At 41.5% G+C, this 71,410-nt stretch overlaps 2 protein-coding genes, 1 long non-coding RNA gene and 1 other non-coding gene across 7 annotated transcripts in view; 2 read left to right on the top strand and 2 right to left on the bottom strand.

Annotated features, from left to right (window-relative positions):
* Positions 1–28,721, top strand: part of PRIM1 (DNA primase subunit 1) — a 34,148-nt gene extending 5,427 nt beyond the window's left edge. Inside the window, exons 3-13 of the mRNA XM_070740684.1 lie at positions 1,651–1,757; positions 3,573–3,646; positions 8,003–8,139; positions 12,932–12,993; positions 15,275–15,384; positions 19,234–19,310; positions 20,759–20,879; positions 22,854–22,923; positions 24,575–24,666; positions 26,525–26,623; positions 28,475–28,721. Coding sequence (XP_070596785.1) covers positions 1,651–1,757; positions 3,573–3,646; positions 8,003–8,139; positions 12,932–12,993; positions 15,275–15,384; positions 19,234–19,310; positions 20,759–20,879; positions 22,854–22,923; positions 24,575–24,666; positions 26,525–26,623; positions 28,475–28,494 — 969 coding nt within the window. The 3' untranslated portion in view covers positions 28,495–28,721. The remainder of the gene's footprint in view (positions 1–1,650; positions 1,758–3,572; positions 3,647–8,002; positions 8,140–12,931; positions 12,994–15,274; positions 15,385–19,233; positions 19,311–20,758; positions 20,880–22,853; positions 22,924–24,574; positions 24,667–26,524; positions 26,624–28,474) is intronic.
* Positions 14,370–22,958, bottom strand: LOC139161491 (uncharacterized). The gene is made up of 3 exons (XR_011558116.1): positions 22,731–22,958; positions 19,207–19,298; positions 14,370–15,335 (listed from the first exon to the last, which is right to left on the bottom strand). It is a non-coding gene; the product is annotated as an uncharacterized lncRNA (long non-coding RNA).
* On the bottom strand, positions 25,226–25,330 carry LOC139163319 (U6 spliceosomal RNA). The gene has a single exon (XR_011558469.1). It is a non-coding gene; the product is annotated as a U6 spliceosomal RNA (small nuclear RNA).
* A 7,552-nt stretch (positions 28,722–36,273) lies between the features above and the next one.
* Positions 36,274–60,944, top strand: NACA (nascent polypeptide associated complex subunit alpha). Of its 4 annotated transcripts, XM_070740682.1 has the most exons (8): positions 36,289–36,382; positions 37,975–38,046; positions 54,112–54,197; positions 55,992–56,069; positions 57,700–57,846; positions 58,220–58,348; positions 60,099–60,221; positions 60,831–60,944. In XM_070740682.1, the coding sequence occupies exons 2-8, from the start codon at positions 37,977–37,979 to the stop codon at positions 60,843–60,845; spliced, it is 648 nt and encodes a 215-aa protein (XP_070596783.1). In that variant the 5' UTR covers positions 36,289–36,382; positions 37,975–37,976; the 3' UTR covers positions 60,846–60,944. The 4 variants fall into 4 exon arrangements, with proteins under 4 accessions (XP_070596781.1, XP_070596780.1, XP_070596782.1 ...); XM_070740680.1 differs by lacking the exons at positions 54,112–54,197; positions 55,992–56,069; positions 57,700–57,846; ... (1 more) ...; positions 60,099–60,221; positions 60,831–60,944 and adding exons at positions 43,222–43,329; positions 47,561–47,626; positions 49,477–54,105 and having other exon boundaries at positions 36,274–36,382; XM_070740679.1 differs by lacking the exons at positions 54,112–54,197; positions 55,992–56,069; positions 57,700–57,846; ... (1 more) ...; positions 60,099–60,221; positions 60,831–60,944 and adding exons at positions 43,222–43,329; positions 47,561–47,626; positions 49,474–54,105 and having other exon boundaries at positions 36,274–36,382.
* Positions 60,945–71,410: the final 10,466 nt, after the last annotated feature.

Genomic DNA, 71,410 nt, shown 5'->3' with positions numbered 1-71,410 from the left:
TAACAGGTGAAAACTGCCCTGGTATGTTACCTGAACATCCATGTGTTTACTATTCAAAAATATACACTACAGGTAGTCCTCCACTAACCACAGTTCATTTAGTGACCGTTCATATTTACCATGGTGACTTATGACCCTCTTTGATATTTATCGTTGCAGCATCTCTGTGGTCATGTAATTTACACCCGGATGCTTGACAACTGGTTTATATTTATGATGGTTGCTGTGTCCTGGGATCATGTCAGGGATGGGCTGCTAGCCGGAAAGTTAAATTGGGCTCACCGCTGTGGCTCGTGAATGCTAGAAGGGCCAGCAGGTGCGCCTCCGCACATGCTGAAACACGGGCGCACCTGCAGCTCTGTGAGCGATTTTGCTACCTACACAGGTGCAGAAACAAAACCGCACTGGCCCCACTTGCACTCATGAGCCACTGCGGCGAGCCCAATTTAGTGTTCCGGCTAGCAGCCCACCCCGGGATCATGTGATCACTTTTGTGACCTTCTAACAAGCAAACTCAATGGGGAAGCCAGATTCACTTAACGTCCGGGTTACTAACTTAACAACTGCAATGATTGACTTAACAAATGTGTCAAGAAAAGTCCTAAAATGGGGCAAAAAGTCACTTAACGTATTTCTCGCTTAGCAACATAAATTCTTGGCTCGATTGTGGTCGTAAGTTGAGGATTATCTATATTGGGATAGATACAGAAAATGGGTACTTGGTAGATCTATATTCTAAGACAGTGATGGCGAACCTATGGCATGGGTGCCACAGGTGGCACATGGAGTCATACCTACCTGCATGCAAGCCATTGCCCTAGCTCAGCTCCAACGTGCATGTATGTGCTGACCAGCTGATTTTTGGCTTGCACAGAGGCTCTGGGAGGGCGTTTTTGGCTTCCAGAGAGCCTCTGGGGGGTGGGCCCACTAGAAGTTGGGAAACAGGCCGTTTCCCACCTCTAGAAGGCCTCCAGAGGCAGGGAAAGCTTTTTCACCCTCCCCAGGCAATGAATTATGAGTGTGGGCACTCACACATGCGCAATAGTGCGTACACACGCTCTTTTAGTACCTGTGGAAAAAAAGGTTCCCCATCACTGCTGTAAGAATTTAGAAAATGCTTTGCAGCGATTATATGTAATCAGGAATATTTATCATTCTTTATTGTTTATTAGCAATAGCATTTAGACTTATATATCTTTTCACAATGCTTTTACAGCCCTCTCTAAGCGGTTTACAGAATCAGCATATTGCCCCCAACAATCTGGGTCCTTATTTTACCCACCTCGGAAGGAGGGAAGGCTGAGTCAACTGTGAGCCGGTGGTGAGACTTGATCTGTTGACATACAGCTAGCAGTTAGCTGAAGTAGCCTGCAGCTACTTATCCAACCACTTATAACAGCGAATTACTCTGAAAAACCTCTGCAGCCATTCCTGAATGCTCCCCATCCAGACCTCAAGCCTTTCCTCTGATGTGCTGTTTGAGTGGCTGATAATGACTTGACAACATATCAATGGCCAAGCGTGATTTTAACAAAATAAAAAAGGCAGAAGCCTGAAATGTTATGAAGGAATGAAATTTAGATTATAAATTATAGTATGATGCTAACACTTGAGCTCATTCTGGGTTCTGTTTTGATTGTTTCTTTGCAGCCTATCCAGCATAACACCGTCCACATGGGTGCTTTTCAAGCTCAGGAAAAGGAATTGGTGTTTGATATAGACATGACAGATTATGATGATGTTCGGCAATGCTGCAGGTACCCTTATCTTTCTGCGATCATTATTTTATATCCAGTAGCCAATTCGTAATGGGCAAAATATTATGCAGAAAGAACATGATGCACTATACTTGGATCTACAGATCTTTCAGATGGCCCTTCCTGACAAAGTCTCAATTCTTCTGAGCTACAAAAAGACTGGTTTTCTGAATAATAGAATCCCTTAGGCCACAGTATCATAAATTATTATTATTATTTATTGGATTTGTATGCCGTCCCTCTCCGCAGACTTCTCAAAAGTAAACTCCACTGTATCCAATGGACCTTATTTTCACACAAACATACAAAGGGTTGTTGTACCTGATTCCAAACTTTATGATATATTTTATAATTTTATATCAATAGGCAGGGAAGATTGCCAGGGGACAAGATAATAAAAACAACACCCTGTATTGCCAGTGGCCTCTGAGAATTTAGATGGTCCCATTCTGAACAAAGACTTCTTATTCCAGCTATGTTTAGCTGGATTTATTTTTAAAATCTCAAGGCAGCAATTCTACCACACTCTGTCCAAGACATTGGTGGGCAGGCTTTCTACTTTTCTGCCTTCTTTTTTAAGCGATGTGATTTAAGTCAACGTATGCAACTCAAACCAATACTTGGAAATAAAGCATGTTCTAATAAGTGCACTTATTAGTAAGTTTATCCGCGCAAATTACCTAAATCATAGCGTGGCACTACAAATCCCATCCTTACCACCAGCCACATTAACAAGCCGGAGGAGAATTCAAGACTGTACGGTACAGATCAACTTTCAACAACAATTGAGGCCAAAATTTCTGTTGCTAAACAAGACAATTGATTGAGTTTTGCCCAATTTTATGATTTTTGCCACAGCTGTTAAATCAATCATTACAATGGTTTGTTTGTTTGTTTGTTTATTTATTGGATTTGTATGCCGCCCCTCTCCGCAGACACGGGGCGGCTAACAACAGCAATAAAACAGCATATAATAATCAAATACTAAAACATTTAAAAACCCTTATTATAAAACCAAACATACATACAGACATACCATGCATAAAATTGTAAAGGCCTAGGGGGAAAGAGTATCTCAGTTCCCCCATGCCTGGCAGCAGAGGTGGGTTTTAAGCAGCTTACGAAAGGCAAGGAGGGTAGGGGCAATTCTAATCTCTGGGGGGAGTTGGTTCCAGAGGGCTGGGGCCGCCACAGAGAAGGCTCTTCCCCTGCGTCCCGCCAAGCGACATTGTTTAGTTGACGGGACCCGGAGAAGACCCACTCTGTGGGACCTAACTGGTCGCTGGGATTCATGCAGCAGAAGGCGGTCCCTGAGATAATCTGGTCCGGTGCCATGAAGGGCTTTATAGGTCATAACCAACACTTTGAATTGTGACCGGAAACTGATCGGCAACCAATGCAGACTGCGGAGTGTTGGTGTGACATGGGCACACCATGTTACTAATTTAATTAGTAATACAGTTAGGGGAATCTGGCTTCTATATGGACTTTGCTCATCAAAAGGTGATCACACGATTCCAGAATATTGCATCCGTCGCCAATATGAACCAGTGGCTGAGCATCTGAATTTTAATCAGCGACCAAGCGGATGCTCCGATGACTGGTAAGAGTGAAAAACAAGTCACTTTTTTCAGTGCCATTATAATTTCGAATAGTCACTAAAAAAAAATTGTAAGTCAAATATTACCTGTATTGGCTACTGTAAGAAAAACTCCAGGAGCAGGCGAAGTATAATCAGAAAAAAACTTATAGCTACGATTTTTACCTGATTTTGTAATTCCTGTTTATGAGTAGGAATCTTTTTGTCACCATCAGCTCTGCAGAGATCTGTTCCAAATGCTGGACTCTCATGACCATTGCCATCCGCATTATAGACCGAGCCCTTGTAGGTAAGTAGCTGATAGCTTTCTAACCTTTATGGCTGTCCACTCTAACCCTCTTCCTCTAGCAAAGCTAGAACATAACCACCTTTGAACAGCCTGGAAGTATTTCAGAATTGTGTGATTTCTTCTTGGCTGCACGGGATTCCTGGCCTAAAGAAAAGAGAAGGCATGTCTTTGTTTCAAGATGTTTTCCATCCTATAGCAACAGGGCGTGGGGTGAGGAAGGAATTATATCGAATTGGTAGCAAATTTTAAATCGTGTTCCATGTTGAGCAAGTTGGCGTTGATGGCGAGTCATCAAAAGGTAGGAGATTATTGAGGGATGTACAGATGTTAGATTCTATCGTTCCCTTTATGTGTTACAACAATGAATTGCCTCTGTTGCCTCCAGGCATCCCTTAAAAACATGTTGGTGTCCAAGTGCAATTTTTAATATGGTAGGAGATGCATTAAACGTACAGGGATAATCATGTAGAATAGAATAGAATAGAATTTTATTGTCCAGGTGTGATTGGACACACAAGGAATTTGTCTTGGTGCATATGCTCTCGGCGTACATAAAATAAAATATACATTTGTCAAGAATCATGTGGTACGACACTTAATGATTGTCATAGGGGTCAAATAAGCAATGAAGAAGCAATATTAATAAAAATCTTAAGATATAAGCAACAAGTTACAGTCATACAGTCAACATGGGAGGAAATGGGTGATAGGAATGATGAGAAAAACTAGTAGAATAGAAGTGCAGATTTAGTAGAAAGTCTGACAGTGTTTAGTACCGTGATGGCGTTCGGAAAAAAAACTGTTCTTGTGTCTAGTTGTCTTGGTGTGCAGTGCTCTAGCGACGTTTTGAGAGTAGGAGTTGAAACAGTTTGTGTCCAGGATGTGAGGGGTCAGTAAATATTTTCCCCGCCCTCTTTTTGACTCTTGCAGTATACAGGTCCTCAACGGAAGGCAGGTTGGCAGCAATTGCTTTTTCTGCAGTTCTGATTGTCCTCTGAAGTCTGTGTCAGTCCTGTTGGGTTGCAGCACCAAACCAGACAGTTATAGAGTTGCAGATGACAGACTCAATGATTCCTCTGTAGAACTGTATCAGCAGCTCCTAGAGCAGTTTGAGCTTCCTGAGCTGGCGCAGAAAGAACATTCTTTGTTGTGCTTTTTTGATGATGTTTTTGATGTTAGGTGTCCATTTTAGGTCTTGAGATATGATAGAACCTAGAAATTTGAAGGTCTCTACTGTTGATACTGTGTTGTCTAGTATTGTGAGAGGTGGAAGGGTGGAAGGGTTCTCTTAAAGTCTACCACCATTTCTATGGTTTTGAGTGTGTTCAGTTCTAGATTGTTCTGGTCACACCACAAGGATAGTTGTTCAACTTCCCGTCTGTATGCGGATTCATCATTGTCTTGAATGAGCCCGATCACTGTTGTATCATCTGCAAACTTCAGTAGTTTAACAGATGTGAACTATATTTCTTAGATTTATTGTAAAATTATATCAAGATTAATTTATTCCTACTCTCCTGCCCCTTAATTTTGGTCCTGCACAGTTGTAGGAGGAACCTATAGATTGGCCCACCGTTTATTTGTTTGTTTATCAAATGTATAGGCCGCCCTTCTCCTTGCGGACTCAGGGTAGCTTACAACAGTAAAAACATGAAAATTTAAAATGCCCCAATATATAAATGAGAGCAAGTTAAAAGTTTAACCCAATAAAACAGCACATAGTCGTTGCTCATACATACTAGTGGCCAGAGCGGAAAACCATCGCTCAGCGACCCCAGGCCTGCTGACATAGATGTGTTTTAAGGGTTTTTCAAAAGGCAAGGAGAGTTGGTGCGGTACAAATCTCTGAGGGGAGTTGGTTCCAGAGAACCGGGGCCGCAACAGAGAAGGCTCTCCCCCAAGGTCCCGCCAGCCGGCATTGTTTGGCCGACAGGATCTGGAGGAGGCATCCTTTACATGTGAGAAAGGAAGAACAGATAGTGAGTCATGGCTGTCAGTCATTGTGAATTGGCGCAATATTCTTGGACAGTGGCTAATCAGGGTTTCCCTAATTTGGTGCTTTGGGGAACGATAATCACGTTATCTGGAGATTATTGGAGCAGACATTTGGTGTGCACTGGATTGAGAAGAAGTCACCTCATCTATCATTTGACAACTTAGGCGTCCTCCTCGATCCACAGCTCACATTAGAGAAACATCTTTCAGCTGTGGCGAGGGGGGCGTTTGCCCAGGTTCGCCTGGTGCACCAGTTGCTGCCCTATCTGGACCAGGACTCACTGCTCACAGTCACTCATGCCCTCATCACCTCGAGGTTCGACTACTGTAATGCTCTTTACATGGGGCTACCTTTGAAAAGTGTTCGGAAACTCCAGATTGTGCAGAATGCAGCTGCGAGAGCAATCATGGGCTTCCCAAGGTATGCCCATGTTACACCAACTCTCCGCAGTCTGCATTGGTTGCCGATCAATTTCCGGTCACAATTCAAAGTGTTGGTTATGACCTATAAAGCCCTTCATGGCATCGGACCAGAATATCTCCAGGACCGCCTTCTTCCACACGAATGCCAGCGACTGGTTAGGTCCCACAGAGTTGGCCTTCTCCGGGTCCCGTCGACTAAACAATGTTGTTTGGCGGGACCCAAGAGAAGAGCCTTCTCTGTGGCAGCCCCGGCCCTCTGGAGCCAGCTCCCCCCGGAGATTAGAACTGCCCCCACCCTCCTTGCCTTTCGTAAAGTTCTTAAGACCCATCTCTGCCGTCAGGCATGGGGGAACTGAGACATCTCACCCGGGCCTATAGAGTTTATACATGGTATGTTTGTGTGTGTGTTTGCTTTTAATAATGGGGTTTTTAGCGTTTTTTAAATTATTAGATTTGTTCTTACATTGTTCTTGTTATTGTTGTGAGCCGCCCCGAGTCTACGGAGGGGGGCGGCATACAAATCTAATAAATAAGAAGAAGAAGAAGAAAGATGGACAAGCCCATTTTCTATTTTTAGTAGATACATGACAAATAGTTTTCGCTTTGGCACATTCCCTGAGTTTTCTTTGCCGTGCTCAGCTCTCCTATCCTCCAATTGATACATGTCTTAGATCCTATCTGAAGAAGGAGGCTTCTGCCTGTTCTTGAATAGAGCACCACTCTTGGTGATATGTGAACATGTCAGGGAAGGATACATAATTTGCTCAGAAACAGTATCTCGTCGCCACCTTCTGGGACTACTTTGCCTTCCCAAACTAGGCCAGGATTTCTTGGTGGTCTCTCATCTAAGGATGAATGAAGTCCAACTCTGCTTAGTTTTTCAGGACTAGCCGAAATCAGTCAGGGCTGCTACCTTTATAAAGAGCTTTGCGGTCTACTCCCACTGGCTCTCCCCATGTATTTTATAGCGAAGAACAATACATGTACTTCTTTTAAAGAGTCATATTTACTGATCTTTCAAAATCTATGAGTCTTTATTCAAACATCTTTTTACTGCTTCAACTAAAACAAGTCTTGAAGCCGTTTATAATAAAATTTAAAAAACATTGAAACAGAAGATAAATGCAGAAATGCACAGTATCAAATAAGCTATAAATAAATGGCAAACCAGCTATTAGCATTCCTGGTTATTTTTCTTATTTGCATTGTTTTGACTCAGAGATGCAACCTTTTTGCTGTAGCTGTAAGCAAGCTGCTATTTCCTTTGATCGGCTGTCTTTAAGCCATGGCTTTAACTGTAAATAAGTGATAATTAGGTTCATTCAACACATTCTATAATAAGTAATTACTTACAGATTGCCATAGTTTGAGTCACAGATTGTATTGAATAAAATAAATGTAATTTGGGGGGGGGGTTATAAAATTTTCTTTATTTTTTCTTCAACATACTGTAAAAACAACATAAGCTGTTAAAAAACCACAGAATCAGTGTCTGAAATAATAATATTTCTTTGATACATTAAATATTCAGAGAGAAAAAATGCTAATAATGCTTTTAATATATACTTTTTATCTTCTTTGATAAATTAATTGAAATTAACTACACGTGAGATATATTTCATCTACAGATAGCAATATTGTAAAATCTATTCCCTTATATTCCCTTTTTCTACCTATAATAAAACATAAACATCTTAACTCAATATCTAATTTAATCCTTTCATCTCTGTGTGAACTCCTTATCCATTGCTGCCACCAATCCTTATTTCGTCTTCCGGGTCTTTAGTAAATTAAAATTAAATCATCATGTATTCCTTCAAAAGTAATTAAGAAAATTTCTTCTCAATTATTTTTAATTTCCAATGTAATTTTTATAGCTCTAAGATTTGTTTGTTAATGTAAACTGTATTTTTTTTTGCTTTTCTTCTGTCCCCGCAGAGGACTTTGGCATTCAGCATAGACTGTGGGTATATTCAGGACGCAGAGGGGTCCATTGCTGGGTGTGTGACGATGCTGTCAGGAAGTGGTCCTCAGCTCTCCGCTCTGCCGCAGTGGAATATCTCACCCTAGTCAAGGTGTGTTCCTGTAACTCAGTCCTTCTCAAATAGTGGGGCAAGCCCCTCTGGGGAGGGGACATGGAACGATGCCAGGGGGGCATGAGTGACCCCAGGGAACATGTGTGGTCCCTCTCGATCGATTCCCCCGGACAGAGAGTATTTTCCCAGTTGCACGCTGCTCCGAGCCCGGAAGAAAAGGTGGCCAGGTGGGGTAGGGTGGCTGTGTAGGTTCTTATTCTTGGGGACACCGCGGTAGCCGTGAACAGAGTGGCGAACCTGCTGCTGGACAAGGAGGAGCATCTTCTACAGCTGGGCGAAAGCTTCAAACGGCATCCTAAAGCCTCCTTCCACACCATTCACCGTGAGTGCCCATCAAAGGCGCACTTATGGGCCAGGTCGGAGACCCCAAAACATTCGCTCAATGAAGTTGGCCAGGCTCCATGTCAAAACACTAAAATTCCATTGGGGCCCGGATTGGAGAGTTGGGGGAGGCGGGAAATGTCTACTTTTTCCTAGGAGGGGTGTAACAGAAAATAATTGAGAAGCATTGATGTAACCAGAGAAGAAAGAGATGGCTACACTTTGCAATGAGATTTGCAGTAGGCAGGGCCAGGAGAGAATTCTCCAAAATAACCATGCAGCTGATGCAACTAAAAAAAAAAAAGCACTTTCCCAGGCCTGAAGTGGCAGATATAGCTACAGTTTTGCTTTCCAATTGGCACCAATTTTTGTCATGGCCACTGGTATGGCTGCTGGGAGTTACAGAACAACAATTATTTTGTGGACTTAAGTTACCTATCTTTCATTTACCTGGGGAAATAAGTAAGCCCTTCACACCAAAGGGATGAGGGAATTAGTCATGCTTGAGTACAGTCTTGGCAATAGGCTGTTATATCAGAGCTTGCATATACAAAGAGAAAAGAGAGTAAACGGGGGTGCTATTGACTTACTTACATTGTATTTAATCCATTCTTCAACCACAAAGATTCCTGGAATGGTTTATGGATCCATAAAAAATCTATGCCCTTCCCATTTTCTTTCAAACTGAAAAGAAAGCACACAAAATGAAAAAATGGAGGAGCGGAAAAGCAAGGAAACAAAGACAAATTCTTAGTATAATAAAATTCACAATATAATTATCTGCTGTAATACAGGCATGCATTTTTGCACCCCAGCTACTCAGAGGGGAAATAATTTAAGGAAAGGCTTTCCGCCTCTTCTTAATTGTTTAATGGGAGAATTGGTAAAGAGGGACTTCAGGGTTCTTTGGGAATCCTGGGTATTTTTTTTTTAAAGTGACAACCTGAAGGGAGGAGCAATGAAATTATGAAATAGCTGGCAGTGTCAGCGCAGTTCTGCAGGTCAGATGCTTGCCTACACAACTATTACATGGACCTGTCCTTTGTCTTTTATGAGACATAGAGAACCTATGTAATAAGCTTATTTGTAATAAGCACAATGTGAATCTACCCAACTGTAGTTTGAAAACCACTGGTATAATTTTATTCAATGCAATAGTGTGACACAGAGAGAGACTCACACACTCAGTTTATTCAATAAATCAAGGCTTAGCACGATGTATGAATAAGCTCATTGTGTTCTCCATGTTTGGAAATCAACATAGTTCTCTTCTGTTCTCTCCCACTCCCTGCATATGTTATTTAGACTTATCAGTACAAAATGCTGCTAGCTTAACTCTTAGCTGTAACTGAAATAGTCGGAGGCAGGAGTCGGCAATGAAGTCTTTATTAGAAGTTAACACAACAGAAGGAGATGAGGAACCAAGCCATAATAAATGCCGGTGTTTATATACTAACGCGGGCTGAGGTAACAACCAATCGGGTGAGAGAGCTTTTGCTGCCCTTGCACCCGATGAACGATCTAACCAATCACAACAACCTGGTAATTACTAAGCCTTACTTCGCTTAGTCTCTGGGCAGGACATAATAGTAACCCTTTAAATTAAAGCCAGTTGTATGCTTTATCAGATTGCTTAGGTGCCCAGGAAGATGAAGCTCCAGTATTTTAAAAAATAGAAATAGAATAACAGATTTGGAAGGGACTTTGGAGGTCTTCTAGTCCAACCCGCTGCTTAGATAGGAAACCCTACCCCACTTCAGACAAATGGTTATCAAGCATCTTAAAAAGGGCATTGTTGGAGCATTCACAATCTCTGGAGTCAAACTTCCACAGATTAATGGTTCTGACCATCAGGAAATTTCTCCTTAGTTCTAAGTTGCTTCTCTCCTTGATTAGTTTCCACCCATTGCTTCTTGTCCTGCCCCCAGATGCTTTGGAGAACAGGTTGACTCCTTTGTGGAAGCCCCTCAAATATTTGAATACTGCTATCATGTTATCTCTAGTCCTGCTTTTAATCAGACTAGACATATCCAGTTCCAGCAAACGTTCTTTTTTATTGTTGTTATTATTATTATTATTTAGATTTGTATGCTGCCCTTCTCCGAAAACCCGGGGCAGCTTTATATGTTTTAGCCTCCACTCCCCTAATTATCTTTGTTGCTCTTCTCTGCATTCTTTCTCACAATCTGTTTTACATTGTGGTGGCCAAAACTGGACGCAGTATTCCCAGTGTGGCCTTACCGAGGCATTATAAAGTGATATTAACACTTCATGACCTTGATTCTATCCCTCTGTTTGTACAGCCTAGAACTGTGTTGCCATTTTTTGGCAGCTGCAGCACACCATTGGCTCATATTTAAGTAATTATCCACTAGGATTCCAAGATCCTTCTCACAGTTACTACTGTTAAACAAGGTACAGCATATACTGTACCTGGGCATTTATTTTTCTTGCCTCAGTGTAGAACCTTACTTTTTCACCACTGAATTTCATTTTGTTTGATAGCTCCCAATGTTCAAGTCTGTCAAGATCCTTCTGTATCCTGAGCCTATCTTCTGGAGTGTTGGCTATTCCTGCTAGCTTGGTGTCATCTGCAAATTTGAGGAGTCCAAATCATTGATGAATGTGTTGCATACTGGACCTAAAACAGCCTTGGGGTAGTCCACTGCATACTTCCCTCCATGGAGATGTAGTTCCATTGAGGGCTACATGTTTGGGGTGGCTGGTTAGCCAGTTACGAATCCATCTGGTGGTGACATGTTATAACCCAATTTTTTCTATTTTAACAGGTAGTAGTTTATGGTCTATTTTATCAAATGCCTTACTGAAGTTCAAGTAAATTATATCAACAACATTCCTCTGATCCACTAATTTTGTCACTTTGTCAAAGAATGCAATAAGATTAGTGTGGCATGATCTGTTTTGACAAACCCATGTTGGCTTTTGGTTATTACTTTGTTTGCTTCCAGGTGTTCGCTGATTTGTTGCTTGATTACCTTTTCCAGAATTTCCTTGGTATTGAGGTCAGGCTGATAGAGCTGTTGTTTCCTGGGTCTTTTCCCCCTTTTTTGAAGATGGGAACTACATCAGTCCTTTTCTTCTTTAATAATGGGGTGGAGGAGGGCATTCTCAGCACTTGTACAAATCAGAAAAGATGCACTTTTAAATATAGTGATCCCTTGTCTTACGAACTTAATTGATTCCGGGACGAGGTTCGTAAGGTGAAAAGTTCGTAAGACGAAACAAGTTTCCCATAGGAATCAGTGGAAAAGCGATTAATGTGTGCAAACCCAAAATTCACCCCTTTTGCCAGCCAAAGCGCCCGTTTTTGCGCTGCTGGGATTTCCCTGAGACTCCCCTCCATGGGAAAACCCACCTCCGGACTTCCATGTTTTTGCAATGCTGCAGGGGAATCCCAGCATCGCAAAAACGGGCGCTTTGCTGGCAACGGAAGTCCAGAGGTGGGGTTTCCCAGCGAGGGAAGCCTCAGTGAAATCGCAGCATTGCAAGAACACCGAAGTCTTTGAAACACCATCTCCAGACTTCCGTTGCCAGCAAAGCGCCTGTTTTTGCGGTGCTGGGATTCCCCTGCTGGGTTTCTCATGGTGGGGAGCCTCAGGGGAATCCCAGCAGCGCAAAAACGGGCGCTTTGCTGGCAACGGAAGGTCCGGAGGTGGGGTTTCCCATAGTGGGGAGCCTCAGGGGAATCCCAGCAGCGCAAAAACAGGCGCTTTGCTGGCAACGGAAGGTCCGGAGGTGGGGTTTCCCATGGTGGGGAGCCTCGGGAATCCCAGCAGCGCAAAAACGGGCGCTTCGCTGGCAATGGAAGGTCCGGAGGTGGGGTTTCCCATGGTGGGGAGCCTTCACCTGGCAACGGAATTCTAGAAGTGGGGCATCCCAGCAGCGGCGGTGGGTTCGTAAGGTGAAAATAGTTTGGAAGAAGAGGCAAAAAAATCTTAAACCCGGTTTCTATGATGAGGGGTTCGTAAGACGAGGTGTCACTGTATTCTATCTTCCCTATCCCTGTTAAAGGTACAGGACTCCAGCAGATGCTTTCAATACTACTCTTTCCCGCAGCAAATAATTCGATCACTTAATCTAGTGCTTTGGGCTGCCATTTTTTGATTTTCCTAAATAAAAACAATGTGAACCAGTTCTCTTTGTTCAGGGATCAATTTCCAATCTAAGGAAATGCTTACTCACTAGCTGAAGTTTACCTTTAGCTTTTCCTTCAGGGCTTGTTTTTTTAAAAAATATTGATGCTGATGCTGAACTAAATGGTGCCATGAGGGGCAACTGAAATGTTGGGGGGAAAAGACAAATGAGGCAGAAAATTCAGCACAATGTGACATGTGTAGCCAGAAGTGCCACTGAGACTTTCACGCCCAAAGGGGAGGAAATCAGGCATAAATAGACTCTACTAACCTTTCTTTTCCTTGAACATTTCTAGGGAGGCGAAGGAACCATCAAGAAAGTAACCGTGTCAGAAAATCACATTCATCCTTTTATCAGGTCAGTTAATATAACTTTTGGGTTTTCAGAAATGTGTACAGCAGGGGTGAGTTCTAACTTATCTCGCTGCCGGTTCACTTCCTCCTGCGCCGTGTAGGGGGCGCACATGCTTTGTGCTTGCATGCGCAATGCCAAACACCCTCCTCCCCCCCAAAAAAGGCCCCCAAAAAGATGGCGGTGGATGCATAGTGCCGGAAACTTGGCTTCTGCGCATGTTCAGAAGAATTTCTTTTTTTAAAAGATGGTGGCACTCTTGGACCAACAGTGACTGAACCGGTTCTATGACGTCATTGTGACATCACCAGCGGGGCACTACCATTTTGAGGGAACCGGGAGGAACCCACCTCTGGTGTACAGGTGCCATAAAGTGGAACTTGGTGCCTTCCGGTTTCCATTTTAAATACAAAATAAACAAACACACACACACACACACATACATACATAAATTTGAGTAGGGAGCCTCCCAAAAATTGTTGATTTGCAATTTCCCTTGTTTTGGGCAATGATACCTGTTACTGTTCAACAATAGTGAGAAAGCACAGATGCTTCCCTCCAAGCTGCAACAGTTTTTGAATTGAACTGAGAGCCGTAGGGTTTAAGGACGTTTGGCCTAAGAAAGAGCTTAGACTTATTTGGACTCGAGTTGCATCAGATCAAATAAATGTATATACAGTAATCCCTCGTTTTTCACGATGGATGCGTTCCAAGAGCGTGAAGTAGAGGAAATATATTTTTTTATGTATTTAATGAGTATTTGGACTTTAAAACCCACCCTTTCCATTAAACAGTCTTTCTATAATGTTTCTCAGCTGGAACTACATGTAATATCCTACCAGTTTCTTTAATAGAGTACAGCAGTACTATAGAAAAATTTTATGAATTTTTAATGGATTTAAAATTTTCAATGGATGTAATGGATTTAAGCCCCCTTTGAAAACCCGCGAAGCAGCGAATCCACAAAAGATGAACCGCAAAGTAGCGAGGGATTACTGTAGATAAATAGATGTGCCTTGTGGCGGTATGAATCAGGATAGATGCAATTCTTGATGTGGCTAAAGAGGAGACCAATATTGTGGCCATCTGTTTCCAACTCAGATTCTGCTTTCTAGAAGAAGCATTGACAATAGATTCTGAAGCTTTTAACCACAGGGAAGCTTGCTGGCAATTGCCAAGGGTGATTTACTTATACTTAATACTATCCTGATGATAGTTCTGGTTTGAATGAGCAGGTGAATAAAGGTCTCCAGGCAGTGATACTAAAGCGCTGGTTAAAATCTTTCCTCTAATCCGCCCAATGCTGACATGAAGAAACCAGCTTAGACTTAGAAACCTTTAGAATAGAATAGAATAGAATTTTTATTGGCCAAGTGTAATTGGACACACAAGGAATTTGTCTTGGTGCATATGCTCTCAGCGTACATAAAATAAAATATACATTTGTCAAGAATCATGTGGAACAACACTTAATGATTGTCATAGGGGTCAAATAAGCAATGAAGAAGCAATATTAATAAAAATCTTAGGATATACGCAACAAGTTACAGTCATACAGTCAACATGGGAGGAAATGGGTGAAAGGAATGATGAGAAAAACTAGTAGAATAGAAGTGCAGATTTAGTAGAAAGTCTGACAGTGTTGAGGGAATTATTTGTTTAGTAGATGTGTAATTTAGTATTATCAGATGATATATAATAATATTTCACACTTTTTACATTACTTTGTTGCATAGGACAGATGTCCTGAAAGAAGTGCTTAGCATTTTTGAACTATCTGAAAAATAAAGTGTTGCTCTTCCCATGCCTTTTTGTCTTTATACTTAAAAGGGGTGTCGATGTAGAATTTGCTATTTTTGCACACTGCCATAAATGCTGTAAACTAAAGCCTTCAGTTTCAAGCAGGAGCAAATTAAATGCCAATGAGATGATTTCAGCAGAACTTTATTATTTTACTTTATTATTTATTCATTTGTCCAATACACAAATACATAGGAAGAAAAATAGACATGTGGTAATATATATAAGGGTAAAAGCGAACTTAGAGGAGAGGATATATGAAAGGAAGAGAATACATATGATAGGTGAAAGAAAGGAAAGGAAAGACAATTGGACAGGGGACGAAAGGCACACCAGTGCACTTATGTAAACTTGTTTTATTTATAAACTTGTTTTATTTTTCCCTGCATGAGAAAGTTGAATCTGCCTGACGTTCTCTCTCTTACAAGAGCCTAAAACATGCAGCAGCCACTTGTTTCTCTAATGCTTTCCTCTCTTCTTTTTTCAGAGCATCATTGGATATAGTGAAACGTTACTTCAAAGAATATGCTCTCGTTAGTCAGGATATACTTGGAAATAAAGAAAAATGGGAAAAGCTGTTAGCTTTGGTTCCAGAGAATATCCTTTTGCGATGGTCAACGATGGAGTCGAGGTTATTCAAAAATAGGCAAAGAGCATATTTTTTGTATGATTATCTGGCCAGACTACCCATAAATGTTCAGGACAATGTGTAAAACATAATCCAGATGTCCATAGTATAATATAGCGGTTCTCAACTTGTGGGCCATGACTCCTTTAGGGGTCGAACAACCCTTTCACAGGGGTTGCCTAAGAACAGCGGTCCCCAAACTACGGCCCAGGGGCCACATGCGGCCCGCTGAGGCCATTTATCTGGCCCGCGGGTCTTTTCCAAGGCCACACTGGAAAAGCAGTGAGAACGTCCCCCTCAATCTTATCTCATCCGAGGTAAAGTAAGGCTTGCTGAAAGCCGAGCTGGGCACAACACATACACGCACACACCCGCCTCCTCCTCCTCTTTGAGTTGCTAGCTCCCGTTTTCTGAATGGGGATTGAATGGGAGTCGGAGGGTGGAGGCTTGTCAGGTGAGTCCTCCACGGGGAGAGAAGAGGGAGGGTGAAAGAGGGAAGAGAGAGAGAGAGAAGTGGAGAGAAAGAAAGAAAAGGGAAAGAGAAGGGGAAAAGAGCGAGGGAAAGAAGTGGAGAGAAGGGAGGGAAGGAAGATAGGGGGAGAAAGAGGGAGAGAGAAAGGGAGGGAGGGAGCAAGAGAGAGTGAGAAAGACAGAGAGAGAGAAAGCAAGAGAGAGAGAGAGAAAGGGTGAGTGAGAGAGAAAGAAATAAGGTATGTGCATTGTGCATAGGAATCTGTTCACAGGTTTTTTTATAGTCCGGCCCTCCAACAGTCCTAGGGACAGTGAACTGGCACCCTGTGTAAAAAGTTTGGGGACCCCTGCCTAAGAACATATATTTCCAATGGTCTTAGGAACCGAAACACCGCTCCTCTATCCGTCTCCAGGCGGGTCCACTCACAAGCGGGAACTTCTGAGCATGCCCAGAAGCCAAATTTCTGGCGCTTGCATCGCCATCTTGTTTTCAGCTGTTTTTTTTTTTGAAAAAATTACACGCATTCATGAGGTGCAGCCACGTAATGCAGGGGGAAGCGAATTGGCAGTGAGGTAAGTTAGCACCCAGTCCTGAGTTTTCTAATTATTTTATGGTTGGGGGCCACCACAACATGAGGAACCGTATTAAAGGATCACAGCATTAGGAAGGTTGAGAACCACTATTAAGCATCTGAATTGTTGCAGTAGCCAGGAAGTAAAATTATTTCTAACAGAATGTAATAATCTCCCACTCTCAAAAAAACCCTCATCAATACAGAATCTTATTAATTGGCCAAAGTATCTCTCAGGCAGAAGCAAGTAAGCTTCTTGGACAATATAATAATAATAATAATAATAATAATAATTTATTAGATTTGTATGCCGCCCCTCTCCGAAGACTCGGGGCGATCTCCCTTAGACAATTTCTTCACCTCTGCCGCCTTCTTCTAATAGACTGTGTGTGGTTGTACTTGATATTTGGTTGTGTGACATTATTTATGAGAGACGGCAGACAAGATTAAGATGGAGGGAGGAAGTATAGTAAGAAACCATCACTGTTTGAAAACGGGATAATTTTGCTTATTTGCAATAGGCTGGCAAACCTATTAAATTCCTGATTTTCAACTACAACTCCCATAGCAATCGTATTTCAGCAACAACTGATACCCTAAAAGGAATCAACTCCTAAGATAACCTTTTCCCAAAATATTTAGCAGTAGAACAGGATGTTTAGATAGAAAAGGTCAAGAGTAATCAGGCCCGTGCTTTCCTTACTGGTCAAATTTTCTTCCTAAAGAAAACTTTTGTGGGGGAGCTGCTCCAAAATGTTAGATATATGCGGAGGTGGGGGGGAGTGTGTTCTTCCCATCTTATTAAACTCACATACAAAGTTTTGTATATACAGTGGTCTCTTGACTTTCGCGGGGGATACGTTCCAAGACCGCCTGTGAAAGTCAAATTTCTACAAAGTAGCCCCCTACCTTCTTTCCTTCCGGGAGGCTGGGGCGGAAGCGGAGCTTTTATTTAAAGAAGCAGGGCGGCTGGGGTGGGTGGGGAGGAGGAGAGTTAAAACGCACAGTATTGTACATCAGGCAAACCCTTAGTGTGCAAAAATATCACGGAGTATTTATTTAATAATATTTTTTGAAAACCCATGGTATAGACTTTCCGCTAATGTCAGACCTGTGAAAGTCAAGGGACCACTGTAATTTAAAGCAGGGGGCTCCAACCCTTTTGACCTCAGGAACCACCAAATGCATGATGCTAAGTCCCGTGGACCACTGGTCGGGGGAGCTCAGTCGCTTTTCAGGCTTACCTGTCTGCTTCTGAGAAAAAGTGCCTGGTTCAGGCACACACCTTCAAAACCTCTTTTGTGTTTCTTCTCTCATGAAGCTTGGTCAATCTGAGTGAAGGAAAACGAAGATGGCCAGACTGACGCTGGCTTGCTGATGTTGGTGGGAAAGTCAGTCCCATATTCCAGAGTTGTAGCTGTAGTCCCTTCCCTGCCCCCCCCCCTGTCCCTTTCCTTAACTTCCCCCCCATTCCTTTCCTTTTAGAAACATAGAAACATAGAAGTCTGACGGCAGAAAAAGACCTCATGGTCCATCTAGTCTGCCCTTATACTATTTTCTGTATTTTATCTTACAATGGATATATGTTTATCCCAGGCATGTTTAAATTCAGTTACTGTGGATTTATCTACCACGTCTGCTGGAAGTTTATTCCACGGATCTACTACTCTTTCAGTAAAATAATATTTTCTCACGTTGTTTCTGATCTTTCCCCCAACTACCCTCAGATTGTGTCCCCTTGTTCTTGTGTTCACTTTCCTATTAAAAACACTTCCCTCCTGGACCTTATTTAACCCTTTAACATATTTCAATGTTTCGATCATGTCCCCCCTTTTCCTTCTGTCCTCCAGACTATACAGATTGAGTTCATTAAGTCTTTCCTGATACGTTTTATGCTTAAGACCTTCCACCATTCTTGTAGCCCGTCTTTTCTCCTTTCCTTCCCTCTCCTTCTCCCCCTCTCCCTTGTTCCATTCTTCCCTTCCTCTTTTCCTTTCCTATTCTCCCCTCTTCATTCCTCTCCTGCACCCTAGTGAGGCGCTGTCCCTCATCTCCTGCTGCTTGGGGCTCAGAGCAATGAACCACATCCAGGAAGCACTACAGCAGAGAGAAGCAGCCATAGTCAGCCCTAGCTTTGCTATCTATTGCAGATGCTAGATCAGCCCCCTACAAACGCTCGTCTCTCGAGGAGCCCCGTTGCTTCAGCGTCTCAAGATATGAGTTTCCAGGAAACCAATCTAGTGTCTGCAATGGACAGCAAAGCTAAGGTTGACCCCGGGGGCTTCTCCACTAACAGGCGGCCAAGCTAACTGCCTGAAGAACTTTTGGGAATCAAAGCGCTGAAGCGGAAGACACAGGGGAACTTTGGCTGGGCTCATTGAGAGAAATGCAAAGAATTCTCTGAGGTCCACCAAAATTTTCTCACGGACCACCAGTGGTCCTTGGGCCACCAGTTGGTGACCGCTGATTTAAACCATCAGTTCTGAGCAGACTTAATTGCAAGTGAGATCCATTACAGCAGTGGTTCTCAGTCCTGACTATTCTGGGAGTTGAAATCCCCGCATCTTAAAATTGCCAAAGTTGAGAAACACTGGTGGGAGAGAGAGATGGTTTGGTTTGGAAATGGGCCCATCTGACTTACTGTATACCAGGAACAGAAGACTGATGTGCAAGGTTTTTTGAGAGAAAGCAAAGCTATTCCCCTTGGAAAGAGTACAGAAAGTTGGCTATTTCGCTTCAGAGCCTAACCTGGAAAGTCCTTAACAATTCTGCTACCAGATCAAGATTGTCTTCGTTCAGAATTCCGTAAAAAGCATAATTCAGAGCAGCGCTGGGAAGTTCTGGAAAAAAAGGTAAAATAAATAGTACATATATGCAAAATTAACACGGGGGTAGAACTTTGCTAATAGGCAAGGCTCTTATTTTAAGTTGTAGTGCTGAAAAGGCCAATAGCTCAAGACTTGGGGGTCTGGGGATGCTTTGCTATTAAATCTCAGTGCTTCTGCCTTCTGAAGTTGCCCTGGATTGGAGAGCACAAGGGCCAATTGTGGGCCTGTGAAAATCAATAATTGGAGATAAAATGAGAATCATTAAGATAGAAAGTTGACATATCCAGAATACAGCTACACTTTCTATTTTTAGTATGCTGATTCTCCCTACTGCACTTTCTTCCACCGTAAAAGCTTTATTTTTAGCTTGTTGAAAACAGCATCTGAAGAGGGAGCCACAGTTATTCTGAAAGCTTTTTGGTTGCTGAATTATAAAAATAAACCAAAAAAAACAACAGTGATTGGAGAAGAAAGCATATTAATTCAGTTGATAATCTGCAAATATATATCAAAATGATGGTGATGGGGTATCTTAGTACAAGAAATGCTTGGGATGTTCTAAAATACAGCGTTCCCTCGCTTTTTGCGGGGGATGTGTTTCGAGACCTCCCGCGAAAGAATTTCCGCGAAGTAGAGATGCGGAAGTAAATACACTATTTTTGGCTATAAACAGTATCACAAACCTTCCCTTAACACTTTAAAACCCTAAATTGCAATTTTTCATTCACTTAGCAACCATTTAGATTATTATTCACCATGTTTATTAAAAAAAATATTTATTAAAAGCAGACGAAAGTTTGGCGATGACATATGATGTCATCGGGTGGGGAAAACCGTGGTATAAGCGAAAAACCCGCAAAGTATTTTTTAATTAATATTTTTGAAAAACCGTGGTATAGACTTTTCGCGAAGTTCAAACCCGCGAAAATCGAGGGAACACTGTACTCCCAAATTCAGCCTCCAAGATCTCCAAACAAGAAAGAGAGAGACTCAAACTTGGTATCTTAAAAGGCAGGAAGTTGGTTTGCTTGGGCAATACAGGTAGTCCTCATTTATGACTACAACTGAGCCCAGAATTTACGTTGCTAAGTGAGAAATTTGTTACTTGCCCCATTTTACGATTTTTCTTGCCACATTTGTTAGGTAAATTAGTATCATGGTTTTTAAGTGAATCTGGTTTCTCCATTGACTTGTGAGAAAGATAGTCATATGGCCTTCAGACGTTACAACCATCAAATACGAGCCAGTTGCCAAGCATCTGAATTTGATCACATGGTTGTGGAGATGCTGCAACAGTCGTAAGTGTGAAAAACAGTCAGAAAGTCACTTTTTTCAGTGCCGTTGTAACTTCGGACAGTCCCTGAACAAACTGTTGTAAATTGAAGACTACCTGTACTGAGTTAGCTAGACACCTAGGCATTGTCTTTACTTAGGCCAGTTTATATTTTCTTTTCTTTTTTCTCATTCTGAAGAAAATGGTACACTCTGAAAGGGAGATTATGCTACAATACTGTTTTCCCCGCCTGGATATAAACGTTAGCAAAGGCATCAATCATTTGCTGAAGAGCCCTTTCAGCGTTCACCCCAAAACAGGTCAGTTGCTGCACAATTCTGCATATTTCTTTTTGATGGAAATCTGACGAGGGCCTCAAATGACAGGGAATGTTGGAGCTGGAGGTGGAAACGTGGGGAATTAATTTCCACCCTGGAGATCACTATTTGATATTCAGCCCCTTGCTATCTCTCAGCCTGCCTTACTTTCAGGCTTTTTGGGAAATAAAATAAGGCAGGAGTCCCCAAACTTGGCAACTTTAAGACTTGTGGATTTCGACTCCCAGAATTCTCCAGCCAGCACGGTTGGAGAATTCTGGGAGTTGAAGTCCACAAGTTTTAATTTTGCCAAGTTTGAAGACCTCTGAAATAAGATAATGCTATGTATGCAAAATTGTGCATAGAGATCAGGGAGGATTTACTGGCAATCATCATTAGTAACGTGTTTCCCTTAAAATAAGACCCTGTCTTATATTTTTTGAACCCCCAAATAACTGCTTGGCCTTATTTTGGGGGAGGTCTTATTTTGGGGTGTGCGGAGCAAGGTGGGTTACTTTTGCCTGATTCCCAGATCTGTCTTCTTAACCCTAACCAGAGGAAATGGCGGGGACCACCTGCGCATGGATTTAAATATTTTCAGAGGGTGGCTTATTTTTGGGAAAACGTGGCAGCAACATACTGCTTTGTCTAACGTACCAGTTGTTCCTTCTGCTGCTTCTGAAATGTACATTTCCCTGTTAGTGTTTTCAGTTCTGAGTTGTGGGAAGAAATAATGCTAAAATCCAATGTGATTTGATGCCTAAGGGTGTTGTTTTGTGAAAAATAAATAGGTCCTGCATATAATGCTAAGATGCTGTAATGCTGTAACTATAGAAATGGGCATGTGGTCTCTATGGAATTTGTGAGTTTTAATCTAAATAATATTTTAGATTGAGAATCCTCTTAAACATTAAATAAGTCCTAGATTACTATGTCATGTTAGGAAGAACAACCAGGATCCAAGGGCCAAAAAACTGATAAACACTTTTTTTTTACTCTTTTGTATTAAGAGATTAAATCTTGAAGTTACTGTTTTGTTTCCCAGGGTGTACTTTGAGTATAGGATAATACAAGTAGTACTTGACTTATGGCCATAATTTTATAGTGACCCCTAAATTTATGTTGCTACGTGAGACATTTGTTAAGTGAGTTTGCCTCAGTTTATAACCTTTCTTGCCACCGTTGTTAAGTGAATCACTGCAGTTAAGTTAGTAAGACGGTTGTTAAGTGAATCTAAATTCCCCACTGACTTTGCTTGTCGGAAGGTCACAAAAGGAGATCATATGACCCCAGGACACTGCAGCTGTCATAAATGAGTCAATTGCCAAGGATCTGAATTTTGATCACATGACCCTAGGGCTGTAAGTGTGAAAAATAGCCATAAGTCACTTCTTTCAGTGATGTTTTAACTTTAAACAGTCACTAATGAACTGTTGTAAGTTGAGACTGACCTTCCCAAGGTCTGGAAAAGTTTCCATGTGGACATTTAGCCAGTTCATCATGGAGCTGTTCAGAAATGTAGTCCCTTGCTGCATGCTTTTTCTCTTCCCACTAGTAGTCTTTAAACAAGGGATCTCCAATCCCCAGGCCACAGCCCACTACTGGGCCTTGAACCCTTCGGAACTGGGCCGAGGAAGTGGCAGGCGAATGCTCACGAATCTCCACTTGTGTGAGCAGCGGGCAAGCACATGTGTACGTTCCATTTGCACGAGCAGCATGTGTATGTGCCCACCCCTCACACAAATGGAGCTGTGAGTGTGCAAGCATCGGGGAAAACACATGTGTACGTCCCATTTGCGCGAGCAGCATGCGTGCATGCTCACCACTCACATAAATGTGCGTGTGCGAGCTTACCACTTGCACAGTACCGTCCCCTCTCGTCCTCTCCCATCCCAACGGCCGGTCTGCAAAGCCAGAAAGGTTGGGGAATTCTGCTTTAAAGGAAGCTGTTGTAATGCTGCTTTTGATCTCTTTCAGGACGCATTTCGGTTCCAATTGACCTGAAGAAATTGGATGACTTTGATCCATTTGCTGTCCCCACTATAGGGTATGGGTCATCTCTTTGGGATTTATGGCAAACATGCGCCTAGAAAGTGTAGGAAAGAGATAGTGCTTAGGTTCACACAACACATTAAGCTATGGCAGGGGTCCTCAAACTTGGCCACTTTAAAACTTGTGGACTTCAACTCCCAGAACTCTACAGCCAGCTATGCTGGGAGTTGAAGTCCACAAGTCTTAAAGCTGCCACGGTTTGAAGACCTGTAAGCTGTGGTTTCTTTATCCGCTGTTTTGTTGCATAAAAACAATTGGTAGGATTAAACATCATAGAGCAGCGATGGCAAACCTATGGCACGGGTGGCACATGGAGCCATATCTGCTGGCACACGAGCTGTTGCTCTAACTCAGCTCCAACATGCATGTGTTTGCTAGCCGGACATTTTTTGGCTTGCACAGGGGCTCTGGAAGGCATTTTTGGCTTCCAGAGAGCTTCCGGGAAGATGGGAGAGGGCGTTTTTACCCTTCCCCAGCTCCAAGGAAGCCTTTGGAGCCTGGGGAGGGCAAAACATGAGCCTACTGGGCCCATCAGAAGTTGGGAAACAGGCCGTTTCCAATCTCTGGAGGGCGGGACAAACTGTTTTTGCCCTCCCCAGGCATTGAATTGTGGGTGTGGGCACTCAGGCATGCGCCATAACACATGCCCGCGCTCTTTCAGCACCCAAGGGAAAAAAGGTTTGCCATCAATGTCATAGAGCAGTGGTCCCCAAACTACGGCCCGCAGGCCACATGCGGCCCACTGAGGCCATTTATCCGGCCCGCCAGTGAGTGACAAGAGCACAGGGAAAAGAGAGAGAGAAAGAAAGAAAAGGGAAAGAGAGTGAGGGAATGAGAAGTGGAGAGGAATGAAGGAAGGAAGGAAGGAGAAATGGAGGGAACAAGAAAGAAAGGAAGGAAGAATGAAATGGAGGGACAGAGGAAGGAAGGACTGGGTTTTGGGGGGGGTGTTAATTTTTCTCTCAACATACATTCAAACAACACAGTGTACCATCTAATTTTCCATGAATAAAAGATTTTTTTTCTAATTTTGTCATCCAGTTACATTTATTTTCTTTTAATTAAATTCCCTCCTTAATGTTCCTTCAAAAAGTGCAACACCAATTACAGTATATTTCTAACTTATTAACCATTATGCCAAAGTGCTTCCTTCTTTCTTTATACATTTTTCATAAGCCAAGAAAACCTTGTATAGCCCATCAGATGTCAACAAAAGAAAATTAAAAACAAAACATAAACATATATGAATTTCAGATCTTCTCCCCCCTCTAAATAGTACGTTCCCATTTTGTTTTTTACTTTAAAACAAGGTATGTGCAGTGTGCATAGGAATTTGTTCATAGTTTTTTTTAATAGTCCGGCCCTCCAACAGTCCGAGGGACAGTGAACTGGCCCCCTGTGTAAAAAGTTTGGGGACCCCTGTCATAGAGCCTACATTCACTCAGGCTCAAGCCAAAGAAAGTGCATAATATCACTGAATGTGATTAGCGTACCTAATTGGTCTCTTCAAACACCAATCAAGAGTGGATCGATCCATTGCACTGCCTAAATTGTCACTTTACTGGATCCAAGCTCAGAGTGAAACAATTGCAATATAGGTTGGCTAACTTCTGTGGGATTTCCAATGTTTTTGTTCTGTTCCTTAGCCAACTCTGTCATGAGCTGGACAAGATTGGAAAAGATGAAGGGAACGGGAAGGAAACTGAAGGTCTACCGGAAAGCTCTCGGAAAAGCCGAGGTGAGATCAGGACAAAGCTTTTAGCCAGTTCTGTGGTCATTGGGAATGTGTGCCATTTCCTTGGTGCATAGGAAGAGAAACAGGTTAAAATGTTGTGTTGGTAGCACTAAATTCTACAATTGTGTAAAATTGCTCTTATTTTATGCCCCTGTATAAAGGTCCCACAAAATTATAGGCTGGAAATGTTTTTAATGTAAAGCTTTTTAATAAGATACAACCGCTTATTATTTTCACTGCCAAAGAATCCAATCAACTAATTTTAGATACCACTAATTCTCATTGGAAGTGTCATTTTAACACAATTTTCCCCCTCAGTGTAATCAGCAAACCAAACTTTATAAATCCACCAAGACTACTTCGGTTTTAATGCCTTTCCTTCCTTCTGCCCCAATGCTATCATTTGGTGACTTGCTGTTGAATATCGGTATGAATTGAAAGGGAAGTGAACATATCTTTTGTGAGAGTCTGGAGATCCTCAATCATCCAGGTTATGGCTGTCCCAAAGGTGCTTTTTCCAAAAACCAACCAGACTTTTTAATTGGGGCGGGAAGTCTTTGAAAATGATATGGAACACTTCATGAACTTGCAGGTTATCCTTGCACAGGGGCCATGCTAATCTTCTGTGTATGGTTCCAATTTTAGCATATGTGTAGCCAATGTCAGCATTTTTTTTTCAAAGAAAAAACAAAGTCCAGTTGCTTTTTGGAAAAACAGCTTTGGGATAGCATGTGTGAGAGATTTGCTTTTCGGGGAAGTGTGTGAAAGGTAGACATTTGACGAAGATTACTCCATTTGTTGTAAAAAATGAATACAGTGATACAGTACCTTGTCTTACAAACTTAATTGGTTCCAGGACAAGGTTCTTAAGGTGAAAAGTTTGTAAGATGAAACAATGTTTCCCATAGGAATCAATGGAAAAGCGATTAATGCGTGCAAGCCCAAAATTCACCCCTTTTGCCAGCTGAAACACCCATTTTTGCACTGCTGGGATTCCCCTGAGGCTCCGCTCCATGGGAAACCCCACCTCCGGACTTCTGTGTTTTTGTGATGCTGCAGGGGAATCCCAGCATCACAAAAACAAGTGCTTCGCTGGCATCGAAAGTCCAGAGGTGGGTTTTCCAGCAAAGGGAGCATCAGTGAAATCGCAGAATTGCAAAAACACCGAAGTTCTCGAAACCCCACCTCCAGACCTCTGTGTTTTTGCGATGCTGCGATTTCACTGAGGCTCCCCTTGCTAGGAAACCCCACCTCCGGACTTCCATTGCCAGCGAAGCGCCCGTTTTTGCGCTGCTGGGATTCCCCTGCAGCATCACAAAAACACGGAAGTCCGGAGGTGGGGTTTCCCATGGAGGGGAGTCTCAGGGGAATCCCAGCAGCGCAAAAACGGGTGCTTCACTGGCAACAGAAGTCCGGAGGCGGGGCATCCCAGCGGCGGCGGTGGGTTTGTAAGGTGAAAATAGTTTGTAAGAAGAGGCAAAAAAATCTTAAACTCCAGGTTTGTATCTTGAAAAGTTTGTATGACAAGGCGTTTGTAAGACTAGGTATCAGTAATAAGCAGCATAGCAAGACAGATGGTTAACTGAGATGCAAGAGGTCAGTTTTCTGAACTGTTTACAAATAGAAAAAATGGCATATTTAGAATTAAATCTGCATGTCCTTGGTGTCAAATCAGGAATGCATAAAGCATCTGGCCTGGAAGTGAGGTTAGTCTTTTTCATATTGATTGGAGCAAATGGACAGCTGGGAGCCAAACTTAATTCCTTAGTTCTGCTTAAGTAGTAGGGATTTTAAAACTTGAAAATGAAATGAGTCTTTCCTTTCTTCTTCCCTCCCTCCCAATCTTTTTTATTTTTAACAGATTATAAGAAAACCAGTCTAGCTCCGTACGTGAAAGTCTTCGAACAGTTCTTAGAAGAAATGGAGAAATCTTACAAAGGACAACGATCGAAAGATAGCGGTAAGGGCATGTTTCAGAAAAATGCCAAACTCCAACTCCCCAAATTGTTTTAGTGACATCAGGGTCGTGATGGCGACATGGGCAGCGACATAACTTGATACAAAAAAATATGCTGGGTTTTTTTCCTCTTTGTTATTGGCTATTGCTAACAGAAGCTAAATTCGCACATTACATTAAATGTGAAGTAGCTTTTTTGAATTTGACATTGTACTTTGTAAATGGTAGGATGTGGGAATTGGGCAACTATGGCTTCTTTAGTAAAACAGTTAAGCAATCTAGGACAATTTCTTGTGTGTTCAATCACACTCGGCCAATAAAAAAATATATTTTATTTTACTCTACTCTACTCCGAGTCTTCTGAGAGGGGTGGCATACAATTATTATTATTATTATTATTATTATTATTATATTATATTTACTGGTTCCTAATATGATTTGATTGCTTATTTGTACCCAGACTATCATTAATTGTTGTACCATATGATTCCTGACAAACTTTTATTTTATGTACACTGATATGCACCAAGACAAATTCCTTGTGTGTCCAAACATACTTGGCCAATAAAATTCTATTCTATTATTCTATTCTACTCTATTGTATTATTGTATTATTCTACTGTATTCTATTATATTCTTGCTTCAAGTTGTGAATTGGGTGGCTGGGTAGCTATATCAGGAAACGTATTATGTATTAAAGAAGAAAGAAGAAGATGATGATGATGATAATAATAATAATAATAATAATAATAATAATAATAATAATAATAATTAGATTTTATGCCGCCCATTTCCGAGGCGGCATACTTAAGGTTACTTGGGACAGAAACTCTTATCCTATTGATGCATGACCTTGAATCATAAAAGTCAATTCTGTAGCTGTGGGTTGTATAAATCATAAAATCAGTTTATGATTCAGTGCTATCATGTTAACTCAGAACATTTGGATAATTAAATAATCAAGAGAGGGCAATTATACAAGCCCAGGAAAGGGTAGGTCTACTTTAAAGAATTGCAAGTAGGTGCTATATTTGCAATCCTGTTCCACACTGAAGCACATTTTTTGGAATTTAATCCAAAGTATTGCTCAGTAATTTTGGCTTCATTTGATAAATACTTATCATAAATCCACTCTGGTTGCCACTTATTGCCTATTGTAAGGAAATTGTAGACATCTCCAAATTATTTGTGTTTTCAAGTTCAAAGAAGTTTTGCAAAATATACTTCACCCTCTCTAATACCTTCAACATTAACAACTAGATAGTCCTCGAATTACAACGGTTCATTTAGTGACCCTTCAAAGTTACAAAACCACTGAAAAATGTGATTGTTGACCATTTTTCAGTTACCACCTTTGCAGCAATTCCCCTAATCATGTGATCAAAATTCAGGTGCTTGGCCATATTTATGACCATTGCTGTGTCCCAAGCTCATGTGGTCACCTTTTGCGACCTTCTGACAAGCAATGTCAATGGAGAAGCCAGATTCACTTAACAACCAGGTTACTAATTTATCAACTGTGGTAATTCACTTAACAACTGAGGCTAACAGACATTTTGGACTCAATTGTGATCATAAATAAAAAAACTACCCGTTACTACCCATCTTCGGAGAGGGGCGGCATACAAATCTAATGAATTGAATTGAACTGAACTGAACTGAAACAGCCTCTCCAAATATGCTGGGCTACAACCCCTATCAGTTGCCATTTTTATTTCCATGCAGGAAAGGTATTGTAGTTAATTCCTCTGCAGCTTGGAGGAGATTGACATAATTTATTCTATAACATATTAAGTTTCTTCACATTATGCCTTAATTGTGTTTAAAATAAATTTTTCCTTTTTTTCCTTAAAGATATGCAGATGGATTTCTGAAGTTGGAAGACATGGTGCATTGTCTCAAGGCAGCTTCATGTGGCCAGATAATTGTATTCAAATACAGCAGAACTCTTGACTCTTGCTAGGTTTGTGCACAGATCAGCCATTTACAGACAAGGTCAAAGCAGGCTTTTCTTGCTGAAGAAGAGACGATAAAAGTATGAATAGCCATTCAGGTTCCAACAACTGAGCACCATATAAAATAAATACTTGATTTTGCATAACATGGGAGTATATAATCAGAGGGATACACATTTATCAAACAGGAAACAATAGGGGTTTATATTGCAGCATGCAATATGTAACATACACATTTATGCTTTATTTAATATGACATTACAAGTAAATATCAGGCAGTTTTGACTGGTGACTATGGTTTTTAAGAATTTCAGGTAATCCTTGACTTACAATGGCCACTGGGACCGGAATTTTCATTGCTAAGCAATGCAGTTATCAAGTGCATTAGCATTGCTTAGCAACAGCAATCCCCAGCATTACCATTGTTAAGTAAATCTCAAGGTCATTAGCTGAGTTCTTCCCACAACAGTCAATGAAAAGACCAGAAGGAAGCTGCAAATCCCAGGCAGGCGGATAAGTGGCTGCTGCTGGGGAGGGGCTGGGGCTGGGAAGTCTGAGTGTATATCAGGTGAGATATAAAAGAGGCATGGTGTGCGTTATGTGGGATATGAGGGAGGCATGGGGAAATCTGCGGAGGATATGCAGATGTGCACAAGCACACAATAGTTGAAGCGGGATGCACAGGTAGGAGAGGCTTACCCAAGAGGTTTGTGACCTCTGCTGGTTTCCCCATTGATTTTCTGGGGAAGCCGGCAGGGAAGTTTCTAAATGTTGTGCAACTAGTTTTATGTGCAAACCTGCTGCGAAGTGCTTAGATTGTGGTTACATAGCAGCAGGAATCCTGGGATATCTGGAATTCTGAGGACTGGTCATAACCATAGTTCCCTCTAAGCTGAGCAGTGAGCAATCGCTCACTTAAAAATCATCAACTCAAGAGTTTTCCAAACCTGCCCAGAAGCCGAGAGGGAAAGAGTGAGAGGGAAGGAGAGAGAGAGGAAGAGAGAGAAACAGATAGAAAAAAGAGGAAGGAAAAGAGAAAGAAAAAGAATGGGAGTAAGGAAGAGAGAAAGAAAATCAAAATCTAGTTTGAAACTAGCTCAACTATTTAAGTGGCATTTTGATATTGATAGAGTTGCCCTATTATGAGCTCACTGTTATAGACACACAGTACAGTATTTTATTTTGAAATTCTCTGAGGCAAAACAGGGTGGGTTTTTTATTTGTTTGTTTGTTTGTTTATTTGTTATTTCTGTGCCGCCCAGTCCCAAAGGGACTGCCGCTCAGACACTATACTTTTCCGCCCATCCCCCCAAAAAATTAGAGGGAACTCTGGTCATAACACCAATATAATTTCAAATAGTCATTCATGAATGAACATTTGCCAAAGATTGCCTGTAGATCTGGTTTTTATCATCCAGTCCTTCACCAAAAAGCTAAAGCAGCCCACTTATAGGTGGATTTCAGCTCAGGACTATGATTTTTCGCTTTTTCAAAGTAAAACTGTATATCAGGGATTTCTAAAATGAAAACATACAAGTATTGCAAACTATAGCTTTCAGAAGACATCATCCTGTTGGAATCAGTTGAATGAGTCAAAAATGTTATATATGGGGGTGGAATGGAGGTCCACATGTCAATAAATGCTGTCAGTGGATGTGCACATAAACATTTATAGAGTAGCTATTAGTAATTATTCAGTCACACACAGATACACTAAGTTAAAGTTTACTTTAAGAAATAGCACAGTCCGATAAACAGTCCAAGTCATACACGTAATAGTCAGAATAATAGTCCAAAGAATATCAAATTACCAAGTCTTCTTACCAGTTATAGACAGTAAATAAAGATGCCACACTTAAACACAGTTTAGCTACAACATATAGAATATCAGTGAGGAAATAGAGAGCAGAGGGAGTAAGGCAGAGAGAATATAGGAGAGAGCAAACTAACACAACAAACTGATCTCTAGCTCCCTCTTATGGCAGTGCACAGAAGATGCACACTAACTAATGTCAGAAGTAAATGAAACATGGGGTAATTGTATGATTCAACAGTACAGTACATTTATCTTGTTAGCAAAGGCAAATTCTATCAATACTGCCCCAGCTAGCTTAAACTTTTCACTTTTTCTCTATCTACTTTGGTGCTGGACCTAGAGTTAAAAGCAGCAACAAGTTAAAACAGCAAAGAAGAAAAGAATTAAAGTCTTTTCCCCCACAATTTTCTCCTGGTTGCTGTTTCATCTCCATACATAATCTTGTGTGGAGGCTCAGAAGGCTTCTCATCTAGATCTCAGGCATGAACCTTACTCCAAGACACTTTATTTAAAAAGACTTTAAAAGGGGGAGGGATGAGAATTTGTGAAATCAAATGGCTGAGGTGGATATCTCACACAAGTACAAAACTCTAATGCAAGCATATTTATGTAATATCTGTTTTAATAGAAACAACCTGACAGCACCATTTCTGTACAGTTCTCCCAAGGTCTAGAAAAAGCAGGATCCACTTAGGGAGTCTCCCACTGGGATCCCTGAGCCTTAGTTGTGTTTTAACCAAGATAAGCTTTCCCGACCTGAAATTGATAGTAACTCCTGCCTGAAATCTATTTCAAGCGCTGGAAAACAGTATATTCTCCACTGCACCTGGAAGGAGAGTCCAACATGGGTAATTCTCTAATCCTATTGGTAGAGGCTGAGTTTAAATTAACATATTAACTAGGCACCGCCCCTTGCCTAGTTTTAAAAACTCAGTCCAAGTAGAGAGACTCACGAGTTTAATCTAGAAAAATAAATTATTTAGAACATTGACTAACATTTCTATTCCTTGTTTTTTTCTATTTTTCAGATGCTGTAGAAGATCAGGATGGGGTCTCTGCCCTCTGCGGGCACACACCCCTCGTTTTCCCCCACGAGGCCTCTTCCCTCAGAGATTACTGTCTCATAAGGGGATGTCAGCCTAAGGTCACTGGCCTCTGAGGCCAAACCCGGCTGTGAGCCAAAGGTGGGGGGGTCTGCCCCCCCCCCCCCACTGGGAGGCTTGGGGACTTCACGGAATCCCCCAAAGAGCGGAGAGGTCGCCTCCGCCGGCTGAGGAGGTCCAAGAAAGTGGGACACCCCAGGGAAGGCAACCGTCACCGCTTTGCAGCTGACGAGCCGCCCGACTAATCTATGTGTGTGCCGGCCTTAAAAAGAGCGCTTGAGCCACCGCCAGAACTGTCAAGGAAGCTGGTAAAGGCCAAACGCGGCAAACGGAGAGATCTGGGAAGCGGAGGTTACTGCCTCCCATATGTTCAGCGGCTGTCAAATGAGCCGCCGGAAACTGCCGCCGCCACCAAATTGCCTGGGAGCCGATGAGGACTCTGAACGTGGCAAACTGGGAAAGATTGGAGGAGCGGTGGGTATGCTCCCCATATGATTGGTGCCCCCCCTCTGGCTTACTTAGAACACAATAGACAGCTGTTGGAAGTCAGGGCCGCCATTTTGAAAGGCCTCACATCGCACCCACCATTTGGGTGGCTGGCGTGAAACCCGCCCCCCTCTTTTTCGTTGTCAGCTGATGGGTGCGAAATAGGGGCTGAGGGTGGAGAACACATGTGCACCCCGCCCAGAAGGTTGGGAGCCATTTTGTGGTAAAAAAGTTGAAGGAAGGTTGATAGCTTCGTCTGAAGACTCTGAAAGAGCATGGTTTTACTATCAATGTGCCCAAGAGTCAACTGTCGCCTTCCACCAAACTTCTATACCTGGGATCCATCATAGACATGGCCTCAGGTATCGTGTCTTCTCTTCGGCGACACCAGTGGGTCTCCCTGGCCTTGTCCAAAATTCTAGGGACTTTAGTTTCCTGCATAGGGATTGTACCGTCGGCCAGGCACCACATTCAGACTCTGCAGTGGTTCTTACTCCCTGCCCAAAGGGCAAGAGTAAGTCACTCGAACAAACAAGTTCGTTTACCACGAAGGGTCAAGGAATCCCTAGCCTGGTGGACGTCCCCAGCGTTGCTACAAGGGTCTTCCTTTCAAACTCACAACCATGTCACCCTGACTACAGACACAAGCCTGTCGGGTTGGGGCACACATATCGGCCTTCAGGTTGCACAAGGTCTCTGGTCCAGGGAGGACCTCAATCCTATAACATCAATTTCCTCGAGCTCAGAGCACTGTTCCTGGCACTTCAACACTTCGTGTCATTGATTCAGGGCAAGCATGAATTAGTCCTAAAGGACAATGCTGCAACCAAGGCCTACCTCAATCATAAAGGGGGCACGAGGTCGCGTCGACTCATGCAGGAGACCATGGCTCTTTTCGATTGGGCAGAAAACAACTTAGCCTCCTTGTCTGCGGAACACATCGCCGGTATCAACAACATCCAAGCCGACTGGCTAAGCAGAGCCACTTTGGATTCGACAGTGGAGATTGGAACCGCAGCTGTTCCAGGAGATCACACTTCGCTTCGGCACACCGCTGGTGGACCTGTTTCCAACCCACCTCAATGCACAGCTGCCCAGATTCCACACTCAATTTCCTTCGCCCAAAGCGGAAAAAATCAACACCTTACTCTCAAGTTGGCCACATGGCCTCTTATATGCCTTTCCACCAACAAATCTTATACAGAAAGTTATCGACAAAATACTGCAGGAAAGGGCAGAAGTACTACTGGTAGCACCTCACTGGCCACGTCGCCCGTGGTTCTCAGACCTAGTGGCACTGTCAATCTCGTCCCCATGGAGGATTCCGGACAAGGACATCTTCCTCAGCCAGGGGTCTATCTATCACCCGGATCCTCAATGGTTCCAGTTAGCCGTCTGGCATTTAAAGGAACAGGCTGAGAGAACATCAGTTGCCTGACAAGATCATCTCCACGATGCAAGCAGCCCGCCGCCCATCCACATCAAGGATATATCAGGCAACGTGGTCGGCCTTCTGAAAATTCTGCAACGACAGGAAGATAAATACGGAAACAGCTTCGGTGATTCTGGTGCTTGAATTTTTATAAGCTGGCCTTGAGCGGGGCTTAGCTCCAAACACCCGTACGAGACAGGTGGCGGCACTCGCAACCGTTGTTCGAACGGAGGAATATCGGTCCTTAGCCTTCCATCCTTGGATAAGAGATTTCCTCCAGGGTGCTTCGAACAAGCATTCCCCTCCAGTTCATAGATTCCCGACTTGGGACTTATCACTTGTATTGAAGGCACTAACGGGTCCTCCATTTGAGCCCCTGAGGACAATCTCTGTTAGGCTTCTTTCCATCAAGACGGCTTTTCTTGTCGCGATAACATCGGTTCAACGAGTTTCGGACTTATCAGCATTGTCTGTCCATCCGGACAGACTCGTTCTGCGTTTAGATCCAGCCTTTATACCTAGGGTTAATTCGCTGTTCCATAGGAAACAAGAACTTGTGTTGCCTGATTTTTGCTCACACGGAAACCACCCCGCAGAGCTCAGGTGGCACAAAGTGGACATCAGACGAGCGGTAAAGATATACATCAGAAGAACAGAATCATTCAGGAAATCAGAAACATTGTTTATCTCTTTCTCACAGCCGAAAATGGGACTCGGAGTATCTCCTAGGTCCATCAGTCACTGGATCCGGGATTGTATCTGTGAGGTTTATAGGGCAAGTGCTCAGACTCCTCCCCAAGGGGTCATCGCACACTCTACCCGCAGCGCAGCCACATCGGCAGCTTGGACGACATAGGCCTCCATTGACGATATACGCCGGGCAGCGACTTGGGCCGCACCGTCTATGCTTATCCGCCACTATAGACTAGACTCTTACACTTCGTCAGAAGCATCATTTGGGAGATGAGTTTTGCAGAGGGTGTGTTCCTCTCCAGCTACCTGAATCTACACTCTCCCACCCATGGAACTGGAACTTGGGTATATCCCATGTTGGACTCTCCTTCCAGGTGCAGTGGAGAAGAACTGTTGTACCTACTTGAACGGTCTTCTCGATGCACTGGAAGGAGAGTCCAAACCCACCCAGCATTACGCTTGATTCAGGGACGCTGGGTTTGGAATTTCTAGTTACTATAAGTTCTGCGTTTGGTTTCAATAAAATTGTGTTGGACTTTAAAACTGAGCTCATGGGGGCAGGTAAGGGGTGGTGCCTAGTTAATATGTTAATTTAAACTCAGTCTGTACCAATAGGACTAGAGAATTACCCATGTTGGACTCTCCTTCCAGTGTATCGAGAAGACCGTTCAGGTAGGTACAACGGTTCTTTTCCCAGATTTTTCTCCTTATTTTCACAACCATGCTGTAAGATACATTAAGATTTTCTCCACTGATCCAGCATCTCCCTGTTGACTTTATCAAGACAAGTGCATCTTTTTGATATCCTAGTTCAGCTGCCGCCAGTTACGATACTACCAGAGATGCTTAACTACAACTCTTCATAATTCACAGCCTAAACAAAGCCTGGCTTTAATCTTGGAAATTTATTATTTTTTCATTTATTTATTAATCTAGTTGTTTTCGACTTTCATCTTACATCGATTTTCTCCATGATTAATCCTTAACCTGGTCTTTCCAGTCTCCCAACAATGTACTCATCACCACTGTAACTGATGTTCGGAAATAAACCGTGCAATTTAGAGTGCAATACTGCAGGAAATTTCTGTTGACTGCTGGTTGATTGTAATATGGCAGTTCAAATCTCACCAGGCTCAACGTTGACTCAGCCTTTTCTTCTCCTGAGGTGGGTAAAATTGTTGGGGGCAATAGTCTGACTCTGTAAACAGCTTAAAGAGCTGTAGAATGATAGGTAAGTTTAAACGCTATTGTTACATTGATCCATCCCAGCTGAGGTCAGGCAGAGAAGATAGGTTGCGGATCACATTGGTTAAAGAATTCCAACAAATGGGATCCAGGAAGTTTTCCTCTGCTGATGCTCCCATCCTTTGGAACATCTTACCCAAATATGAGACAATGCTGTCTTTTGGTCTTCTGGAAGCTCGTCAGGACTCTGGCTCTACTAATTAGCGTGGAGGTTTAAAGAGTGATAGGCAACCCTGGCAGCTTCAGCATATTTCTTACATTTATTTTAACCTTTTAAGCAGTTTTTTAACCTGGCTTTCATTGTTTTTAATCTCTGCGCTTATACTTTTGTATCATAAACTCCTGTGTCACTTAAAGTGAAATTGGTGGTGCAGCAATCAGATAAGTAAATAGATACTATGAAATAAAGCAAGTATTAACACCCATCTATTGATAAACACTATGTAATTCGTCTTTTTCCTTACTGTCAATGATTGATTGGTGTCTATCAAGATTCTCAGTCATCCAAGTCATGGTTGTCCCAAAGGTGCTTTTTTCAAGATGCAACCGGATTTTCTGTTTTTTTTTCTTTGAAGAAATTTCGCTTCTCATCCAAGAAGCTTCAACCGACCATCCGGTCAGAAGTGAAGAATCTTGGATGAGAAGCTAAACGTCTTCAAAGGGAAAAAAAATCCTGTTGCCTCCTGAAAAAAAAACAGCACCTTTGGGAAAGGGGTGTGTGTGTTGGGGGGGGGGGTGTCCTTAGGAATCCAGGCTCCTAAGACTCCGATGGTTCCAATAAAGCCGGGAGAACTTATATTCTTGGACCGGTTATGGTTTGTGCTCACTTGTGGAAACTTCTACCAACTTTTGCTTGAAGCATCTGAAGCTTTAATACGCACCTTTCGGGAAAGACCGGAAGCATCGCTGACAGAGCACGTGACAAAAACAGACTTACGACCCGGAAGTTGTTCCCGCGCATACCGGAAGTCGTCTTCCTTTCCCCTCTCTTGTCTCTTTTTCCGCCATCTTGCGCCCGGATCGTCTCGGACGGTAAGCTTCGCCGTTTCTATCCGCCGGCATCTGCTCTCTGACGGCTCCGTAACCCGGCCGCCGGTCAGCCGTTCGAATGGGCAACGCTGCAGTGGCTCCAGAGGGTGGGCCGAGGGCGGCGGGGCTACCTGGGACGCTTAGATTCGGCGGAGGCTCCGAATAGGCCGCTTGGGCCATTTGCTCTGGGTTATGCAGCGTCAGGGCGGCCTTGCGGTTCAAGGGATGAGAGAGGCGCCCTGGGATTTGGGGACGGGAGACTGATGTAATGAACGCGCAGGGAGAAAGCGGCCCTCCATTAGGAAGACTCCGGGGCTTCTGATAAAGCCGGGATAACTTAACATTCTTGGACTGGTCCTGGTTTTTGCTCAATAGTAGTCTGTGAGTGGACTGGGCGCGGGGGGCTCTGCCAAACGGCCCCTCTTTTTCCCTGAATATTGTTTTATATAAAGAATTGAAGGGGAGGTTGTAGTTAGAGTTGGGTTGGACTCCTTCTCCACCACCTAAATCAGAGGTCTTCAAACTTAGCAACTTTAAGACTGGAGAATTCTGAGAGTTGAAGTCCACAAGTCTTGAAATTGCCAAGTTTGAGGACCCCTGGCCTAGATTTTCTGCGTGGGAAAAATCTGGGAGTTAAAGTCCACAAGTCTTAAAAGTTGCCAAGTTTGAGGACCGCTGGCCTAGATTTTCTGCATGTGGTCAAGCAGGATTTTTTTGCCAGAAGAGTGAACTCCTTGCTGTTCACACATGCACAAACTTCATTCTTGGAAGACAGTCCAATCAGATCAAGGTAACTGAAGCAAAGATGGGGCAAAAGTTAGTAATAAAATTTGCATTATAAGTGGAATACTGTAATGATGGTGATACTGTAGTGTCAACATGCAGACAGGCATCATTTATTTAGTGGAAGGGAGAGAAAACCCAAGCTGTTCCCTTGTCTATCACATCCTTTTGAAGTGGCACAGGAAGGGATGTTGGCTTTGTTAAAAAAAGTACACCTTGATGGAAATGTGATAAAATTAAAAACAAGGAGCTTTGCTATATCAGAAGCCAGTTTCATTAGGAAAGGAAAGTATGAGCAATATCTAGCAATGAAAGTGGCTGTGGAGGCTTCTGTTAAGTGCATAGAACTTCCACAGAATATACACTAGTAACTTCAGACTAATAATTGGACCTGATTTTGTTGTTGCTGAATCATAAGCATTGACAATTTAACTGAAATAATAAGACTACAAAAATGAAGAATAGATTAGTGTTTTTTAATCCTTTAAAACTTGAACAATCACTAAGCAAACTGTTTTAAGTCAAGAACTACCTATAAATTGCTTTTTTAGGATCTTAATACAGTATCTAAAATTCTCACGTGTAAGTGGTTTGCCTGGATATTGTGACTGCAACAGATTAAAACTTTATTGTAGTAAAGTATTTTTGTCTGAAGTCGTGTTGGGTCTCCTGCCCAAGCAGGGGGTTGGACTAGAAGACTTACAAGATCCCTTCCAACTCTGTTGTTGTTGTTGTTGTTATTATTCTACAATGTTATAAAGATAATACAATAGGGCAAAAATAACTTATGTTTAATTTTGCTCTTGTATCAGAAATGCCTGGAGAAGCCACAGAAACTGTCCCGGCAACAGAACAGGAGCTGCCCCAGCCTCAGGCTGAGACAGGTTAGTATTTTAGATGATTTATATACCTTTAGAATACATTCTTCATCAGCATGGAGACCCATAGAAGTCCTTTGTGGAGCAAGTTCCATGTGTTTCCCCAATAGCCTTAAAGAAATTGTTTGTTAATTTCATCCTCTTATCTGCAGTAGTGGTATTAAAAATAGAGATTTACCTTCTAGAGCTGTTGTATGGTTAAATAAGAATTTAGGGTAAATATTAGAAATGACTGCATACATGTTTGAGGGATGGGATACAATGTTTTTGGAGTGAGCAACTGCATGATTGCAAGCTGGAACTAAATGCTCTGTTTCATTGACATTTTGGAGCAGCTTTTCTTCCATTCCCCACAAGTGCTGACTAAGTGTTAATTTGTGCTTCTATCCAGAACATTTGGAAGTCATTAGGCCCATTAAAATATATTATAAGGACAAAACTAATAATTAAGCTGCTGGATTTTTTCTTAGTATATTTATTTGTTGGGGTTATCATATGAGATATTAGAGCTGTTGTTAGATATTAGACACTCGCTTAATATTTTGGTTTTTATATCAGTGAATTTACAGAATAATTGGGATACTTTAAAATGATATTGCTAGTAAGTGAGTTTTTTTTCAGGAAAGAAAAGTGATATTTAATTAAGAAAAATATAACCATATTTTTAAACTAAAGAAATCAAGAACCCAGTTTCAAAAAATCTCAGTGGCTGTGCCTGACTATACATGAGATTGACAAAGAGAGTGCCTCATTTTTGAAGGATTAAAATTGTGAGCTATAAGCTTTTTTTAAAAACCTGGCTGTATTTTAGTGTGTTTGTCTGTGTTGTGTGCATACCCTTACTGTATTGGATTTACTAACTTTGAACTCCACTATCTATTATGGTTCAAGTGATATGTCCTGGGGGAATTTTGGATGTTGGATAGCAAATAATTTGATTTCATTATTTGCCACATTTCTGGCTGGAAGCTTAAGGGACTACTGCATGACATATGACTTGGTTTGTCCTATATACACACACATACACATGTGTGGTGGAGCTGTTGTCCATTACTGGATTGTTATTTTTTTAAAATAAATAAGTTAATGTATGTATTAAAACATTTAAGAGCTGCAAAGAGAGAGAGAGAGATTGAGAACTAGTCGATAGAGTTAAACAGGAATTAAGCATAGGATTTACAATTACCATAAAAGCCAAAATTCATTATTTTATTGTCCAATTCTGAATTGTTAATATAGCGCCAAGGGTGGCAGCTTTGATTTGAAAACTCAGGGGAACTTTGGGGTTCCATTGAGTGTTCTGTGAAGAGTGGTCTGGGCAGCAGAGATGTTGTCCTTCTGGGCAGCCAGCAAGTACCTGTTTCTACTCCCACACCAGAGCAAGGGCATTCAGAAATAAATACACATCTCCTGATTGCAGAGACCAAGAAAGGGTTCTGAAGTCACTTCCTGTGGAAGGCAACATTTCACTGATCCTGGTTTCCTCTGGAGAGTGGACAAGCCTGCAAGCTAGCATGGCTAGAACCATTCTGATGACACTTTTTTCCTTTACTTTCTTTAGTTTTTATGGCTTTCTCTTTCCTTTTTTGGAGACCTTAACCTAGTAGTTAGCAATCTAATGGATAGCAACGTAGGGTCTGGAGATTCCTACGTGGAGGCCAAATAAGAAGTTTAATTTCTAACTTTCTAAGCCCATGCTTAATCTTTTCAAGAGAATTAAGCCAACATAGTGGTTCCCAGATCCAGCAGATTTATTACTGCTCCTTTAGCTAACGCGATGGCCAACACACTGCTCTATTTTTGAATTGGTATAACATACAACATTCCTAAAAATAATCTCATGCCTTTAGCAGACCCCTTCCTCCCAAGAATGCAATTTCTTCATGGTCACGTAGACCAACAAAACATCTGCTATAAGCTATCATCAAATCACAGGCTCTCACTCATGTGTCCTTTTCAGTAGCCCCAGAGATCACATGGGGAAGAGAGTTTGTGGTTTCTTCTCCATATTAATAATAAGATTAAAACTGAAAAGAACAGAGGATGTCTTAGCATATCAAATACTACATGTTGCAGATGGAAAACTTAATAGCCAGTGAGTCTTCAGGAAAAAAATATATGCCATAGGCTTGCTAGACTTAACAGGTGGCCCAGTTATCCATTCCAATCAAGAACATCCTTGGGTTTCAGCATCTGGGGATTTGCCATTTAGCCAGTCAGCTTGCAGGATATACAGGGAGGAGATAAAAACTATCGTAGTCCACTTCAAATCAAAGTGAGTACATGTGTACTTCTGGGTAAATAACCTGCTACTCAAGTTCCCCTTGACTGAACAGGCAAAGAGGGATGTATGAATCATGATTAGACCATCAAAGAGTCAATAACATATTTTTAATCAGCACATGTCCTACAGCACCTGAACACCATCTTGCGTACCAAAGAGATCTGATCTCCCTTGCAAAGAAGAGAAAAGATATCATCCAACAAGTGGTCACATAATTCCTCCAAACCAGCTGCCTGGAACCTATGAATTTCGCAGTCTCCAGGGTTCAACACATGCCTGTATCAATGTATTACTGAAATTTCCTTTCCTGAAGTAAAGGCTGCTTCCTTTCCAGAACCAAATAGCCCAAATATTCAAAAGACACCTATCAATTCTACTGAAAGTGAAGACATCTTTCACATTGTGACTGTTGGGACAGGAAAATTGACTCTCTGACTAGGTTTTCTTAATCAGAGGCATCACCCTCAGGAGAGAAGGCTGGTTTGCTTAGGAGAAATAGTTTAAGAATAGGAAACTCAAAGCTTCTATCTTCTGGGACAATCTAAAAGGACTTTTGAAAAGATAGCACCACCAAAGCTGAGCAAATCAAAGCTTATGAATAAGACAAACTCCAGGGCATCAAATAAGTTCAACTGTTGAGTTTTAGAACTCAGGTTATAGACCTCAACTTCAGAATGTTCAAGCAAATTGTGTTATGTTTAACAATGGATGTTCTAATAGCTCCCATCTGCTAAAGGCAAAATAACTTCATCTTGTGTTCCCTATCTCAAGAAATATGGGCAGTAAACATCTTTAAATTCACATGGCCTAAAGACTTGCTACATATCTTCCCCATCCCTCATTAACTTAGACTCCTGAGACTAGTTCAGAATTAGAGAATAGAATTATATCAAAAATGCTAATAGTACCCAACTGTGCCAGGAAACTGATACTTCAATCTAGGCAACTTATCAGTTTCTTAAAAAGAGCTTCTGGTCACTACTAAATAAAAGGGGATCATCTGGTCACAATTATGTGCAAGTAGATTTGATTTATCTTGCCAACCAAGAAATAGTTACAAAATCATACATACTATTATAGAATCCAAATGATTCTCTACCATCTACTCCCATGAATTCACATGGGAAACTTTATACTACTGAGCCCAAAATGAATGGAGGCTCTACAATAGGGCTGTCATATTCATGGACTGGTTGCATCAGGCACTGGCCACCTCCACACCCGGTTTACCGAAAGTGGGAAAAGTTGTGACACGTCATGTGACAGCGCTGTGACGACACAAGTTTGACAACCCTGCTCTCAGATTTTATTGCCAGGTCTTGCCTTTCCTACATGTGGACTTCAGCAAGGTAATGTAACCAAGCCCTCTGGATGTAGTTGTCCCTATCAGTTCTAGCATCACAGAGCAATGAAGAGCTCTTTGCCAATCTCACATCAAGATATTTTTAAGGAAGTTTTCTCTGCTATTTATGAATGGTCATGGCCAAATCTTCCACTAACTCTAGAAGTACTTGCCCAGTACTTATAATTCATCAAAACAATCATTTGGCCAATCAATCAAATAAATAAATGCAGAAGATAATTTCCAGCATGGGTGATTTGCCCATCCCCACAGCCCAAGATGGACAAATATCCCAGAAAATTCCCTGACCCCATTATAAGAAAAAGGTGCAGTAGCCTTTTCTCCATAGTGAAAACGGGGTATCTAGAACACTGAAGTATTGAGAGCAGTGGAGAGATTAAGGACAGGGGTTCCCAGGCTGTGAACCTGTACTGATCCATGGCCTGTTAGGAACTGGGCTGCACAGCTGGTGCTGAGCAGCAGGCGAGAAAAACTGCCCACACCGTGGGATCTAGTTTATCTTCTCGCTCCCCAACCTGGAAAAATTGTCTTCCATGAAACCCGGTCCCTGGTACCAAAAAGTTGGGGAACAGTAAATTAATGGACCTGCCAGTATAAGTAGTCTTTATTTAGAATCAAAAGTTGGGATTGGCAACTTGGTTATTAAGCAAAGCAATTGCCAAATAACTATGACTTTGCTTATAATCTTCAGCTTTGCTTTGCTTCACAGACCTGCAAAGATAAAAAATGCAAGGATTGGTTCTAAAGTTTTTAATCATTTTAGCTGAGCATGGTCATTAAATGAGGTAATCACTAAACAAGGACCATCTGCATTCACAATCATAGACTCTTAATTTGTCTCCACTATACTGTATTCCAGTAGCTTATATTTACTTATCTAAGCTTATAAACTGGCCTGTAATTATGGGATTAGTAAAACCCCAGTTAAACTGGTTTAAACCAAAGTAATTCGTTTAGTTATAATTTATTAGACTTGTATGCCGCCCCTCTCCAAAGACTCAGAGCGGTTTAGATATGAATTATCAGCTAATTTAAATCTAAACGAGCTACTTTGGTTTTCAGTATATATTATTGTACGTGATTTCTGACAACTCTTTTTTTACGTTACCCTTTACTGGCTTTTATCCTATGGTGAAGTATTGTATTCATGCCTGCTAACACACCATGAGTTCATCTAGATTGGCTTTTGATGCATCATTATTAACATTCAGCAGCAGCTGTTAACTTGAGTTCAAATCAGTCAGAATCTGAGGAAACCATGAAGATAGACATTTCATTACTTCAAATCTGCCAGTACAATGGCACTTATTTGGTTAGAAAGTTGATTTGATTTGTCAAATTCATTTCTAATATAAACAGAATTGACATTTTCTATACTAGGTTTTTTTTTAAATTCCTGTGCTTTTTGTCTTTTGTAACTGAGTTTAATACATCTTTCTGCATGACTGGATATATTTCCACTTGAGCAGCTGACCTCAAAAGGCATATATAGTGGTCTTGTAGGATTTCTGAATGGTTGAAACTATTGTTGTAGCTCCAGCTCCTGGGGCCCCCATGGAAACGATGAGCAAGCCAGTTGCTGCCAAGAATCCTGAGGTAGGAGGCAAGGATTCTCGGGCTGGGACTGCTTTAGAGTGTTCAGGTAGGTCTGAAATTAAAGCAGCAGACTAGAATTGCCACGTGTATATCTGACTTAAAATGGAAGAAAAGCACTGTAATACACCACTGTTTCTGAAATACCAGCTCTGTTTAATCTGATGCCTTAGATTCTATTCTTTCTTGATAAACTGCAAAAAATTTGAAAAAACAATTAAATGCTCTTCATCTGGTCAGTGCCCTAGCTGATCCTTTCCTAAAGTGTTATAAATAGTCCTTGACTCATAACTGAAAGCCTGGAATGACATTTGTAAGTTGTGCCAGTCATTAAATGGGTCATCACATGACTGACCCAATTTTAAAACACATTTTGCTGCACTCATCATGGGAATCACCATAATCGTTAAGTGAATTCGTGGTCATTAAGCAAAACCATTGTCCCCATTGGGCATTTTTGCCAGAAGCTAAAAGTCAGTGCCAGTTTCTGGGCAAAAAAATAATAATAATAAATCACGGTCACATGATTGCACGACCTTGCCAATAGCCATTAATGCGGGCTAGTTGCCAAGCAATCAAAATGAAATCACATAATGGGGTGGCAGCCATAGGAACTTAGAATCCAGGTCACAATACTTTTTTTGTGTGTAGAGGGAATCCATTATACTTTCAAAGGGTTGCTAAGCGACTTGTAAGTCCAGCACAATTCCTACTAGCTTTGCCTTCTGTCATTTGCAATAGGCATTTTATTTGGAAAGTCAGATGAAATGTTTTGTCTTAATCTTTTCTAAAAAATTTCTAATGGTGGGAACATTAATAAATAATCCTTTTCAAGTTATTGCGAGACTCATGGGTATGTACAGTCCTTCATATACCTACTAAGATTTAATTTAATTTATTCAAATTTAATTTATTCGTAGGACTCGGCGGCTTACAACAATAAAAAATAATACAATAATACAATAATAAAAGGAAATAGAACATCAACAATAGATTAAAACCCCATTATAACCCTAACAAGCCCATTATTTAAAAAACCTCAAAAATCAATCTAACAAACATACACAACAGCCAAAGATTATTTGGGCACGTCTGATGTTAGAGTTCACGGCCCCCAGGCCTGTCGACAAAGCCAGGTCTTAACAGCTTTTTGAAAAGCCAGTATAGTGGGAGCAGTGTGAACATCAGGGGGGAGGAGTTGGTTCCATAGAGGCGGGGCGGCAACAGAAAAGGCCCTCCCCCACGGTCCCGCCAACATACATTGTTTAGGCGATGGGACCTGGAGGAGGCCAATTCTGTGTGATCTAATAGGCCTTTGGGAGGTATGCGGCAGGAGACGGTTCCATAAATAGTCAGGTCCTTTGCCATGTAGGGCTTTATAGGTGATAACCAACACCTTGAATTGTGACCGGAGACTAATCGGCAGCCAGTGCAGCACACGGAGTGTTGGGGCATGGCATGGGGTGGAGATATATAACTGGATATCATCAGTATGCTGATGATACCTCACCCCATGCTGTTGGATGATCTCATCCAGCGGCTTCATGTAAATGTTAAATAGGGGGGAGAGGACAGAACCCTGCCCCTCCCATTAACACCGACTGCGAACGGCCAGAGAGATAGGAGGAGAACGACTGTAAAACGGTGCCTCCCATTCCCAATCCCTCCAGCGGTCGCAGAAGGATAACATGGTTGATGGTATTAAAGGCAGCACTAGGATAGAGAAATATCCCCTATTCTGGCCCACCAGAGATCAGGCATCAATAGAAACAAAGCAGTTTCCATGCTGTGACCGGTCCTGAAACCAGAATGAAAGGAGTCAGCTTCATCCAAGGACCATCAGAGCTGGAGTGCCACCACCTTCTCAACAACCTTGCCCAGAAAGGACAGGTTGGAGACTAGCCTATAGTTTTTCAATTCGGCTGGATACAGGGACAGTTTCTTGGGAAGGGATTGTACAGCCACTTCTTTCAACAGCTGTGGAAACGACATCTCACTCAAGGAAGCGTTAACACCTGGATCCAGCCACGTCGCCTCCCAGCTAGCTGAAACCAACCAGGAGGGACACGGGTCCAATATACAGGTGGAGGAACTGACAGCTCCCATGGCCTTGTCCACTTCATCAGGAGTTACCAGGTCAAACTCTTCCCAAACAACAGGATTAAGACCCCATCCTGTCACGTCAGTCTGAATTGCCCGATTGGAGTCCAGATCGTTTTGAATCTGAGCTACTTTATCTGCAAGAAACTGAACAAATTTCTCAGCTCGACCCGTAAAGGCTCATGGGCTGCTTTGCTCCCTTTTTCCAAAACTTTTTTTACTCTTTGTTTTGGAATATATATTGAATTCACCTATTCATCATGTGTTATAACTAACTGCTGCACCAGTTTTGGTAAAATTTGATGCATAGGCATTGACTGGAAGCACTAATCTTTTAATATGACTGTTTTCCTTATTAAATGAACTTTTAAAGAGCAGTTAAGTATGCCTTTTTTCCTTCTTTCTTATATTTGCCTAATGGGAAAATATATGATTAAGACTAGGTGAGTTCAAAGTTTATAAAACAGTCATTTATGATGAGATTGAGGCTAATCACTTCCATCTTGTGGATCTCATTGGTTTTATTTATTTATTTATTTATTAGATTTGTATGCCGCCCCTCTCCGTAGACTCAAGGCGGCTCACAACACAATAAAACAGTTCATAACAAATCTAATAATTTACAATTAAAGATATTTTTAAAACCCCATTATTAAGCAGACATACGTACAAACATACCATACATAAATTGTATAGGCCCGGGGAAGATATCTCAGTTCCCCCATGCCTGACGACAAAGGTGGGTTTTGAGGAGTTTACGAAAGGCATATTTTCTGGAATATAGTGATATCTCGTCTTACGAACTTAATTGGTTCTGGGACAAGGTTCGTAAGGTGAAAAGTTTGTAAGACGAAACAATGTTTCCCATAGGAATCAATGGAAAAGTGATTAATGTGTGCAAGCCCAAAACTCAGCCCTTTTGCCAGCCGAAGCGCCCGTTTTTGCGCTGCTGGGATTCCCCTGAGGCTCCCCTCCATGAGAAACCCCACCTTCGGACAAACGGGTGCTTCGCTGGCAACGGAAGTCCAGGAGCTCAGGGGAATCCTAGCAGCGCAAAAATAGGTGCTTCGCTGGCAACAGAAGTCTGGAGGCGGGGCATCCCAGTGGTGGCAGCTTGGGTTTGTAAGGTGAAAATAGTTTGGAAGAAGAAGCAAAAAAACTTAAACCCCGGGTTTGTATCTCGAAAAGTTTGTATGACGAGGGATTTGTAAGATGAGGTATCACTGTACTTTGAATTAAGATATGAGCTTTTAAGTGCAAGCAGCAGAAAGACATAAGCTTCAAGATGGAATAGGATTGAGTTTCATATATTTGGTTTCCATACTGATATAGTCTGAGCACATGCTTGATCTAGCTTTTACATCGCTCTTTTGCTATATTTGCCTTCAGTTTTGGATATCATCCCAGCCCTGTCGTCATACCATCTCACACTATTAAGAGTTATTACACTAGCAAAAGGTTTTGCTCAGCTGACTCGTTAGTTTAGCTAAAGGAATAAAGGACTCTTGAGCGTATTATTTTTTTAAATGAAATTGCAAGCCCACATTGTAAAACTTTTTTCTTTTCTTTTTTCTTTTGCCTTAGTTTTGGAAAAGCAGTCCAACATAATGTATATTGGATTTTGGATTTTGTATTTGGGATTTTACTTGCATAAACCACCTGGAGTCACTACAAGTTGGGTAGCCATATAGGTTCTATTAATGTCAAATAAAATGACCTAGAGGAAGATTTCAAGATACCAGAGCCCTTAAGTCACATCAGATTTTCTTGTTCCACGCTTCTGGCTTTTTCTATATACAGTACTGTAATTTTACCGAGGAGACTTGCAGGTCACTACAGTTATCTGCTTTTCTGTTGTATGTGAAGTATATAAGAACATAGGCAAGTGGCCTATTGGATCACAACCCTGGCTCATATAGTCCAGCAATCTGTTTTCAAAATCAACCAACTGTAGAAGGAAGCCCACTTTGAAGTCCCTGGCTTCAAAGACATTTACTACAATGCCGTCAGAACTAACTTTCATGACTAAAGCACAACTTCCATGAATTGATCCAAAGTCCTTTAATTGTGGAGGTCTTGTTGGTTGTATTGATCGAGTTGAAAGAATAGAGTCTTCTCAATTGCTCTAGCTCCTGTTTTATTGATGTGCTGTTTAATAACTGTTGATTTTGCTTATTCAGCCTCTGCCACTCCTGCTTCTTTTCCTGGTGCTGCTGAAGCACCTCAGCCTCCCATTCTAGCATCAGGTATTTGTTCTTAATATTAGCATATGCCACTTTAAACAGTATATTTAGAGTGTTGGAGTAATACAGTTTCTCTTATATGGCATACAATCTGATGGGAGTGGGTGGTAGGTAGTATCACTGCACTTGAAGGCCAGGACAAGTTCTCTCCTTAGCTTAGCTTATCCTTAGCCTAGGTTATAATGTTTTGCCTGAAATGGGAATGCTTCACATTGATACAGTATGATTTTATTTACTTGAGGCTTCTGCAATAAACTTAATTTGAAATTACAGAGGCTTCCCTCGTTAAAAAGGATGACAAAAGTGTCCAAATTCCAGTGCACCACAAAGGAGTGACTGCTTCAAGCTTAAATACTGCAACTTGTTTCCTGAACTAGCAGCTTTACTATCTTAAAATGAAAGCATAGAAAGAAAAGACTAGCACATGTTAAAGGGTTAGATTTATGGTAAGATTCATTTGTGCCAGGAATGATAACTACAATTAATCCTCACGTAATGTCCAAAATTGGAACTGACAATTCCAGCCTTCAGCAATGTAGTTAAGTGAAACTTCACATGACTACCCAACTTACAACTTACACAGTTCCACTGCTTATAAGCTTCCCTTATTGCCAGAATTAGGCTGTTTTTAACCAATAGCTACCTAAATAGCTTAGCTATGGTATAGTGGTTTGCCTGGCTATTTGGCAGCATCGAGCTGACTTAGCTGGTCTCAAAAAAAATTAAGTTGAGTGGGAAACTATGAGAAATAGCTAGAATGAGAAAGTAATATCTCAAAAGAAAGAATTACATGGATATGTCTCTAAAATGAGTAGGAAATGAGTTCAACTAAAGAACATTTATACTTTTGCTTTTCGAGTGCTTAATTTTACATGTGTCCGTGCGAAATGTTGAGTTTTTCTAAAGTGTTATGGCTGCAAAGACAGTTTCATTTTATTCATCAAATGTGCATGCTGCCAAATTGGAATACAGTGATCCCCCGATCATTGCGAGGGTTCCGTTCCAGGACCCCTCGCAATGATCGGTTTTTCGCGAAGTAGCGCTGCGGAAGTAAAAACACCATCTGCGCATGCGCAGATGGTGTTTTTACTTCCGCAGCGCTAGCGAGGAGCCGAAGATTGGGGTTCCTGGGAAGGGGACTCAGCTGGGAAGCGGCGCTGGGGTTTCCCCACCGCCCACGCAAACTCCTCGCTGCCGTTCGCCTGCCCTTCGCCCACGCCGCTCGCTCGCGCCGCTTCCCAGCTGAGTCCTGAAGCCAATTCGCTTCAGGACTCAGCTGGGAAGCGGCGCGAGCGAACGGCGTGGGCAGGCGAAGGGCGGGCGCGGCAGCAGCGAGGAGTTTGCGTGGGCGGTGGGGAAACTCCTCGCTGATGCCCGCCGCTCGCCCTCCCACCAGCAAGAGGGGGAAGACCCAGGGAAGCCGCCCAGCAGCTGATCTGCCCGGCGCCATCTACGCATGCGTGCCCATAGAAAAAAGGGCGCGCATGCGCAGATGGTGTTTTGACTTCCGGGTTGAAAAATCGCGATTTAGCCCGTTCGCAATGATCGGGATCGCGGTACCCGGGGGATCACTGTACACTAAAATATAATAACATCTTACATAATAAAGAGTAATACAATACAATAGAGTACACCAGAGCAAGCCAGTGATGTGTGGGCTAAAGATTAATAAGTGTCCAAGATTAAATGTCCAAGATAAGTTGCTTGAGATGGGTGAGAAAAAATACTTTCTGTCAGTAGCTGTAATAATTTCTCTCCTACAAGTAATAGCGTTCCATGTGGGAGGCTTTATAGATAACTAATTTTTTACATGTTCTTTTTCCAATGCTGATTTACTTTTTCTCCTTTAGCAGCGGCTTCCACCTCTTCTACTTATAGCCCCCTCCACCCTTCCTCTTCGTGCCATGATGCTAACTCTCCCCTTGCTAGCCTCTGTCCCTTTACTACCCCACCAGAACTGGTTACCTCTGTCTCTTCGGTAAAAGCCACTCCTGATGCTGCCTTGTCTTCTGCTGACTCGGTTATGTTATCTCAGACCCTTTCTCCTGTGAAACCACCAGTTATGTCTGGTGCTGCACCTGTTCATATATCCTTACCTTTAGGGCCTGTGGCTTCTCCCCCAGCCTCCGTAATTTCCTCTGAACCCTTTCCTTCTGCTCCATCAGCATCCCCTATAATCCCATCAGGGACAACTTCTGCAGCCTCAGTTTCTCCAGTTCCATCGTCTCCTGGCCCAGCTCCTTTCATTCTCCCAATTGCTCCTGTGTCTCCTATGGCTACAGCTCCCATCCCCACTGAAGTCCCAGCTCCTACTGTGGCTTCACCCTCTAGTCCAACTCCTTTCCCTCCAAATTCTGCAGGCGCTCCTGCCTTATCACCAACACTTCCTACCCTTAATACTGCAACCCCTACTCTCGATCCAGTGGCTCACGTTTCATCCATACCCATCAGCTCTGTTCCTTCTCATCCTGATTCTATGACCGTTCCCAGTTCCACCATTTCTCCAATGCCTGTATCAATTCCGGGATGTCCTGCAGGGTCACCTACAAAGTCTGCATCTCATCCTGTGACTCCATTAGCACCTATTTCCAGTTCTGAGACCCCGGCTCCCTTTCCTAAAGTTTCTGGGGCCGATCCTTTGTCTCCAGCAAAGCTTGCTTCTGCAATACCACCTGCAAAGCCTACTTCTGGTCCTGAACCCAGAATCAAGTCCCCAGCAAAGCCTGCTCCTACACCATTGTTACCCGAAGGTCCTCCTGGCAAACCTGTTTCTGGTTCTCTACCACCTGTGAAATTGGTATCTGGTCCCGCAGCCCCAGAAGTATGCCCTGTGTCTGACCCACTACCCGTTTCTTCTCAGCTACAAACTCCTGTTTTGGCCCCTGTTCCCGACTCCGTAACTACTTCTCTAGACAAAGCAGTGCTGGCTTCTAAACAGGTGGCTCCTGCCAAGTCCCTTGTGAAACCTTCCCCCTCAGGACAGCCTGCTGATGCTATGATCACAGCAAGTCCAATAGTGAAGCCGCCTCCTGGGTCTGGAGCCCCAAGAGGCCCTTCTAGTCCCGTGCCACTCTCTTCACAGCCAGAGAGTCCCACTTCAGTTGCTTTTTCTGGCTCTGCTTCACCGGGCACGGCAATGTCTAAGCCTAAAGAACTGAGTATGGCCCTTCCTTCTGCAAAACCAGCTTCCTCTTCAGAAATTTCTTCGGATCCCGTGTCCTTGTCAGGCTCTGTTCTTACACCTTCGCTTCCTCCATTGCCCCCAGTGAAATCTGCTTCTTCGGTGCCTATTCCTGAGTCCATTTTCCCTTCTGCTACAGCAGCAGGGCTCATCTCTGCTCCAGGACTACCCAAAGGGCAACCTGTGAAAACCGTTTCTAGTCCTGTGGCTCCTGCAGGAGTCCCTGTGGAATCTGCTCCCGTTCCAGCCCCTCTTTCTAGTCCAATGGTGCCTCCAGTAAGCCCTTCGTCACCTGCTTCCAAGATGGCTCCATCTGTTTTGGAACCGGCTGCTGCTCCTTCAGTATCTGCTTCTGTAACTCCAGGGATACCTGTTTCTCAGCCTGCAGCTGTTTCTGGCCCTGTGGCTGCAGTAGAGCCTGCTCTTGTCTCCCCGGCATCTGCTATGAAGCCAGTCTCAACTTCTGAACTTGCTTCTAGCTCTTTGTCTATGGCAGAGAATGTTTCTAGTCCGGCAACACCTACTGCCCGTACTCCTGGACCTATTTCTGGATCCACAGCTCTTTCTGTGGCCTCTGAAGGAGTTACTCCTAGCTCTTTGGCACCTGCCTCCCATCCAGCAGCAGCTTCTAAGGTGCCTCCTGAACATCAGGCACCGGCTATCGTTGTAGCAGAGGCTGCTTCAGCTTCAGTGACACCAATGGCACCTGCCCCGATACCTTCTCCTGTGGGCCCAACAATGGCAGTTTCTCAGCCAGCACCCTCAGCGATGCCTGCCCCAGTAACCGTTCCTGGAACCCCTGCTGCTTTTCCTAAATCTCTTTCCTCCCCTGACCATGTAGCCTCGGTCATCCCTCCTCCTGGCATTGCGCCTCTGTCTTCTGCAGTGACCCCTCCCATTTCCCCTGCAGCAGCAACCTTTAGCCCTGTCTCTAGCCCCAAACTGCCCCCTGTCTCGGCCTTAGACACGCCTTCCCAGAAAATGGCACCTTTGCCTCTTGCGCCTGCTGATCTTCCTGTTTCTGTTCCTCCTGTTGCCAGCAGTCTCACTCAGCCAGCTTCTCCTGCACCCTCCCCTTCTACCCCTGTGAAAAAGCTAGAGCCTTCCTCTGTGCTTCCCAAGCCATCCCCTGTTGCACCTGCACCTGGTTTAGCACCTGGAGTTACCCCCAGCCCTATCTCTACTACCTTTGAAGACGACGAGCTGCCACCCTTGATCCCTCCAGAGGTACATGTTGAGGAGTCACCTCTGCAGCCAGTCCTGGTGGACTTCTCTCCTAAGACAGCTGTGCCCCTTGCTGAGGTTCCAGCAACTGCTCCTTTACCACCACCTCCTCCTCCTCCTCCTGTCAAACAGCCTTTCCTGAAGAATGACAAGGGTATTTGCCTCTTTGGTTTGCTGTGTGCATGGATATCAAAGGCCACTCACTGAATACTAACTTAGTTGTACAGGCATGGAGTGTGAATTCCCTCTGCTTTAACTATTAGACTAGAAACACGCCATTTAAGTCAAAATAAACCTAGATTAAGTTATCGTAGCTGAAGTTTGTTGTGCACACTGTGATTCGTGATTTGTGTTTAAGAACATACACTACTAATGTGAAAGTAGACTCACTGGGCATGATGTGTGTGTTTAATAGATATGTCATAAGCCTTGTCTGAGCTGACAGCTCTGGAAGAAAACTAACCTAGAGACTGTAATCACTTCTTTGTTTTCAATGGCACACTCATTTTAGCCTGCTTTTTTTGTTTCTAGTGTTTTGCCTGTGATTGCATATCTAGTAGATTTTGTTAATTGCAGATGCATTTCATGACATGTTCTGTGCTATGAGGTGGCATTTTACCCTCATTCTAGAAGAATTTGTGGTCTAATGTTGATGTCCTCCTTCAGTTTATTCTTCAGTGTCTCTATCTGCAACTGCATTTTGGATGGGTGTGTATAAATAGGAAAAACTCTGTTAAATACTTTCCTAGACTGTGTGTTAAAAGTTCACGTGTTGTCTGTTAGAGAGTAGAAATGAGTAGTCCGGTGTTTCTGTCCAGTTTTTGGTCACTTAAATGTAGTCATGCACATGCATATGCAATTTGGGATAAAGGTGTCATCACTTGAAATTAACGTTGTATTAGTGGGACAGATGGGAACGTCAGTTGTGCTTGTTCCAGAAAAACTCTGCCCGGAATATGCTTTCTCGTCAGTAATCACATTTATTCTTCCCTTCTTGCATTGCAGTCACAGATGCTGAGGCATGTCAGCTAGCAGTTCACTGAAACTTGCATCCAGAGATGGTAGTCATATAATGGTGGTGGAGAGGATTCTCTTGAAGTTATCTCTGTGAAAGACAGAAATGCACAAACTATTACAAGATTTTAAATTACTTTTACGTTTTAAGCGAATAATCATTTAGCGTTCACTTTAATTCTTGCAAACCTCTTTCTTAAATTTGGTGGTTTTAAAACCTTGGGAACACGCCGTGAACCTGAGCAGTCTTTCTTCATCTTTCTCTCCCTTGCTCATGTTCCTTTGTTCTTTGATGCAGGAAAACCAGTTTGCCAGAACAAATTTAAACCATACGTTTGAATAATATACTGTGTACTAAACCGGTATTTCTTTGGCTTACCATGTGTGTGCCCAGCTGCTTCAGGACACTATGATCAATAACTCATAAAACATGGATTAGTGTGATATCTGAATCCACTTTGAAGCAGTCTTAATTGGTGCTAGCTGTTGTTTGTCCTATGTATATATCATGCTACACCATAGGTCTCACAAATTGTGAAAAGGAAGGGAATCTATGTATACTGAGGAAAATTGTTTAGGTCCATAGCATATTTATAATCTCCAATCATGGGCCAAATTATGCCAAAATCAGATTGTCATGTTCTTCCTTTTTTTTTTTTAGTACTAGTTAAATCAAATGATATCCTTACCCTGAGAATGTGATCAACTCCTTGCTCTAAGAAACTTGTTCTTCCTGGGAAACTTGATTGAACAAAGATAAACTCTCTCTTATATTGCCACATAAGTTAAACCACTATTATATTAGATTACTGCCATTTCGGAATTTAGTTTTCTATAAATTACTTATTTTCTATGTGTGTGGAGAATGTTGGGGATATGTTCTTTTACTACCAGACATTTCTGAAGTATATTGGCTTCAAAGTATTTTTTTTAACCATGTTCACACAATAAAAGAATGAAGGTTTCTTCATGAACCAAGCTGCAAAGCTCTGCATGTTTTGCCTGGGCCTGCCTGCCAATCCTAAGAGAGACCAAGTTCTAAATAAATTATGCATATTGATTTCTGTAGGTTCTGGAACAGAATCTGACAGCGATGAATCAGTGCCAGAGCTTGAAGAACAGGACTCCACGCAGGCCACCACACAGCAGGCGCAGGTGAGAAAGGGAAAGAACGCCATAAACTGTATTTCATATGCTTGGTCAGGGCTATAAAAGTAAGTATATCTCAACCTCTGAAAAACCTCACACAGCAATTGGGAATACATAATTTAGTAAGGTAAGAGCCACAATATTCAAGGCATCCATTACAACAGGTGATCACAACTTGAGATCTTACCTGCATGTAAACATCACTTTCTGAATCCTGGGGTGTAGCCCTTGCACACTCCAAAATTAGCCACCACATTGTAATTTTTATTAAGACCAAGAAAATGAGTAAAAGCATAAGGAGATAATGCTATTACATTGGCACAGCTACAGTTGTGCTTTTCTGACCAAGGCGAACATCCCCTATGTTCTGGAATAACCTGGTCAGATAGTCACTATCTTCGATGGACTCCCAACTGCTGAGAGGCCAACACTTTCTACTACTCTTTAAAATAACATGCAACATTTTAAAAAATTGCACAGCTGCTAAGTTAGGATCAGCAATATCAGGTTTGGATAATGCTTACTCATTCTAAATCTCATTTCTTCTCATGTACTAGCATGAAGGTTATGAAAAGTTAGCCATGATTGGCTAAGTGGAACTTGTTAGGCTTTGTGCTGTTCCTCCCTAGCTTTCATTTTATCCATCAGTTCAAGGCCAATGTGCAAACCTCAGCTCAAAAAAAAATATTGTGCCCTGATTTGCAATAATTACTTTTGCACATTAGTGCACATTCTAATTTGTGCCATGGTTATAACGCAATTTTATCCATGTTGGTCTATACCAGTTAGAGAAATGGTAAATACAGTGGATATGTATCTAAAATTGGTATGCTATGATTCCCAAACATGAAAATAGGGGAAGAATATCCAATATACTATATTTTTTGGAATATAAGACGCACGCGTATAAGACGGACCATAGGGGGGGAATCTGCCTACCAGGTATTCATCTGGCTAGAGTCCTTAGTCTGGTCAGCTTCAGCACATTATTTTATCCCCTGGTTAGGGCTTTAAAAAACCTTATTCACAGAGAGTAACAATGAAAAAGCCTGCAAGTGGGTAAGAGCTAGAATGTTCATTAGCACCTCATTAGGGCTGGGGGGGGGAAGCTTCGAAAAAGCTACATTTAGAGTATAAGACCATTTTCAGCATATTTTAGGAAGGAAAAGTGTGCATCTTCTGAAAAATACAGTAAGACATCTTGATAAAATACAGTAAGTAATACATTTGAAAAACCTTTGAATAAATCACGTAAAGAACAGAACAATTCAGGAATTAGATAAACTACAATGGGTGCTAACTGGGCAGTTTCCTGAATTTGTTTCTGCTATATATTTTTTCCAAAATGTGGAAAAAAACCTGTTGCTGTTTTTGGGTTTTTCATTATGCCCTGCTTCCTTTTCTTTGTTATTGTTGGCTTTGTTTTAACATTTGAGTGCTGTAGTTATAGATAATATTGTAAATAAGGAATTTCCCTGCTGTGGATTATAATGTTTGTCATCCTGTCTCTGACCTCGGCTCTGTATCTCTTCTGAAGATACTTGTTTCTCTTCTGAAGAATGCACAGGGAAAATTCCAAAGACAGAGGACACTATCTAATAAACCTCTTTCTCCACGGATCATTGTAATGGTATAGAAATAACAGTTCAGTATTTGAAGTTGTGCAAGAAACTGGGAGTTGCCTGGCAAAACTCAGGCCCTATATTTTAATTTGGAGGCTTTTTGGTGAAGATATGCATGTGCACATTCTCATGATGATCAGCATTTTTTTTGAAAAAAAGTATGTGGTGTTCTTGGCAGCTTGCAGCAGCAGCTGAAATAGATGAAGAACCAGTTAGTAAAGCAAAACAGAGCCGGAGTGAAAAGAAAGCACGGAAGGTAAGAACAAATTAACAATTCCTGGTGGCTTGCTTGATTTAGCCAACAAAAACTGTTGGTGCCCCTGAATTTTTAATCATACAAACATATACCACCTAGGGTTGTCTTGCAGTGCCTGTTCTACTGCAATTATCAAAACTTGGATTTTTGTTGATATTCCTACAAGTCATTTATTTTGCAAAAGCTGTTGATTGAAAGAAGGCTTAGGGTAAGTTAAAAGATACCGATCAGAGGTGGGCAGCTAAGGTGGAACGGTGACGTGTGCTCGCCCCGTGGCTCTGAGTACTAGTAGAGTCCAGCACAATTCTGCTACCTGCACAGCTGCAGTAGCAGAATTGCACTGGACTCCGCTAGCACTCAGAGCCACGAGGGTGAGCACACGTCACTGTTCCACCTTAGCAGCCCACCTCTGATACCAATGAACCCATTATTTCCGTTTTCTTTTGGCAAAGCTCCTGCTTGTCATACTGGGAAATGTTCAGGGCATGAGATAAACTTTTACACTCCACTTGTCAAAAATTCCAAATTTTTGTATAACATCACAAAAAGGAATAAATTTGAATACATCTCTGTTGGCTTCTCTTCAGGGACTTTTTGTGCCCAGAGAAGTCTTATTCTAAAAACAATCAAGTTCTGAAGTGCAGTCCTTATTTTATAAAAGGAAGTGAAATAGAGATAACTGATAGTTGACCATATTACTGGCACAAAATTCGGAGTTTTTTAAAATTCTGTGTTTTGAGAGGGATGTGCCATTTCCCTTTCAAGAAAAGATTATGGAAGTGTTCTCCATTTATCAAATAATAAAGAGTGTGTCTTCCATTACACTGGCCATCTTATAGTCCTTATGACCTCCAGATAATAACCATTGCAGTATGCTGTACATGAAGCCCTTGAGGAACAATTGGAGGCCTCAGCTAATGCCAAATGCAGTGGTACAGGCAGTTAATCGCATTGTTTTTTCAGTGCATGGCTTCTAAGCACAATTCAAAGTGCTGGTAATTGCCTATAAAGCCCTTCACAACTGTGTTAATTTATGAGAATGTCTTTCCCCAATTGTTTGTATAGTCCAGTCCAGTAAGAGGGACATTCTCTGAGTGTCATCAGTTGAGGGGGTGTAAGCTGGCAGGATGCAAGAGGAGGGCATTTAATGCCAGGGCACCTAAACTGTGGAGCTTCATTTCCCCTTAATCCCCTATTGGCCCTTTTTTAAAACTAAAAACCTAAGTTTTTGCCCAACCTGGAACCCGAGACTGTGATAGAGGCTGCTTCTTGGCTTTGTTGACCATTACTTTGTGAAGCTCAGCTGCCATGCACTTTTAGATAATATATTTTAATTGTTTTTGTCTATTTTACTGTAAGCTACCCAGAGTTAACAGGTTTGAAGTGGGTGGCTATATAAATTAAATAAACAACGAAATAAAATTCTACAAGTAATTTTGCAATGAATTAGATTTTTTTTCCCACGCGGTGAAAGGAATCGTGAAAACCAAGCCACCTGCTGTAATAAAAAAGAGATTTATGACAAGTCCAATGTTTAGATCTCACTGTGGCCTATTACCTGCAGTTCATTTACTATTCTAGCTCAGCTGCTCTGCACCTTTTACTCAGGCAATTATGTTTTGTTTTTAAGGCGATGTCCAAGCTTGGCCTTCGTCAGGTCACAGGTGTAACCAGAGTTACCATCAGGAAATCCAAGAATATCCTCTTTGTCATCACCAAACCAGATGTATATAAAAGTCCAGCATCAGATACCTATATAGTCTTTGGAGAAGCAAAGGTAAGGTGAAATCAGGAAATCCCCAGCAAGGAAGTCTTTATCATTTGTTTCTACAACTATCAGTAGATTTGCTGCTAATTAGAATTTTGGGGTTACCATTTAAACAAACAAAAAATATTTGCTCTGCAGAGCCTTTCTGACAACAGGTTCATATTGATCAATGTGGTTTGTTTTATGGGAAGGGTTAAAGGTTTGTGAAAGGGAAGAATTCATTCCAAACTGCTGCGCCCATCGGTATCACTATTTATAAAGTTCTCTATTTTGCTTTCGTTGTGTTCCACTAGCTTTGTCAGTTGTTAACTACCTGATTGTAGATAATCAAAAAATCTACAAGTCATTGGCTTTTTTTTACCCCCTCATCTATTTCTATCAGATTGAAGATCTCTCTCAGCAAGCACAGCTGGCTGCTGCTGAGAAATTCAAAGTGCAAGGAGAAGCTATTTCAAACATTCAGGAAAACACACAGACTCCTACTGTACAAGAAGAAAGTGAGGAGGAGGAGGTAAGCATTACTCTTAAATATGTGAGCTGGACTTTCCAGGATGTTTGAGACATGTACCTAGCAGTTTATGTTAAATCATTGCTGCTAATTTTGTCTGCTGAGATATGTATGGTCAGAAGAACCTACCTGTGGATATAAAATTAGGTACTGGGGTAGTATCCAACTAAACAGATATCAAACTGAAATACCATGTTTTCCAGAAAATAAGACATGTCCCCATAATAAGGCCAATTAGCCTTTTTAGCGCATGAGCTGAAATAACCCACCCACCTCTCAAAAATATCCCCCAACTACTTTCCAGGGAAAGGGGGGACATGTCGGGAGTTGCACTTTTTGTGCAGCAGGCACTCTTTGCTGGGAGAGCAAGAGTAAGCGAGAGGCAGGTGCACGCAAAGCTCACGGGACTAGGTCGGTTCCTCTGGGCTCTGCCTACGGCAATTTGAAACACGTACCTGCCTGCGAGGAAGAGGATGCATGCATCGATCCCTGCCTCGCTGCCTCCTCATAGGCAAGAGTACATTTCAAAATGCTGCCGGAGGTGTGCGCATACCCACCTCTTGCTTGCTACCCACCCACCCCTTCCCGGCCAAAAGAATGCCTGCCAGAGAAGGAATGCGACAGAGCTACAAGTCCAGCATCTGAATGGAGCAGGGTATTTTTTTAAAAGAAGAAAACCAGTTGTTATCTCTAGCTTCAATGAATTTTTGCTAGAGGCATCCATTTGTTAACTAAGTTATGTGCCATCAATGATCCTAATAACTATAATTGTGCTTGCGTTTTATTATCCCTTGTTGGATAAGTTGCCATTTACTGATGTCACTGTCTGCTATACACTACCAGTTATGGGATTGGCTTGTTCCCTGCAGTGCACATAGACTTCTTCTCCACCATTAGTAGCAGATGCCTAACATGGACTGGGGTGGAGCAAAGCTCAGAGTAGGAAGTGCTTTGGAAATGTGAACATGTATATATAACCTACCTATTAGTCTACTCTGTAATCTTTTTTTATCCTAATCAAGCCACCCTCTATATATATGAGATTCAGGATTCAGTTAGGTTAAGCTGTTGTATTTTGTTCATTAAGTTCTGTTTATATTTTAGAGTTCTTAGATGTGTATGATACTACATACAGCAATGAGTCTCCATTTTGCTCTTTTTCTTGATTCATTTTTTAATTATTATTATTATTATTATTTATTATTATTATTTATTGGATTTGTATGCCGCCCCTCTCCGTAGACTCGGGGCGGCTAACAACAGTGATAAAAAACAGCACGTAACAATCCAATAGTAAAACAACTAAAAAAAAACCTTATTATAAAACCAAACATACATACAAACATACCATGCATAAATTGTAAAGGCCTAGGGTGAAAGACTATCTCAGTTCCCCCATGCCTGACGGCAAAGGTGGGTTTTAAGAAGCTTATGAAAGGCGAGGAGGGTGGGGGCAATTCTAATCTCTGGGGGGAGTTGGTTCCTTGGATTTTATAGCAAGCTCTCTATTTTGGTATATTTTCCCCAGACCAGGAAAGCTCGTCATTCCGTGCTACTCATGAGATTAAAAAAATGAAAATAGATGAGGTTTTTAAGTTTACCAGAATGTCTGTAACAATCTATAAGGTGTCATATTTTGTGGCATCTTAAGAAGTTACTAAAATCTTGTGGATTAAAGAGTAATAGAGCATGTCTTTCCTGGTTGATAGAAAAACCTGGCAGATGCCTTGAGAGATTATCTTCTTCCTTCCAGGTTGATGAGACTGGCGTTGAGGTGAAAGACATTGAGTTAGTTATGTCCCAAGCAAATGTTTCCCGGGCAAAAGCAGTTCGTGCCCTAAAGAATAATAGTAATGATATCGTAAATGCAATTATGGTAAGTGCCTGATTGAATGCTATATATGACTAGGTTGCTGTACCACAAAATCTAGAAGATAGTTGGGAAAATTGACCATCAGCATTTTTTAGTGCTTATTTCATTTGATTATCCAGCTCATTACAAGAATAATGTTCTGTTTTTATTCAGTATGTGTGCTAGGGATTGTTAGAATAAAGGGGAAATGGATATCAAGATGTCATATATTCTAAAAATTAGGTTAACTGCTGTAGATTAACTATGCAGTGAAACAGAGAAGTGACATAGGAGAAATGTCTGTTTCCAGATAGTCCAGTTAAACCTTTTAAAGCTTCTAATACAAATACAGCAATATTGTTTCCTCAGGGGTTACATAAATGTCTTAGTGCTCAATGTTATATCCTAGGCAACAATTCAGGAACTAGGCACAGTATCTTTGCCTGTGCTTTGTCACAGCAACAATTGCACCCTTGCTGTTCCTTGACCTCACAGGCAGCTATAATAATAGCTCTCAGGGTCACTTGGCTGTGCTGGGTACCTAAACAATTTGCTGTGAACATTCCCATCCCACCACCTAAGTGAATAAACAAAAAGGTTGTTTCTCACTTGCTCTTTTCTGTTTCTTTTCAGGAATTGACGATGTAGCCATCCAGAAAGGACTTTTTGGTGTTACAGAGAAATTACATCTGAATTAAAAATTTGTACTATTTCTATCAGTTAAATAAAAGTGGTGTTTTAAAAAGATTTTACACCTATTTGCTTTCCACAATATGTTAGAACCCTCAAATTTGTGGGGGAGGGGGATAGTGACTAATGATCCTGGTTTGAATTTCTTATTTGCTGGAAAGTTTATACTTATTCTTTGAAATTTTGCTAGAGTGCCAAAGAAATGGCTTGATGTGAATCATTTTGTTCAATTCTGGTAGATGCAGCTGCAATCATAGAAACAGTGGTTGTATTCGCTATTTTTTTTTTTTTTGTTTAATGATCTCACTAAAAATATACTTGATAAAGAAATGTCTCTGTTTCAGCAATCCGTGAAAAGATTTTGATAGTTTCTGTGGTTACCATAGGTCTTTAATCTAATGCTGATTCATAATTTGGACTCCTTCCATTGTTTATTTTTGTTGATTAATATATATATGAAGTATTCTACCTAAAGTGCAGCCAAACAAAATGTAGCTGTCACTATAGCTTCTCATTAGAAATTCAGCAGTAGCATTATTTGTGTATGAATGCTACTTAATTTTTTTATGCAGAACTAATTTGTGAAGAGAGCCAAAGGGGGAGGGGGGGGATCCTGCAGAAAACATGTTCTTGAACAGATTGCATCCTTGCAACATTGGTGCTGATTTTGCAAAGAATTTAAATTTAAGCAGTATAATTGTTCAGGGAATATGACAGAATGATAACTTGTCTTTCCTCAGGCTTAAGGAAGCAGTAAGTTACAGCTTTGCTTGTTTTCCTATCTTGAATATTTCTTTATCATACATTGGTTTGAGCGGTAATATGGAAAATTAAATTTCAGTGGGGAAACATAGATTTTGTCCCTTCAATAAATAAATTTGCTTAATTTTATGATTTTTACATTTGTTTTGTTAGGAGTAAAGTATGTGCCCTTTTTCTACCCCTGGAAAATTGCGTAACCATCTGTACATTTTTTCAGATACATTAAAAATGCAGCTTTAAAAAACAAAGAAAAAAGTAGGAAAAAAATCTGTAATATAAGAAGACATTATATTAAAGAATGACATTTTGGTGCTCTTAATCGTGCATAAGGTTGTTTTCTGCTATTTGAGGTTTTATTCAGCTATCCTATCAACATATTTGTTGATCCATTTTATATAGAAAAAATACTATACATCATGGGTGTCAAACTCGAACACATCACATGACATATCATGACCTGTCATAATGTTTTTGCCTTTGCAGAACTGGGATGGGTGTGGTACATCTGGCCCATGGGCCACCAGCTTGACAAGCCTGCTGTAAATAGAACTTTCAAACAGCTGGTGCGTCACTACATATGTTTTATAATCCCATTTTCTGGAGTCCGCAGTGATTTTTCCTAAAGCATCATAACCTTAAACGTGAAAGGAATCAAAGTAGAGAAAGACACTGGCTTCTGTACATTGTCCTATGCCAGTGATGGCACGCGGAGCCATATCTGCTGGCACGCGAGCCATTGCCTTAGCTCAGCTCCAACGTACATGTGTGTGCCGGCCAGCTGATTTTTGGCTCCCACAGAGGCCCTGGGAGGGCACTTTTGGCTTCCTGAGAGCCTCCAGGGGCTGGGGGAGAGCATTTCTACCCTCCCCTGGCTCCAGGGCAGCCTTTGGAGCCTGGGGAGGGTGAAACGAGCCTACTGGGCCCACCAGAAGTTGGGAAACAGGCTGTTTCCAGCCTCCGGGGGGGGGGGGGGGCAGGGGAAGCTGTTTTCGCCCTCCCAAGCCATTGAATTATGGGTGTGGGCACTCGCACATGTGTAATAGCACCGTCCACACTCTTTGACACCCGAGAAAAAAAAGGTTTGCCATGCTGTGAATAATGATAGAGCCATATCCAGCAGTTTTATTTGGCATTACATTAAAAAAATGTTTAGAGTTAGAATGCAACTTTTGCAATGACTAGGTTCTCTAAAATGCTAATTAATGTGATTTTCCTCTGGCTTAACGTGTATAGTAAGCCATTATGCTTTAGAATGATACAAAGTTTGGTCAGTGTGGTTTGTTCAAATCATGTTTTTAATATTCTAGGATAGAATGAACTGCAAACACAGTATTTGTTCCCAGGTATCTTGAAGAGAATTGATTCTTACAATTGTAGGTGTTCATGGGGAGCAGAGTGGCAAATGACACATGCATTAAAATGTCAATATGCATATTATATGATTTTGGTACTTACGTCAAATATAATTGCATATAGTAATTGCACCATTGTGGCTTGATACAGATATTCTCGGACATAAGAGTTAAGTGGCTCGTGTAACCAATTCAAAGTTTATAGTAAAAGAAAACATAGAGTATCTTGAACTACTTATTTCATTATACACATTTATATGGCTATCCAGCTGACAAACAGGTGGATTTGGGTAGCTTACAACATTCATTTGTTATTTATTATTGAACTAAATCTGCAGGTCCATAAAAAGGAGTCTGCTATTACTTCTATTTACTTGTAAAACACATTACACGAAGTAAAGAACATTGTGCAGGAAATATTAACATTGTTAAAAAGATTCTTACTAGTGTAGTGTAAAATTAACCTCAACTAATACTATAGAAGTTGGGGGTAGTGTTAGCAAAAATCTCATTAAGACCTCTGATTTTACACTTAGAAGTAATCCAAAACAGCAAACATCTATAATTATTAGCAATAGAATCAAAGTATCTGAAGATAAAGGTTGAGATAATACATATGGCATACAATATGTAACCCTAGAAACTGATTATTTTTAGATAACATCTGCCTTTCAAAAATCCTGATACTTTGGGTATTTTGCTGCATGCAATGAATTATTTTATAGTATTAAAAATGTAAACATTCCAAGGTGATAAGTTCACTTGCAATATATCCAGAGACAATCTGATAAAAGGATAGAGATTCTGCTTGAAAAAACACCTGGCAGAGTAGACAAGTATGCAATTTACAGGTTTCCGTTGTTGGGAAAAGCTCTTCATTTGTGGATTCCATTTGTTTCCCTGTTGATAAATTGGTAGGACAGCAACTATTCAGGATTATTGTTTTGTGGACCTTAGCACAGTACGGTGGTACCTCTGTTTACGAACTTAATTTGTTCCATGACCAGGTTCTTAAGTAGAAAAGTTTGTAAGAAGAAGCAATTTTTCTCATAGGAATCAATGTAAAAGCGAATAATGTGTGTGATTGGGGAAAACACAGGGAGGGTGGAGGCCCTGTTTCCTCCCAGGAGATTCCTAGAGAGGCCCCACAGAGGCTTCTGCCCGCCTTTTCTGGCCCTGTGTCCTCCCAGGAGATTCCTGGACAGGCCCCATGGAGGCATCTCCCCGCCTTTTCTGGCCCTGTTTCCTCCCAGGACATTCCTAGAGTGGCCCCAGGGTGGCTTATCCCTGCCTTTTCTGGTTACAGTTTCGGAGGCTCGGGTTTGTAAGTGAAAAATGGTTCTTGAGAAGAGGCAAAAAAATCTTGAACACCCAGTTCTTATCTAGAAAAGTTTGTAAGTAGAGGTATTTGTAGGTAGAGGTACCACTGTATTATGACACATATATATCCTTACTTATTGATAAATCTGGATTGCTTATGTATATTCAACCACAGAATAGAAAAATGATTTGGATCTCCTTTGCATCAGTGCCCTTCCAGATAAGATTGTTCTGCAACCTTTAGGAAATTAACAGAAATATTCTAACAAAATATTTTGTTTTATTTTTGTTATTTCAACTTGTATGGCCATCCATCTTCCTATAGCAACCCCAGGCAGATAACAGTTAAAATAATATAAAAACAAAATAAAACCACAATTACGCAGGCTGACTGCAACCCCGAAGCCTGTAAAAATACAGTTGAAATAAATATGTTTAAATCCTTCAAGTCTTTGGAGAAGGGCGGCATACAAATCTAAATAATAATAATTATTATTATTATATTCTAGGTACCATTTACTACAAATTCCACTTGTTCCAAAATATCTTAATTTCATTCAGGTGGCTTGACTTGTCTACTGTTGAAATGGTGTGTTATTTCTACTGAGAGTATAAGGATTGACTAATTTCTAACATTAGAGATGGGTTAAGACAGTTTCATTCTGGAGCCATTTGCAAAAAGGTTTTAAGTTTAGATAAAGATGAATGTAGGTACTAGTTTACACTTTTATATGCGTGTTTACTTTTATATATATCTCACCTTTATTTTTATAAATAATTCAAGGTGCAAATGCACACTATTACTTTCCTATTTTCCCCAGAATTCTGGGCCAGTGACTGCCCCAAACTTACTCAACAAGCTTCATATCTGAGGCAGGACTAGAATTGTATGTGTGTATATGTATAAACCCAAATTTTAAATTTGTACCTGATTTGATTAATGAGTTACATTAAAATATAATGTAGTTAAAATATAGGTGTTTTTTTAACGTTCAGTCCTATAGTAATGTCATAATTTATATTTTTACTTTCCCAATGTACTGTAGTTGTAAAATGTTTGCTAATATCTTATTATATGAACCAAATGATAAAATAACCTGATCCAGACAAGGTGCTTATTTGGAGAAGTGTTGTTTGTATGCTTACATGTCTGTATAATATATAATTTTAGAAAGATCCAGTAATAGAGGTTTTTTCCAAACACTATTTTTAAGGCAATTTTAAAAATTAGGAAATGTTTAAATAAATAGCTAAATAAAATTTATTTCTTTATTTTAAAGAATTAAAAGTTAATATTGTACATATGGGTAACATTTTTGCCTTCATTTTTTTAGTTTTCTTAATGCATCCCCATATGTATGGTCCTTGGAGATCATCTTCAAATAAGTTAGAAACAAAAGAGAATCCACACTTGTGTTAATGAAGGCATATTTAGATGCACTCTATTTAACAAGAAAAAAGATTCTAAATCCTATTGCTTAAATGTACCAAAAATAATGGCAGATTCCTAGAAGAACCAAAATTAAGTTGTCAGTTTCGTAGACTGAAAAGTGTCATGGAGATTAATTTATATTGCCTATCATAATTTAGATCTTGAAGATGGGAGGGGGGACCTCTACCATAAATCCCTGGTGAATTGTCTGGGCCTAGTGCTTTTCCTAGCTTCTGTCTGTGAAATAGATTTCACAGGGATAAATCAGGGATCCAATCCAGAATGAAAAAGATGACATCTGGGGGGCCTCAGGCTTCTCATAGTTTTAAATTCTATGAGGGTATAAACATGTTAGCTTGTCAGTAAACTCAGTTTCTAATTTAGACTTCTTTCTAAATAATATGAAATGAATTAGATATACATTTTTAATTGGTTTCATCTGCAGAAAGTATGATCAATTGCACTTTACACTACTATCTAGCAAGGGTGGAGGTTAAAGACTAAATAGGTTGAGGAAATAACAGTACAGTTAATAATTAGGTTAAAGCTTACATTATTTTATTTATTTATTTATTTATTTATTAGATTTGTATGCCGCCCCTCTCCACAGACTCGGGGTGGCTCACAACAATAATAAAACAGTATACAATAAACAAATCTAATTTTTTAAAGGTATCTAAAAACCCATTAATTTAAAAACCATTCAACGCAAGCATACTATACATAAAACTATATAAGTCTGGGGGAAATGTCTCAATTACCCCATGCCTGACAGCAGAGGTGAGTTTTAAGAAATTTGCGAAAGGTAAGGAGGGTGGGCGCAATCCTAATCTCCAGGGGAAGCCGGTTCCAGAGGGTCAGGGCCGACACAGAGAAGGCTCTTCCCCTGGGTCCTGCCAAACAACATTTAGTCGACGGGACTCGGAGAAGGCCAACTCTGTGGGACCTAAGCGATCGCTGGGATTCGTGCGGCAGAAGGCAGTCTCGGAGATTAATGTCATTGATCTCTAATGGATGTCAAATAAATACTGTACAGTATTGATGGTAACTACAAATGTCCTGGCAATGGAAAGCTGGTGATGGAAGTCAGCTGAAAGAAAAACAGACCAAAAGGGAGCCATCCTTGTACCGTTTTATTTATTGTTGTAAGCCACCCTGAGTCCCAATGGGATTGGGTGGCATAGAAGTAAAATTAAATTAAATCATTCCCAATCCACTGGATACTGCAATGATGGACTGATTTCTAGCAGTCCTCCCACTTTCTTGAAGTAATTTTCCTGTAATTTGAAAATTCATTTGCAGTTCCCTGCATTAGTAATCCAAGTTTCTTGTGAAACTGGTAAGTGACCTAATGATAATGTCATAGAGTAGACCAGGGGTAGGAACATTGGCTCTTCTATGACTTGTGGACTTCCAGAATTCCTGAGCCAATAATGCTACGTAGCATAGGAATTCTGGGAGTTGAAGTCCACATGTCATAGAAGAGCCAATGCTCCCTACCCCTGGAGTAGACTTTGAAATCCTGGCCTAAGATTCTGCCCAGCCATTATGTCCTGCTCATGAGAGAAAATGCACCTGTTTCAATTATTTCTGTTCATTCATTCAGCATTCATGGTTATCTCGTTGCCAGGAGGAGAGGCCTGGATTTATTTAACTCCATTCTGGCAACAACTCTTACTTTAGAAATATATCCCAGCTACCAAAAGAAATAATGAGTTATAGAGACAGACAACTTTAAAATTAATCTTTTTAACATGTATGGCTTAAAATAGAGGTGACTATTAGAATTTATGGCTGTAGGGCTGTATATGCATGGCCTCCAATTTCCCTCTCAGACCCTTGCCCACTCTTCAAATTTTCCTGTTCTTAAAAAAAAATCTCAGTCCTTGATGGAGCACATGTACTCTGTGGCCCTCACCTGTCAAAATATAAACTACAACTTCCAAACCCTCAAAGGTTGCCCATCCCCCTACTTAAATATCAAGTGAGATTTGTGGTTTAAGAAATCAATTTCCTTTAAAATTGACTTCTTAAAATTATTAATAAAAATATTACAATGTGTTGTAAAGCTATCAGTCAAAAAGTTGATAAGAAGATTCAATTATTGAGGACTAGTTATAGGATGATGGTCTGGCTTGGATAAATGGGCTTTTTTCTTGTTTTGTTTCTGCTTCAAAAACAGCTGGTGCAGCAGTTACACCCTTGGATAGAGACAATTATCTGGCTATGATTCCCAATTTCTGATGATATCCTATCTAGAAGTTTACAATACAGTACAAAATACTGTAAATATACTGGAACAAAATGAGAAGTCGTACTGATTTTTTTACCGAAGAAAGGAAGTGGCAGGAAAAATTCTGTTACACATCTGCAGTAATGTGTTTTGTTTTGTGTATGTTTGGTTTTATAATAGGGGTTTTTAGTTGTTTTTTATTATTGGATTGTACATGTTGTGTTTATTATTGTTGTTAGTCGCCCCGAGTCTGCGGAGAGGGCTGGTATACAAATCCAATAAATTATTATTATTATTATTATTATTATTATTATTATTAGTTTTGTTTTAACAACATTATTTTCAGAATACAGTGAAGAAATATACTGTATATATAAGCTTTACAGTGAGCATTAAAACATTTAATAGAGTTAAACAGTCGGTGTTAGTGGGGGGCCAGAGGTCGACTCCTGGGTTTCTCCCTTGTGGGGTGCCTCAGGGGTCGGTCCTCTCCCCCCTGCTATTCAACATCTACATGAAACCGCTGGGCGAGATCATCCAAGGACATGGGGTGAGGTATCATCAATATGCGGATGATACCCAGCTTTACATCTCCACCCCATGCCCAGTCAACGAAGCGGTGGAAGTGATGTGCCGGTGCCTGGAGGCTGTTGGGGCCTGGATGGGTGTCAACAGACTCAAGCTCAACCCGGATAAGACGGAGTGGCTGTGGGTTCTGCCTCCCAAGGACAATCCCATCTGTCCGTCCATCACCCTGGGGGGGGGAATTATTGACCCCCTCAGAGAGGGTCCGCAACTTGGGCGTCCTCCTCGATCCACAGCTCACATTAGAACAACATCTTTCAGCTGTGGCGAGGGGGGCGTTTGCCCAGGTTCGCCTGGTGCACCAGTTGCGGCCCTATCTGGACCGGGACTCATTGCTCACAGTCACTCATGCCCTCATCACCTCGAGGTTCAACTACTGTAATGCTCTCTACATGGGGCTACCTTTGAAAAGTGTTCGGAAACTTCAGATCGTGCAAAATGCAGCTGCGAGAGCAGTCATGGGCCTACCTAGGTATGCCCATGTTTCACCATCACTCCGCAGTCTGCATTGGTTGCCGATCAATTTCCGGTCACAATTCAAAGTGTTGGTTATGACCTTTAAAGCCCTTCATGGCATCGGACCAGAATATCTCCGAGACCGCCTCCTGCCGCACGAATCCCAGCGACCGATTAGGTCCCACAGAGTGGGCCTTCTCCGGGTCCCGTCAACTAAACAATGTCGGTTGGCGGGCCCCAGGGGAAGAGCCTTCTCTGTGGCGGCCCCGGCCCTCTGGAACCAACTCCCCCCGGAGATTAGAACTGCCCCTACTCTTCCTGCCTTCCGTAAACTCCTTAAAACCCACCTTTGCCGTCAGGCATGGGGGAACTGAAACATCTCCCCCTGGGCACGTTTAATTTATGCATGGTATGTCTGTGTGTGTGACTGTTAGCATATGGTTTTTTTTTAAATATTTAAATATTTTAAATTTGTCTGATTGCTTATGATTTGTTTTTACATGTTGTGAGCCGCCCCGAGTCTTCGGAGAGGGGCGGCATACAAATCTAAGTAATAAATAATAAATAAATAACTAATAAATAAACATTATTGTATAGCCACACGGTATCACTATGACTGAAAGAGTATTGCCTGTTGTTTCTTACATGTAACAGGAACTCCTATCAATAACTGTTAAACAATAGGTTAGAGTGGCAGGATAAAATGAATAATACAATAAAGCTTCAACTAAACGTAGCAGCTTTTAATGCATTTTAAATACTATGAGAGTTTGGTCCAGTGATCAAGACAACAGGCTAGAAACTGGGAGACTTGAGTTCTAGTCCTGCCCGAGGCATGAAAGCCAGCTGGGTTACTTTCAGCCAGTCACTCAGTCCAACTAGTCTTACAAGGTGGTTATTGTGGGAAAATTAGGAGGAGTAAGGTATATTTGCCACCTTCAATTATTTATTAAAAATATAATAATAAAGGTGGGATTTTAACATCTTTAAAAAACATTTCCATTCAGGCATCCTTCTGTTCCCAAAATGACAAAAGTCTATTCTTCCTGAACTGATCTGTAGAAGACAGATTTATGTTAAAGTCTCCTGAATTTAATAACATCTGCAATATACAAATGTAAATTGCTGTCATAACATATTGTCATATTTATCGCGCATTTGGAAATAGCGGATACCCCTGACCCCAAATGGCCTATTAAAATGATTTTTTGTTATGCAGAGCTAGAGATTTTGCAGTACACTATGTTTTCCCCTCTTTCACAATACAGTGATACTAACACTTCTCTGTACCTGGAGCTTATTCCCAATATTAAGTTCAGATAAAACCATACTAAAATCACCATAATAAGTGTTGTGATTCAGCCTGAGGCTCCTCAGGGACCGGCTGGAGCTCTGCCGGATCCATGCCCAGAGGAGGAGGACAGTGACCAGGAGGGGGAGGACCAGGCAGACGGGGGAGAGGAACGTCAGGAAGAGGAGGAGGGAGAGCAGCCTGAGACCCCCCCGGGGGGGGGCCTCTCCCCAGCTAGTAGCCTGGATTCATTGGATGAAGACGCACAGGCTATAATAGACATGAGGCAGAGACGTGCAGCTCAAAGAAGGGGCCAATTAGAAAGGTATTTCCATCCCTGAATTGGCAACAGCTGGGTTTGGGTGTGGTTCTCCTCAGCAGGGTTGAAAAGGCAGGCCCGCCCTTACAGTCTTGTGGAGAGTTATCAATTGGGAGTCCTGTGACCTTGCTTCGATTCTTGGCGTCTCTGATCTTGGCTTGTGGCCTAGAAGGCTGAAAGATTTGGGGGAGGCGTGGGTTTTATTATCTCCAGTGTTGTTTTTGCCAGCAAGAATTCTGTTTTATTGCCTGGTCTTCGTGAAACCTCTGTGAAGCTTCATCGTGTTCCTTTCTGTAAGAACAGTTTTTGTTACCTGTGTTTGCTTTCCAGTATATAAACTGCCTTTGCTTTTTACCAGTGTGTCTGGCTACTCTTTTTGGTTGGTGTTGGCGTCTGGGGGGACCCAGACAGAACAATAAGGAGCCATAAAATTGCAGTGGGGTAGATGTTATAAAGTCAAAATATAAGGATTAAATCCTTAAACCTGTCTAGTTCTGTGTCCCCAAGCAGACTACATAAAGGAAAAATATCTCTCTGCTCAATAAAGGTTGCATGACTATTAGATTTTACTTCATTCTTTCATAAATTTGTTTAAACACATACAGTACATTCTTAAACATTTCTGTTGTTTCTTCTTTTAACACTGATCTGTTTTCACAAACTACAGGGAAGTTAATTGGGTAAAGTGTTTCCCCAGTTTCACTCCTCTCCACTGAATTAGGGCATCATAGATGTTGTTTCAAGTGTTATGTTGAAATACACTGCTCTCTGCA

The sequence above is a fragment of the Erythrolamprus reginae genome, chromosome 2, assembly GCF_031021105.1.
Source record: "Erythrolamprus reginae isolate rEryReg1 chromosome 2, rEryReg1.hap1, whole genome shotgun sequence".
Lineage (NCBI taxonomy): Eukaryota > Metazoa > Chordata > Lepidosauria > Squamata > Dipsadidae > Erythrolamprus > Erythrolamprus reginae.
Note: the sequence above shows the minus strand (reverse complement) of the source record. Positions and strands in the feature narration are given on the sequence as shown.

Excerpts from the sequence above, each read along its gene's own strand:
- NACA (XM_070740679.1), top strand. The coding sequence starts at position 37,977 with ATGCCTGGAGAAGCCACAGAAACTGTCCCGGCAACAGAACAGGAGCTG. Across the intron at positions 38,047-43,221 it reads CCAGCCTCAGGCTGAGACAG|CTCCAGCTCCTGGGGCCCCC; the intron begins GTTAGTATTTTA and ends CTATTGTTGTAG. Across the intron at positions 47,627-49,473 it reads GCCTCCCATTCTAGCATCAG|CAGCGGCTTCCACCTCTTCT; the intron begins GTATTTGTTCTT and ends TTTCTCCTTTAG.